General features: G+C 43.2%; 4 protein-coding genes across 5 annotated transcripts; 2 read left to right on the forward strand and 2 right to left on the reverse strand.

Annotated features, from left to right (window-relative positions):
* Window positions 1-7,997: 7,997 nt before the first annotated feature.
* ngfa (nerve growth factor a (beta polypeptide)) lies at window positions 7,998-27,309 on the forward strand. 2 transcript variants are annotated; one of them, XM_041945182.1, is made up of 3 exons: window positions 7,998-8,174; window positions 25,650-25,757; window positions 26,056-27,309. In XM_041945182.1, exon 3 carries the CDS (start codon window positions 26,067-26,069, stop codon window positions 26,925-26,927), a length of 861 nt encoding a protein of 286 aa, XP_041801116.1. In that variant the 5' UTR covers window positions 7,998-8,174; window positions 25,650-25,757; window positions 26,056-26,066; the 3' UTR covers window positions 26,928-27,309. The 2 variants fall into 2 exon arrangements, with proteins under 2 accessions (XP_041801116.1, XP_041801117.1); XM_041945183.1 differs by having other exon boundaries at window positions 7,998-8,171.
* Window positions 27,310-32,484: 5,175 nt separating this feature from the next.
* On the forward strand, window positions 32,485-45,969 carry LOC121612359 (CD9 antigen-like). Its single transcript, XM_041945192.1, has 8 exons — window positions 32,485-32,647; window positions 39,720-39,822; window positions 42,278-42,375; window positions 42,456-42,530; window positions 42,620-42,703; window positions 42,793-42,849; window positions 42,972-43,055; window positions 43,148-45,969. Exons 1-8 carry the CDS (start codon window positions 32,579-32,581, stop codon window positions 43,211-43,213), a joined length of 636 nt encoding a protein of 211 aa, XP_041801126.1. The 5' UTR covers window positions 32,485-32,578; the 3' UTR covers window positions 43,214-45,969.
* Window positions 45,970-47,206: 1,237 nt separating this feature from the next.
* LOC121612351 (mitochondrial glutamate carrier 1-like) lies at window positions 47,207-52,543 on the reverse strand. The gene is made up of 10 exons (XM_041945180.1): window positions 52,475-52,543; window positions 51,425-51,544; window positions 50,791-50,916; window positions 50,362-50,417; window positions 49,856-49,946; window positions 49,656-49,774; window positions 49,356-49,551; window positions 49,105-49,262; window positions 48,892-48,967; window positions 47,207-48,802 (listed from the first exon to the last, which is right to left on the reverse strand). The coding sequence occupies exons 2-10, from the start codon at window positions 51,445-51,447 to the stop codon at window positions 48,643-48,645; spliced, it is 1,005 nt and encodes a 334-aa protein (XP_041801114.1). The 5' UTR covers window positions 51,448-51,544; window positions 52,475-52,543; the 3' UTR covers window positions 47,207-48,642.
* A 570-nt stretch (window positions 52,544-53,113) lies between these two features.
* On the reverse strand, window positions 53,114-54,426 carry LOC121612369 (follitropin subunit beta-like). Its single transcript, XM_041945204.1, has 2 exons — window positions 54,265-54,426; window positions 53,114-53,365 (listed from the first exon to the last, which is right to left on the reverse strand). The coding sequence occupies exons 1-2, from the start codon at window positions 54,424-54,426 to the stop codon at window positions 53,114-53,116; spliced, it is 414 nt and encodes a 137-aa protein (XP_041801138.1).
* Between the last annotated feature and the right edge of the window lie 17,301 nt (window positions 54,427-71,727).

Raw genomic sequence — 71,727 nt, forward strand, 5'->3', positions numbered from 1 at the left:
TGCTCCTTAGACTTAGAGCACCTTGGATGTGATGCCGCTGAGATTGGAGAGGGAATGTCACAACACATTCCTTCTCGCACTGGGAGTGTTTTTTGACAGCTGGTTAGAGGTAGGGGTCATGCCCAAATCATACATATGATCATGCCTATGATCTTCTAACAAGCATACCAATCTTATTCTCTCTCCTGTGCATTCCAACTTATTACAGTAATCGCCCTCAGGGTTCTCACACGGCTTTCACTCGGTTGTAAAACTATTCATATTAGTCAGAGGTGGAAACACCCTGGAGTCTCCATGGTTGTCATAAAATAATTGCATGTGTGTTGGGTATAAACAGACAGCAGTTTCTCAATTATGGCTGTTTCCTGCTCTGTAAGGAATGCCCTTTGTTATGTAAACAGTCGTCACAGGTGCACAATGACATACTCATCATTACTATGGCAGCAATGGTGCCTCTGGTTGTCATCTAGACCAGTGGTGATCGACTGGTGGCCTTCTGCCTACAGAATATGACTGAATTCAGAAAAATGTGCACATCTTCCGTTCCTAACCAGTGGAAGAGGTGTAGTCCATCCGGAGAGTGGTCATTGATTGCCCTGCCAACCTCTGGCAACGAGCCAAAAAGTCCACAATTCATAGTTCATTCGTCCTACAGAATATGATTATTCTCCAGACCCATCGTCTCTACTCCGTGAGCCCACCATCAAACCACTCAACTCAGCCGGGGGCTGGCCAAACCCTGGAGCCGACAGCAGTGCGCTGGCCAGACTGTGGGAGGTAACTCCGGAGTTGTCAGAGAATCGCTACGTTTGTCTATTAGACACAAGGTTGGGTCGCTTGGCTTCATTTATTCGACCAACTGTTGTGTTGAGTCTTAAACTGACTATTTTTGTTTGCTTCCTGGGATCCTGAAGACGGCTTTATTGTTGAGATGAGGACTCGTTGGTAGTTGAACTGTGGGTTTGTATTGAACTCTGACTGCCTCCTTGGTGGAGGTCTGAAAGTATTTTCTCGTTCAGTATTGAGTTGCCATGGTGGATTTTTCATGTTTTGTCTGTTCACACTGATATATGCTCATTAAAATAACACAGTACACAACACTTAACAATAATAGGCTAATTACGTCTAAATACACTGAATTACCCACAAAAAAATTCTGGCCCTTGGACATATGTACTTGAGGACCCCTGCTGTATATGGTGACCTGGTTTAACCCTTTAAGAAACTCTGCGGGGTTTTCAAGGAGTAAAGCCAAGCCAGCTGCTGCTTTGTTCCTCCCTCTTCCTTACAAACACCTCATTACCTTTTTGAAACCACAGACGATTCCTTGCGATAAACCTTTTACCGACTTGGCAGCAATGTTTAGCAACCAACTTTTTGTTGCTTCCAACAAGTCTGTGTAATCTCCTATTTTGGCTTTCAGTATCCCAGATCACATAACAGGTGTGGCCATATCATGACTGCATTAAGATAAAAAGGTGACTGGATCAATAGTGCCAACACAGAGGCTGTGAAACTTTTAAATGGGTGTGCCTGCGGGTGGCACATTGCCATAACGTTTTATATAAATTAAAGTTTCTCATGAAGCTGTCAAATGTAATGTCGTTACCAAATGCCCGAAAACTTTCCACTGTTATTATATTGACAGTGTAATTATATCTTTAGGAAACTTTACAACTTGAGGTCAAGGAAATGATTCATGATGCTGTTATTATTGGATTTCACTGTGTACTAACTATTATGCAAATCTCACTTAATGACAACAGTCGTAAACATTCAGATTGTTTATTTCTTGTTCATGTCAGCATTCATGGCACTTCTATGCCAGCCTTGTGCACACTTCTTTCATCAACTGTTGCTATGCACCTTGGTAACCAGGAAGCATTTATCACCCTCAATTAAATCCCAGTTTTTCACCTGCACAGTCATCTGGCAGCAGAAACTGATTAGTACGTAAGAGACAACGCCTATGTGTATACAGCTAATGTGAAATACAAAGTAGGAAGCAAAATAAAGCAAAGCAAAGCACTTTACGGCCAATGAAAAAAAGCCCTTTTCAGGCATGGAATAGGTAACATTGATGTCTAGATCAGTCTAATTAAATTAGTTTTGCTTGTTTTTTTTTTTTGTTTGTTTGTTTTTTTTAACTTTTAAATAAATGTGCCTTGCGGCTTTATTCAGACATTTATACAAGCCATGCACTCACTCAATATTTAGCACCTGGTGTGCAGGCGGAAACTGTATCAGCTGAGTGAAATCAGAGATGAGTTCAACAAAGGATGTAGATGGAGCGTTTCCTGTTTTTTCACAGGCTGCATCAGTGCTGGATTTTAATTTACGACCATCGTGAGGGTGAGGGATGCACACCCCGACTTATCTGTGAATCTCCTAATACATTTTCATCCTTTAGAGAATTCTGATGCCTAATGTCTACCAGTGTTCAAGCATAAAATGACAAGACGTCAAGGTGGGACTCACATTTCATTCCTATTTGCTCAGATACAGCATATCCTAAATGTTTTCTGGATATTCATCTATTGATCCCCACCGTTGAATTATTAGTTTGGTTGTACAACACTTCTTTTAAAAAAAGCTCTCAGTCTCACAACAAGGAAAAAATGGGCGCTCATGCAGAAATTACACCATATTTATGTATGTGGGGTACATTTTTGAGAGGAGCTTTTTTCAGCTGCACTCTTAACCAGTTGGTGGTGGTGATGGTTGAAGAGCTTTAACTTTTTTCACTTGCTTTGCTTTATCGATTTGGGCTGTGTTCATTGACTTTTCGGCTTCTCCGGAGATGCATCCACAACACTGACAATGATGATATGGCTAACATGTTAGCAAACAGTTGTCTATTATGACATCGGTCTTGACCAACTTCTGAGGGAAAGCTCTTTAGCCGCTAAACAATCTAAGATGACGAGTCAGGTTCTCTCTGTCCTCCACTGATCACTGTGGAAAACACAGAGAAATGTGTTATGCCATCAATGAGGATATCTGCAGTGTGTTATTTTAAAAATAGTATCGATGGGTGTCACATGTTTTTCGTATTTTGTATGATACCCAGTGTTCACTGGCAGCAGCACGGAGGAGCAGGTATCTGCTTGTGCTTGCAGTCATAAGTTACGGGGCAGTAATGGCCACAAATATGGAGCCAAAGTAAATGGGAAACATTCTTTGACAAATTGAGAGGAAATAATTGTCAGTGTAGTGTAATGCGAAGACATCACAGGACATGTTCTGACGAGTGTTGAGGTAGGATGTGAGTCACAAAACTTTCACATTTGGGGCAAAAGTGGAAGCTTTCGGGACCGTGGCTCATGTCTATGGAATTCATGTGAAAATCACTTCTGGGAAAAAAAAAAAATAAAAAATCAGAGATCAGGGGAGTTTGTGGGAAGAAGTGATGGAAATTGGATTTTGTTAAAAATTATGAGTAAGGTTCAATGTCCTTGCGCTATCTTGGGCATGACTACATGATTGCTGCTGGAAAATTGACCACAAAATAGATTTTGATATGTGGTTGAGGCCAAGTGATTTCCTGTTCATAGCTGGTTCCAATTCTTTACATTTATTCCACATGAGAGACGTCCTGTACGCAGCTCCATGCATTCTGGGTTTGCTTCAAGATTTATGTGACTTTATGAAAACCATTAGTGGCTCCCGTCTGCGATTGCTTTTATCAGTCTGTATGGGTAATATACTGTATGCACTTTTGAAGGATATCCAACCGCAGCAATGTGTTTGGAGGCAGAGATCTGAGCCTAAATGTCTATGAGTTGTAAGCTGTGAAGCACAGGCCCTGAGGCTAGGGCTCCATTACAGGACACAATGCCCTCTGTGTGCGAGAAACAGCCAGCCGCTAAACACTTTGCTATAGAATTTGGTTATTCGGGCACTGGTAACCATGAATCTGCACAGACAAAGATTTCGTTTTTTCATATTTTGTCTATTTTTCCAAGGGTAAAAGAACATTAAAAAGACAAACCGACCAAGTGAATCCTTAAATCCTGAAGAAAAAAAACGAACCATAACAAAGGTTGAAGTAAAGTTAAGATTAAGTTAATCTTAACTTAACTGAATATAGAGTATATGGGTGTTCATGACCCATATTGGAAAATACATACATTTTCACTGTCACTGTCATATGACATAACAAGGAGTCCAGCTGTGGGATACACAACAGCGTATGATCCCGCTCTCATCCCTTAACTTTGGCATCGGCCCAGATGTGAAATTGAGACAAGATGTTGGCCGATTTAACATTTTGCCCAAATCTCTGGGAACGGGTTTCAGTAGCAGTGGGGCATGTCACAGAAACAATGGTGAGAGAGGCTAAAGGTTAATACACTTACTTACCGAGCACACAGAACCACAGTAACAGACACAGACATGCATAAACACACACAGAGACTTTGGGTTTAATGAAGTGCTCGGTTTCCACTGAGAGGAGATTAAGGTTGGAGGGCAAACTGTGGGAACAACTGCAAAACTATTAAGCTTGTGAAAAACCTCCCGATATTATGTGAGCAAATGATGAGCAGCATGTTTTTCCTATAGGCCCAGGTATGCTTTGCTGCTGCTCGCAGTCCATCTGTACATACTGTGCATGGTGAGTGTGAGCCGGGCTGTTTGCTAGCCTGTGTACACCGCGTGGTGGGACAATAGCTGGATTCTGCCCAGCGAGGCCGTGGGAGGAAGGGGACAGAAGAGTCAATGAGTGAAGAGGCTTCTGGGATGCGTCAGCGCAAGGCCATGATGAGGGTGTAGGAGGACGAGCCCTCTAACTCAACAATGTGCCGAGGAACAGCCATTCAGTCGCCTCGCAGGAAGACACGCATGCAACCATAGGCACACACAGTCAACAAAGGTGCAGGTGAAATTAAACCATTCATCCAGCTTCCCCGTGACATATGGATAACTGTGCCAGAAAGCCTCAATCAATGGCTGATGCTTTGGCGTAGGTTTTCACTAGCCATTAGGGAGGAGAAAGAATGAATGCTATGGGAAATGTTAGAGGAGAGATGTGTCATCAATTATTGAGCATATTGAGCATAATGGCCATTAAGTATTGAGAAAAAGGATAACGAGCCATGTCAGAGGTCAGATGTATTAGCGTAATGAAGGAGTTTCATAATCGTTGTACATTGCACAGTCGTATCATCTTTTAGTGCATAATGTAGAAATTAAAAGGTAGCTTATGAAGTCTCTACCAAAAAAAAAAAAAAAAACAACCATCAGCTTCACTTTGTTCCCACTGGGCAAACGTCTGGCTGACACAAAACATTATAAGAGTTGGTTTGGTCAATTACAAAAACAACACAATATCTCTCTAGCCTCCAGTTCTGTCTTGCGATAAAGAGAGTTGTGATTTTATTTCCCCCAGGTTGTGAAATACAGCTTTTTAACAGTTACGTGTTTTCCAAAAACTGTCATAGCTCTGGATAAATCAAACAAACTGTCAGTAGGTTTCTATGGGAACAAATTTTTCAGTTATAAAAGCAATGGTGTAAATGTGTAACCAAGTGGTCCAAGAATTATCCAGAGAAAAAGGGACGACTGGAAGGGTGCGTGGGTGATGTTTTCAATGCTCTGAGTGACATAAACACCCGAACCCAGAACGTCAGGTTTTATCCCATCTTCTGACTGACAAACACAGACAAATGACGCTAAAGTCGGGAGAAGTGTAACATCATTCTTGGACTGACTGAGATGAACGGGGATGTGTGCTTCAACACGAGCGTGGCTGTGTGTTTCAGCAGGTCTGTGTGTCCCTGAACAGCATCTCTGTGCCAGGGAGAAACCTGTCCAACCGCTTCCCTCAGATATAACTGAGACATAACTGAGACACATATCAAGCGTGGCTAAGGATTAGCCTGTTGTTGAGTGCTTCAAAGGAAGCAGTCGGGGTATTTGGATTTGGATGTTGTTCCTATGCTGGTGCGCTGCGCTGCTGCTCTATGACATGTTGCCTCAAACCATGCAAATAATGAGGATTGTGTATTATTTTGCAGACTGCATTTCAGTAGGGATTTGTGGTGTCAGAACAAGACTTCAAGTCTTTGCAGGCATTTACTGGAATTTATAGAGCTGTAAATTGAAGACCACACATTTGGGTTGGATTGTGACTCATCCCAGTTATAATGACACACACACACACACACATGCACATGCACTGTAATAATTATTAGCAGTGCATTTTACAGGACCAAACCCTGACAAAACCACAAACAGCCTGTTTTCATGTTTATGAAAGGGGAGTGTTAAATTTCTATTCACAAACACTACAAAATTTATTGATGTAAATTACAGAAATAACATATGGAGATTCAGCCCTTCAACCTAAAACCTAAACTTGAGGAAAACTCAGAAGTATGAGAAACCTGATCAACAATAATGTTTTTCAGTCACTTGCTTTTCGGTCAAATATATTCACACAGGTCTTCCGAAGCAGCCCAAGCATCAAAAATGCCTGAGATATGAGGATATTGGTGCCCTCTTGACTTTCCTCTGCACCCTCCCAGCCCAAAGTGCTCACCCCTTCTCAGCATTTCTCGCCCTTAACCAACCCCAGAGTGGGGTGCCGGGTCGGAGTTCACCGACCGGGGTTTCCCCTTTCAGACTCAGCCTCGATAACAAGGGCCAAGGCAGTTTTGACAGCGACACAAGCTTGTACACACACACACACACACACACACACACAAACACACACACACATCAGAAAATGTTACACACAGGGCCTCAAAAAGAGCCACGCCAGCTCCAGGGAAATGCCCACTTGGGTTTGAACTCGTCAGCTGGGGTCAAAATTCTAGAGCAGAGAGACCCCTCTCAAGTTTTCACCTGTGTTATTTCTTCCAGGGCCCATTTGCGCCCAATAAAGTTTCTTCATCAACACCAAAACAACATCAGTGTTTCAGCTCAAAGCAAAAAGAATTTCCATTTTCCCAGGAGGAGGAGAAAGGGATGACACTGACACACAATCCTTCCTTTCTCTCATTTTTCTCTTTCTTCACCACCACCCCCCTCTCTCTCTCTGTCTGTCGGAGCAGAAGGGTGGGATGTCTGTCTGCTCAGCGCCAGGGGCTCTGACAACGATACGGTTCAGGTCAGAGAGAAGCTGTGAAAGAGAGAAACGCATAGAACCAGAAAGAGGGTGAGAAGGAAAGACGCACAGACGGGAAAATAAAGATGCATAAACAAGAGGGAAATGTCAGAGAGGGACTGTTGTGATACTGGAGCCCGGAGGCCCTGCTGAATGCAGGGTGTGGCTGATCTCTGCCCAGGGTGAGGGGATATCATTGTTGCATGGTTTGACTCCATTTCCCAGTTTCTCTCCGTTTGCCATTGACAAGTAGCGGCGATGAATTCCTGGTTGCAACAGACCATCAAAGTTCTATTCTTGTAAGTCCATGAGTTTCGTTGGACTGTGCACACTCTTTTTGGCGTTTGCTTTGCAAAGGCCTGCGCACACCAACAACATCAACATGGCCATATTTCTGAAAGTGGTCCAAGAGTTGTTTGACTGAGCGTGCCCTCGCACACATCCTCTGCACCGAGGACGTTGGTGGTTTAGCCTCACACGGCTGAGTTCATACACAAGGACATCTATGCCAACCTCACAATGACTCAGGTGTGGAATAACAAGACTTGGGAAGCTTTCACCGCACAAGGCAAAGCCTGACCTCACAATGACGTCAAATCTCAAATGAACAGAAGCTGAATCACAGTGAAAGTTTATTTCCACCGATTTGCGCAAAAGAGAGCAAATGCGGATGAAGCGGTGAATGGAGGGAGAGGATGAATAACAGCAGCTAGGTGTGAAATATGAGCAGCTGTGCAATTTCTTTTTCCTTTTTTTTTCCCCTTCCATGGAGCACGTGGAATGGGTAGGCACTAGGACCTGCAGTGAGCCACACAGGAGGGAGGGAGCAGCTTTGGGACTCCTCTTGCTAAACTTTTAGAACAATCCATTTCCCAAAGAGTGTGGGAGGGAGACAGACAGAAGTGAATGGCCCAAGACCTGGATTCGCAGCTTTAAAAGCAAGAGCGGGATTTGGAGTTTGGGATAATTCTGCCCTTTGCCTGGAGAGAGTGAGGTGGAATATAGCAGACTTTATCTGGAAGTTGTCACTCACTGGGGAGAGAAGAGTAGGAGCATTAACAAGGTGGTGAGTCCTACCTTGCTCTTTGAGAAGTCTAATGAGACACGGTGTTAATGCGTGGGGTGTGCGTGCATATGTGACAGAGACAGAGAGAGAGACAAGATATTGGAGTCTCTCTCTGGAGATTTACACTGAAGGTTTCTTCATACCTGTCATTAAGTGAAAGTGGGGGCCTCTGAATTGAGATTGAGCTCAGCAGCAGCCAGTTAGTCCTCTGCTGGGGGGAGTAAAATTCCAGCTGTCTACCACACGCAGGAGGGCACTGAGAAAAGTTTAGCCGGGTGATGAATGCAAAATTTGCGCTGTCTTTCAGCATTTTCAGTCAGATGCCGTCGTTTTCCAGGTATGTACGGATGGAGAGAGGGGATTGGAAGATGAGAGGGTGTAGCGAGAGCAAGAGAGAGAGAGAATAAAGGTGAGGATTAGAAAAAAAAAAGGGGGTTCTCCAAACTTCAATGGGAAACAGTTCACTGTTCAGAAAACTCCTGGGACATCAGGTTACCTTCTCTCTCTCTCTCTCTCCCTCTTTTTTTCAGTCTCTCTCTCTCCCCCTCTTTTTCTATCTGTCTTCCTCTCCGCTCATGTTACACAACCCTTAAAGGACTTGTAGATTCTGATGAGCTCCAATGTCCACCGTGAAGTATGCTGCTGAGGTTATCCTTGCGCCTGGGTGGGGCCCGGTGCCTGCACGGGTGTGCAGCTGATCAGTGTTTTTACACTCTCAAATGTATATTCGTGTGTAATTGTGTGTGTATGCAAATGTGTGTGCTAAACACAGACCTCATGCCTGCCACTCCTACCAGGGAATTCCTTTCGGGCTTTGACAGGGGAGGAATGTCACAGCCGACCAACATTTACGCGCACAAACAAACATTAAACACAGACGGCTTTAAGGTGCACTAATCTGATCAGCAAAGTTAGACCTGTTGTGTTTTTCTGAACCGATTTGAATCTGAATCGCCCCACATATATCTGTACGTTGACTACTTCAACAGTATTGCGTGTGTACGTCTGCATTGGACAGGAAACCTCTCAGCGTAGGCCAGAGAGTAAAGCTGTCTCAGGAGAAAGGTGCTCTGTTCTGTGCAAAAGTAAATGTTCTAAATTGTTTACGAGCTTCAATTTTGCTGCCAGCGTGTGCCGGAGGGGAGCTGACTGCATTTTCATCACCTCTCTGTTGGTCCACAGAGGAAGTGGAAAGAGAAAGCTGCAGCAGTCTGGTCATATATCTTCCATGACATCTCAGCAGATACTGTACTTCGTCCATGTGGTCAACGCAAGATAATTCAGAGCACGTTCTCTTAAAGTTCGGCTGAAATTTAAATGCATATATTGTGTGGCCTTGTGCTGTGCAGCTCAGCTTTATAAAGTTGAAAAAAGACTTACCAAAAGAAAGAAAATTACACTTCCTATGTGTTGGTTTCGTGAAAGCAGCCGCTGGCTTTGTAGACGGTTGATGTTCTAGCCAATGAAAACATTTCGTCATGACTGTTCTGTCAGTGACTGAACAAACAACAGCATAGCAACAAATGGTGAACCACACCAGATATTCAGTATATCTACCAGCAGATCGACCACATGTATCTTGTCTCACACGTTTTGAACGAGCTGGCAAACATCCTTAAACACAATATCAGCAAGCGAGAGAACGTGCACTTCATTTCATTTTGCAGGCTAGAGAAATATTCAGCTCGTCAGCTTTAAACAGCTTGAAAACTTCTGCTTAGAAGATTGATTATTTTCAATGCAGAGCAGGTCCTTTCTTCCAACAGCACTGCTAACATTTAGCCAGCCGCCCCTGGCCTGCAGTCTACATTTGAGTGTGTTTATAGTGCAGCTTGGCTCCACTGTCGGCTCACCTGTCTGTCAGACATGCAGAATGATCTATAAGCTTGCAGACTTCACAGGAATTTGTGATACAGCTTCAGCGGCAGTTTTTCACCCTTTTGTTCGATATTATTATCCACAATAAATTTCTAATTATTTTTTTATTTTTTTCAAATGGCAGAGACAACAGGGGTGATATATGACACTTGGGTTGGAGTTTAAAATGGAAATGGTTATATAGTCCTCAAACCTACAAGATCACCCAATGGCACTGCTAAAAACAGCTTCAGCTATACCCAGTAGCGTATGTCTGTGTATAGAGGGCAGATGGACAGTGCTGTTTTCCCCTGCAGACAAAGATGTCTGTGATTATTCATGACCCTCTCAGGTTTCCCTTTGAAGCTGAATTACAGCTTTCCCTATGTTAGCACCTGTGTGTGCATGTACGTGTGTTTGTGTGTGTGTGTGTGTGTAGAGAGAGAGACATAGAGAGAGAGAGAGAGAGAGAGAGATACAAATAAAGGGTTTACACTTTTCATTTAGGAACGTTTGAGTAGTTACTGCATTAGAGTACAGCACCAACACAACCCTGGGTTAATTTTACTCATTTGTAGCAAACCACCCGAGAGAATGGGTTGTTTTTTTTATTTAGTCTGGTTTTTTACCCAAACAAAAACATGAAATTGTTGTTATCATCTACTCTTGCTCTCTCTTGTCAGTGTTTTTTTTTTTTTACTGAGTCTTAATAATATTTGCCTCCTTTGCAGCTTTGAATGCCAGATGCACATTGTGTTGCACACCCAACAAAGTATCTGTGACAGTTTTAAGGTAAAACTGGAGCTTGTTGTGTTCAGCAGTGGGTGATAATGACTGTATTTTAGTTTGGACAAATGGACCCAACATGAATTAAAAAAAAAATCTAACTAACACTGAGTCTGAGTCTAAACAGTCCATTAGTACTGGGTTTAGTTAAGCCTGTATTGCATCAGTGGACCCCATGATTGAGTTTTTTACTGGAAATGCTTCGTTCATTCATGAATGAGGTAAGCCAGAGGCAGAATGCATGCATGTATTACATACATAAGCAGACTGGCGACATGTTTGTTTAACTAGACAGTGGTTCATAGATTTCCACAGATGTATGGTGCATTAATATATCCATATATCCTGCCTGTGTCTCACAAATTATCTTTGTAAGACAATTGCAAAAATCTGCTAAAGAGAAGATGCATTTGGTCTGCTTTGCTCATTGTGCTCCAGCGTGGAGATGTGACATAAAGCCATCATCTCAACAGACGAGCAGATCTATGAGACTGTACTCACTCAGATTATGACAGGAAGAAAATCCACCCCGTAAACACTTAAAGAATGGAAAAGTGTTAGCTGTCTAGACTGGTGAGTGTTGTATAGGACACCTGGGCAGGGGAGAGGCTGCGACAGCACACCTGGACTGTCAGTTTGACTGTGTTTAACCTGAGGGCCTAAGACCTCGTTACAGAGGTTACAAACACAAACATCATTAAAAAGACGAGGTTAATTCCAAACATCATTTTACTGTCCCTGCAAAGTTTCCCTTTGTTACCTCAACACAATCCTCTTTGGTATATCACAAATATTGTCGTGACACCTGAATGCACTGGATCGGTTTTTGTATCCTAAACTACAACATTTCCCTGCAGCTGTAAAAAAAAGTAAGGGTTGAAACATCTATTCAGTAAGTTCATTATATCCTATATTATTTATTGATTCACCTCAGAGCGTGGATCGCTTTCCCAAAACCACAAAATGGAAAAAGAAGTTTTATTTTTTTCCATTTTATTAACCGATTTCAGTTGAACTGTCAATTACAGTTTAACCATTAAAGTAATTTACAACAGTGACCAGTAATGATTGGAAATATGCGACTTGATTTAATAGACATTTTAAATTACATTACTGCTGTTGTGCTGGAGAAAGCGTCCTACTGCATAAGACCGCTCCACACTTACCATTTGTTGCAGACCAAATAGTCATTTACTGGGGTGAAGACGCCGCCAGACTTAGTTTAGCGTGAGCACGAGCGTTACTAGTCAATCTGGAACAGTGGCTGCTGTTCACACAGACAGGTGACATCTGATCGCTTCATCTTACAGGATGTCTTGTCTTAGCAAAATAATATCCCATTTGTTTTTGACCCCAGGTCCAAGAAAGCTCACTTCCTGAGCACAGACTTACACTGTAAAATCATTGCACTGGATGGCCTTTGGGAGATTTTGTAGTCATATGTTAATCAAAATATAACCCTCAATGTGATAAGCTGTATGGACTTACAGCAGAAAACACATTATTTGATAACAGAAAGAAAGAAAATACCATCATTTTATTTCTATTATCATCTGTGATTTTTCACTTGAAATGTATACATTTTAAAATGAAGTTGATGCACGTTGCCACGTGTTTTGCTTACAGCCAGAACAAAATATAAGCATCCATTTCAGTTTCAGTCCAGCTTTAACCTAGATGACAGAACAGTTGCCTTCCAAGAACAAAACATATCATTAAGCGACGGAAAGAATCTGTGAGGAATACGTAGGTGATGTTTGAACGTCTAACAAAGCCTCCCTGTTTGGGAAAAATGAGGAGATGATAATTCATGGGTCAAAATGTAAACCCAGACCCTGTGTTGGTTATCTTTTGAGTCACTGGAGCTGCAGTGTGACACAGGTCAATGCACAGAGTGGGGAAAGAACATCTGGTGTAAAGTGAACCAGCTGAGGTGCTCTGTCTGAAATCAGTGGGAGAGGTAAGAGGTCAGAGTTCGGCCTCCGGGTGACGTCTGTGTTTGTGGAGGAAAACTGGGATCTGGAGGTCACCGCAGGTCAGGATCCCGAACCATGTGGCACAGGAGCGTGGAGTGCAGAACAGAGTGGAGAACACGGAAACGTGACGTCACCTCCTGAGTTTCTTTCTGCAGTAATTCTTGTTGACGTCTCCTTTACAAACAACTTCTCACAGTGTTTGGGAAAAAATTCATTCTGCAGAAATCACGGCTAACACTGTTTGACATCTGTAACCTACTGGAGGTGGACAGAATTGTTGTCAGACATGAGCAGGATTCTTTTGTCCCAGCACCTTTTCCCCCATATGGGCCTGGTTTCCAACTCGTTGCACTGTACAAAATCACGACACGACACACTCCAATGTTTGGACTTTCCCATACATCGAAAACTGAATCCAGGACTGTTAATGCGAGTCGGTCTTTGACTGTTGAAGATCTGATGTCGACAGGTGTTTCATCAAAGGGCCGCGTTTGCCTGCGTCGGCGTGCTTCTCCTTCTATGTCTGCGCACATGTGCGTGTTTGTACTGTATATGCTTCAAAAAATGACAACCGAATGTGCAGACATGCCTGCTCATTCCACATTAAATGCCTCTATGACTTTCAGCTATGACTCGCTCTCGTCTCATGCATGTGCTCGCAGCCCAAACACACAGGAGCTGATAAATCACCAAATTACCAGGGCTTTTCTTCCCACTAGAACAACACTGTGGTCTTAATCTGTTGACGAAGTGCACGTCTGGTGTTTTGGATCGTTTCACTGTGACTCCTTTTTCAGTTGTGTGTGTGTGTGTGTGCGTGCGTGTGTATTTGGATTGATGACACTGTCTCACTCTTACTTCCCCTTTTTCCCGATTGGTAGGTTGACTATAGCTTGTCTGGACATGAAACTCTCCCTTGTTGCCATCAAACTTGATCTTCTCAATTGTTCATAGTCACTCCAAAGCCTCAAATAAGCAAATTAAATAAAAATTAGCATTTGCTATCAGCCACTTTGTTCTAAATATATTTTTTAAGCCGTGCAATAATCGGTTCTTACAAATTCCGTGTAATTAGAGATATTAAGCTCACACCAACAAAGAAAGTCGAGAGGAAATAGATACATAAACCACACCAGCATTGGAGGAATGTGGTTTGTGCACGTGTATGAGCAATGTGCATGAGTGTACATGAGCATGTATATGTGTGTTTGTGTTGGATACTCATCAAACACACACACACACACACACACACACACGTACACACGCCTTAGCCCCAAGGATACAAGTGAAGCCACTTATTATGCACTTATTCGGATTATGTCGATTTGGGAATGCACTGTATTCAAGAGGATGAGCCACTGGCTAGTCGTAACAGATTAATCTCCTGCACAATGAGAAGGAAATTAATGAGAGGTCGTTCTTCTTTTAGTTATTTTAGCCAGACAGGATCCCAAAAAACCACTGAGGCGCGAGGGACTTTACGAGCACCACCTCTGCCTTCAGATAACCCCTTTTATCACTCATCGAGTTTTGTTTTAGTTAAAAGGATTGATGGCGTGTCGCGAGGAGTTTTGGGGAGGATGACGCTGTTGGAAGCCATTTCCCTCTGCTGGATTCTCAGCTAAGCCTGCGCATCAAGCGCCACAGTAAATATGAATTCATCTAAAACCCTGCTGCTGGTCTCACACACAAACACACACTCAGAGGCGCTGGAAAGTAGCCGCTCTATCTCTTTCACCAAAGCTCTGCTCACAGCTGAACATGGCATGCTGCTAACAGACAGAGGATGGGCCTGGGAGGTCCCACGCAGACAGGTGGTTGACATCAGCAAGGGGGGGGGGGGAGGGAAGGGAGGGAGATATGGACTGAGGGAGGCAGAGAGACACAAGCAGAGAGAGAGATGACAGAACGATGTGGAGACCACACAGAATAGAAAATGGCCGGGTCAAGTCTGTAGTGAGAGGGGTGAGACTGAAATCTAAGAGACGCTGGGACGGCAATCGCATTTTTACACTCTTCAGAGGGTTCAGTGCTGTCCTGACAAGACCACCTATAACAGCACAACAAAGTGGATTATGCTAGTATGTTTAGTAAAACACAGGGTCAAAATGGTTTAAGTGAGCTAAGTGAGTGGCCGTGAAATGGCAATCCATTGGCAATGGCAATTAGGATTTGAGGTTACTGTAAAGAGGCTGCCAGTTATGCACGGTGGCTCTTTAAGGCCAAATGACAGCAGGATGTCATCATGTGCATGAGGCCTTTACCTATTTTGCTTCAGTGTCCTGCAGTGAGATACTTAATCGCTGCATGCTTCAGAGGTGCCACGCTGGCTGGCTGACTTTTCGCCCCAAACAACGAAAGAAAATTGAATTAAGTTCAAATTGGCGGAACATGGATTTGATTTGTTAAAGTGGAAGGCATACCTCAAAGCTAGCGTGCTGCCAGAACACTTTCAGTGTACCAGACAGCCTCTTGAATGCTGTCTACACTTTCATGTTAAATTTAGTTTACCATCACAATATGCTTCAAGCTGGGACACGACCAGAGCCTTCCTCTTATTGACTAGCCTCCCTCCCCAGCTGCCACTCATATGTGGAGAATATTTACATGTTTTACTGTTTATCCCATACTTTCATTCCAAAATAAAAGCAAGAATACTACAAGAATATTGCGCACGCATATCTGTCTGACGCAACATATACCCAACTTGCGTCTATGGGCCCACACCCATGCTTATGGCATCAGATGAGAGCAAGGCACCAATGGGGCGTAATGGAAAACTTGGGTGTCTGAGTGAACACATCTGTCTATTTACGCCCACGTTCCACTTTATGTTCCGCACCAGATCTACCTGGGTGACTCATTCACGATCGCTCCTCTGCTGTTTTGTTTTGTTTTGTTTACAACAGCACGCATTCAAAGTGTCACATGCAAATCTATATGCTCGATTTCATTGAGGGCACAAGCTGTGAAAGACGCATTCAGGGCACGATGAATCAAACTCGAGCTGATGAGCTGAATGACTCATTCTCACATTAGTCAGTGATATTTACCAGGAACTGATGACTGAGATTTATTTCACCCAATCGGTGTTAGCAGTTTCAATCACCCGCATGCTGATATTCATAGTTACACTCTGCAGGAGGTTTTGCATCAACATGAGTGAACCTCTGCTTGGACAACATAGGTGCTTTTCAAGTTCTATTCTGGTGGATGCCCTGAGAGTAAATGAGCATCATGAGCTACAGCCCCTCTGAGACAGTTGGTTTTCTGCCTGCTAAAGCAGAGATGGGAGAAATGTTTTTTTTTTTTTTTTTTTTTCCTGTTAAAGCTAAGCTATCGGGAGGAAAGACACAGCAATGAACCTTTTGTGTGTCTCTTACTCCTCAACTCTTTGAAACACTTTGTAGCCTTAATTCCGGCATCCTTCCCTGTCCTTGAACTCCTCTTTGTCTCCATTCTGCTCCCCTACAACCTCTTTCTATCACATGCTCCTTTATTTGCTTAATTCCCAAGACATCTCATTGCCCATCTGGAGCCCGCCCTCAATTACTTGTTGCCTCTCCCCATCCCTTGACATTTCTGATTCCTTCCTCTCCATCCCTCTGTCTGCATCTTTCTCCTTTGCCAGACAGGCATTCTTGCCTCTGGCCCTCCCCCTCGCACTTCCCCGCTGTGGGATCTTAGATTCTCACCAGGAAGGGGGAGTTATTACCACGACCATGCCAAAAGATTAACCACTTGTCATGAGAAGATAGTTGAATGTCAAGGTCATAAAAACAAGGGGTCTGGAAAACATGTTAATCATTGTGTTCATCCTGCCTTCAAGGCCTGGAGGACTGGCCTCCCACGTCTGCTGGTCCAGGGCAGGGAGAGGGTGGGTTTGCTGGGGATGGGCCCGGTTGTGGGGAGGGGAAAAAAAGGGGGGAGTAGATCTTTCTTTAACATAGCCACGATGCTCCGGTTGTGGTTTTGAGTCGTTGCCAAAAGAACCTCATGCCTGGAGTTCTGCAGGGGTCCAATACAGCCGCCAAAAGTTTATTATAAGGACATTAAACGGCATCACATCACTGAAATTCATTGTCTGTGAGGACCTTTTGAAAAGTTTGAAATGTAGAATTAAAAGAGTGAGAGCAGGTGTTCAATTCAATTCTGTTGGATTTTGCCCTGAGTCATGATGACCTTTGTGGGCACAGCCAATCCCTGTTGAACCACTGCCCGAACTGAAAGAAGGACTAAAAACAAATAACTTGTGTTTCTGAATTTCCAGAACTGTAAGGTAACAAATTGGCCTTGTACCAAAACGAGACCAAAAAAAGAGTATCGGAGAACAGAGCCATCTTCTGCTAGCAACATTAGCATCGTAGCTCAGGTGGTGCCAGCGGAGAGTTTCAGAGTAGTAAATACTGCAGTAAAACAATGTGCACAGCAACAGCCTTATATTTCCATTGTAACGTGAATAGGCCTTTACTTTTACTAACATACAACAGCTCTCAGTTTGTGCTAAAAATCCAGTTCACTTCAAGTTGTTTGTATTTGCATTGCTGGAGGAAAGCGCTCACTTACACTGCCATAGTGCAGTGGCGGGGAACCTTTTTCATATCAAGGCCCATTTCAGTTTCTGTAACATCCTTCAAAGGCCATGCTAAATTATTGAACACATGTATCACAGTAGCCTATAATGTGATGGCTGGAACTGCTTGTCTTCGGTGAGGCATCTGCTGTCAGATGGTAGTGATGATGATGATGATGATGCTCCTCGCAGCTGGTTTTCCAGGTTTCCAGGTTTGGGTCAGTCAGTCTTGAGTGGAGGAAAGTAAGAGTCAGCTGGAAAAGAACTGCTCACAGCAGCAGAGACACGAACTTCAGTGCATGTCTCCTCAGAATGGAAAAATCCTCAGGACGTACATACAGCCATACATGTCATTGATTTGCAGCTCGATGAGTTCATGTTGTCACACCAGCTGCTTCTACAATAAACGATGTAGCAAATATGTTTTTTTGTTTACTTTTCATGTCCTGAAACCTCTCACCATATGCCTGAAGGGGTTTTCACACTCAGCAGCACATTCAGATGTCATAGCAGGCTTTCGTTCTTACAGAGGAGGGAAACAGTGTTTCCAGCTGCACTTGTCACAGCTTTAATTTTTACTTCAAATGATTTCACAATTGAAAGCAGAGAGCTGAGAAGCTGGCTGGAGCTTGAGGTTCAGCTCTGACAGGTACTGGGTAATGTCCACCATGAAGGCCAAAGCACACTTGCTATCACTGAGTTCGACAGGTTTTCTTTCATTTCCATTTATTCTTCAAGACAATCTGACACTTTGGAACAGTTTTACTTTGCCCGGTGCTCACAGCTCCACAGCAGCAATAAGGCCCTCCTTCGCAAATTCTCCCTCTGAATGAGGTTTCAGCTTCTTGGCTATTAGTTCGCTCGCCACAAAACTTGCCTTCATGAAGGTGTTTGCAGTGAATGTGGTCTTGTTAAAGCTGCATGTTGGGCATCCAAACTCCACAGAGAGCGTTAACTTTATCCACGCGCATTTGTCCATGCAGCTCATCCAGTTTAACATGTTTTATAGCTGCAATGACACTCAAGATTAGCCTTTTTCATTACTGGGAACAGTCGCCATGATGCATGTCATCAATGACACACTGATGACCACTACGTTCATGTCGCGTTTACCCTGACTGTGACCTGGAAAGGCATACAGCAAGAAAGGACCACCTGGAAGGACGAGCTAGCTTACTATTTTATGTTATTTTCTTTTATGCGGAAAAGAAGTAATTGCTATCTCAATAATTTTTTGTATTTCTGAGGGTTTTTTTGCCATAATGTCTTACATAATGTCTAATACACACATACATACATATTGTAGCTCACCTGGTCACGAACATCTCCAGAAACATTTGTATTACATAACAACAAACAAAGTAGACAGTTTCTTCTGGGAAAGAGCTACAAACCACATTATTAAACAAACAAACAAAAAAACACAAAGAGCTTAGTCTCAGTTTACAGTTTCTTTTGCTACTCATCCCTTTCTTCCAAATCTAATTACCGCTGAATTTCACTCTCAGCGAAAATCTTGTTTATTTTGGAATCCTTTTACAAACACCACAAGGATTCAATCTTTCTGATGAATCATTGTCTGACTTATTGTAAGACAATGTGCGACAAGAGGGAAAAGACTGAGGTTGAGCTGCAGTCATGTCTCTGCTTTGTTTTAGGGTTGCCCTTGCAAATGAAAAACTCTGGAACCAATACTGTGGCAAGGGTTAACTTAAAAGTTTTACCACATGAGGCATTATGCATAGCTGATGACGTGTGAAAATATCAGCTGATAAAAAGCTGATAAAAAGATCTCCCTCATGCCAGAGAGATACAGTATATGCCAAACTTGTGGTTCCTGGAACTGTGTTTTATTATCTTGGTCGGCAATGAGAGCCTTGTCAGTGCTGAGGTGCCTTTGAGCCGAGCTATATCAAAGAGAAACGAAGCCATTAAGAGTAACATTTGCATGTTGTCGCACCTATTGTCTGACAGGTACATGGATAAATGTAATGGGCATGTATTTACATTCAGTTAAACTGCAATGACACACCTTTTCTCACTTGACTCAACACTTTGACATCTAGTTTGACAGTTTGCATTTTTGAAACAATGGAAGTGGACATTATTATTATGCAGACATTATTATTCCAGTTCCAAGACAAATTCCTTCCACTGGGAAGTGAAATCCTATTGTCTGTGTTTTTGGCACATTTTTAGAGAAATCGCTTTACAGCTTCTGAGGCAGTAGTCAATGACTGTATTTGTAGCCCACAACACACACACACACACACACACACACACACACACACACACACACACAAGAAAACAACCAAACGCAATACACGGTCTAGGTTCAAGATGCCAAGTTGGAGAAGAGATGAAGGGATCAGATCTGCTGTGAGAGGTTCTATGGTTATGATCAGAAAACTGAGGAGGAAATGAAAGGAAGCCCCCTCGGTCCTGCACACATGCACTTGTCCAGTGCTGAAATGAAATCTTATTGCTGTTAGACCCAGAAATGGCCACGCATCCAGGAAGCTACCCCTGACTTTTAGCCATAAGAGAGAAGACGAACACTAGGTCAGATTCCAGGAGCAGAAAAGGGAGAACCTGGATAAACAAGGGACAGATTGACAGACAGACAGAGAGAAAAAGAACCAGAGAAAGTCAGGAAACAGCAGGATGAAGATACTGGCTCGTTGCCAAAGTCTGTTCCTTTTAGTTTCCACACCTCGGCTCCCTGCTTGCCTGATATTCTCAAGACACCCTGAGCCGATACAAAAGCGTTTATTTTACCACAGCTGATGAAAGGGAACACCTGTGTTAAATGGGGGTATACATATTAAATCCTACAGGCGCCACCCATGCATAAAAATGCACACATCCTAATGAAAGAATAATCAAACACAGGTTTGGCACCTGGTGCATGGCACCATGTTCATTTATGGCTTTATTAGAGGTAAATTTGTTTGAAATGGTTGCTCATAAAAGGCCGGACATTTATTCCAGAGGTCTTGTTGGCAGTGTGTTAGTGTGCTGGGAGACGTTCAGTGGAGCGAAGTGCCCGCCTGCATCAGCCAGCTAAGGTGAATAAAAGGTCGTCCTTTTGAAAGCTACTTGTTTTTAGAGAAACGCATGTGAAAGTTGGAAATGCATTTACCTGCCTGTTACGCCAGGCATATTTTATTGCTGCACCCAGTAAACCCGTCAAGCTCACACAAGCTGATGTCAGGAACTGCACAGACAGTATGTTCTTTTTTCCCATGCTGTGGCAGTCGGTCAGTAGCAGCTTGCACAGTAAATGTTGCTTTGTTCTGCATATCTCGCATCATTTGTCATCACACTGAGGAGTCAAGCGCTTTACCAGGTTGCGTGTGGCCGTCAGGTCGACGCTGCCCGCCTCTCTCTTCCTGCGTCCCGAGGCCACAGCAGCAGAGTTTACTGTTTGAAGTATCACAGATGCACAACGGGCGTCTTGGTTCTCAGGGTAAATGTCTTTTAAACGTGAAGACGTGGGGGAAAGGCCAGGGCAGACGCTGATCTTTATCTCTGCTTCTCACATTATAATTGCCTCGTGGCTAAAGTCTGATAGCCTAGAATTAAAACTACAGTCAGATTGAGAAACAAAGGTACAAAACAGAATGTTAACAACTTTTACATATAACAACAATAGCATCTTCCATGGTACTGATGTAGATATTATATACAGTCTTTACCATCCTCACTAACTCAGTGATGTGAGTGACATTGGACTTACAGGAAGTATGAGGATGATCAGGCTTCGTCGGTTCAGTGTGCACATTTTGGCTGCCATGCATTTGCACGTGATTTGTTAAATTGTCTACATAGAAAAACCACAGCAATTTGAAGTGCAATTGTATTGAAATGTTCATTTACCACAGAAAAAAACATGTTTCTGTGCAACCATGAGCAGTGAATTTCAAACCAGTTCTTCACATGGTTTAGTTTATATTAAATCCCATCTTCATATACTTTATTGGTGAGCTCTGTCTCTGCAAAAGGACCAGGCCGCTGCGTAACATCAACTTAAGAAGAATTATAAACATTGCACTTTTGCAGTAATTTTTTTGTCTTATGACAAAATATGTGTTTTCAGATTATTTTGTAGTGTGTTGGAGAGTTCTAAAGCGTTTTCCAAGAATAGCCAGCTCACTGACAGCCTCTCCAGAAAGTTTGGAGAGTGTAACTTCATTGTGCTTCTAACAGACGCTGCATGACATCATTTTGCGTGACAAAAACTTGATTCACGGCTGTGTCTTGGCTGTTGCATTAGTTTCACATGGCAGCTTGTCTAAACTGTGACAAGCAGATTGTCCTCCCATAGATGATAAGCTTCAATTGTAGTTGTGAATGAAAAACTGGACGAGGAGATGAGGCACCGCAGCCGAGACAGTAAAGAGTAAAGTGAAAAGGCATCATGAGAAAACGCATCTGATGCACATGTACTGTGGTGCCAAACTCCCGAGGAGGCTTAACTGAAGAGTTTCATTCTCCAGAAGTAAGAATTATTTGATCCTCGAGGACTGATCCTTCTAAGTCCAGCATTTTTCAAACATTGATTAACAAGCATTCGATATCATTTCTTTAGAGTACGTAAACATATCTTCAAACATTTGGATGTGTGTTAAAGTGAAAAGAGAGCAAGTTGACCTGGCAGTCATCCCTCTTGATAATTATTTCCAGTGGATGACAGCAGGAGGAACTGCACTACACTGAACTGACGAGAGACACAGAAAAACTGTTTGCCTTTCTCTGTCTTTCTCTGCATCCCCCTCCATCCCTCTATCTCTGCAGCTGTCAGTCTCTCTTTCTCACCCCCTCATAATCCGATGCTGTTGTCATCACGGCGAGAGAGAGAGGTGTGTGTTTGTTTGAGAGAGCCCTTGACACGGCGCTCCTGCACATCTTTTAACAAGGACTTGTATCTAATGACTAATGTATCACACAGATAGGAAGAAACCTCTGCTGAATGTAAACTAACCTCGGCTCGATGGCAGGCGACGCTCTCCTGAACCGCTCTTGTTTTGGCTCACCTGCCTCGCTGTCATTGTGTCACAGTCAACACACTGTACTGTAACCACATGCAGTAATTTGGCAGCCTGTGGGTACCAGAGTCTGATCAATGGAGCATCTTGTGGACTGGCAGAATGAATTAAAATGTGTTACTGGCTAACACTGCATAATCAGTACCAGTAAACGTGTGGCTGGGCTCCACTGCCTTGGGCTAAGTAATTACTCTCTGTCTGAAGTGTTTTACTCTCATGCTGCCTCATGATTGGCTTTCTTAGTCACAGCCTAGCAGCTGCGTGACTTATGCCTCCTTTCCACATATTTTCATCAAACCCCGGCAATCTTGTTGAACCAGGTAGTGCCACGCGGCGCCTCGGACGCTCATGCCACTTGAAAGCGATGGATGACTCAACAGAAATGGTCTTGATTTACAGTTTGGCGGCCTCTTGTGAGAAAGGGAACCTCTTTAGAGCTGGGGACGTTGCAGTAAGCCACACAAGGCTGTTTTCATAAACATCCTCCTTGGCGCAAACTGTACGAGGCATGAATCATAAAAGGATATCGAACAACTGCTTTGTTTATACCAGTGAGTATTAATACAGTATGTTGAGTGTCTGGAAATATGAACCATACTGTGCCTGTCATTTCTTTGGTATTTGCTTAGACAGTTTTGGAATACCTTCGCATTATTTGGCTGGTACATGTGAGCAGGGCTGTCTCCTACTAGCTCTCTTATTATCCCATGTGTGTTTGTGTACTCTGTGATTTCTCTGGATGGCTACTAAAGAACAAAGAAGCTCACTGCCCTGTGCGCGTCGAAGTGCAGCGAGCCCCACAAAGCTCTCTGAGACTTCCTGTTTTATCAGTACCATATGGATCGCCTTTCCCCCGCAGTTTGATATAGGATGTGTGTTAGTATGTAAAAACCTTTGGACCGTTTCATCTAGCATTTTCTATCCCAGGCCCGGTCAACGCCCTGCAAATGTGGCTGAAATATAGAACTTTCCAGTGCATCTAGTACACAATCCCTGCCAGAGCATGTGCTCTTTCTGCAAAAACCATAACACAAACAAACAGCTTTGGGAGCACATCCGACGCCTATTCGCTGGCATACAGGAAAACCACAGCGGCGTCTCACAAGCTTGCATGTGCATGTGTCTGTTATTTTGCATACAGTATTTGTGTGAGCAGGCCGGATGGAGCGCCAGACAGATTCTGATCCAGTGCTGAAGTAATCCTTTAAGTCAGAGGTGCTCTATAAACCGCTCTGACCCCTGCACTCCTGCGCTGCAGTGTTTACGCTGGCTCCACTGGCATTAAACACAAGCCACACATTTTTAACGTTAGGATCCTCCCGGCTCTCCCTGGGCCATGTAAATAGTGTGCTGCCTGTCAGAGGGGATCAATCAACTCACTGCCTGTTTGGACCAGCTCCATATGTGTGTGATTGTCAAGGTGTGTGTGTGTTTGATTGGGTTCACTGAAGCCAAAATATATCAGTAGTAGGTCCGTCTCATGATTACTTGATTATTCTGCTGATGCAATCCCAAAGTGACCCCATGACAGTGGTTGAAGAAGTAGTCAGATCTTTTATTTAAGAAAAAGCAACAATACTGCAATGTTAAAATCCTACATTTAAAGATTTTACTTAAATAAAATTTAAAAATCTATAAAAGGTAAAAGACTCATCATGTAGAATGACCACTGATCACAGACCATGCGATTATTTGATTACTATTACTGATGAATTAATGTGTGAATTAGAAATACATACAATATATACATAATAAGATACAAGTTACAGTATTAAATACAGTATATGTTAACTCTCCACCAATGCCTTATAGACAAGTAACTATAGAAAATGTGGACTACATAACATAGATCTCAAGAACTTGAGCATTCACAGCTTGTGGGAAAATACCTGAAAAATGATTTAAGATGCTAAACGTCTCTCGTGCATCTGAGTGGCTCTTTCTAGTGGGAGCAGGGCCAGTGAGATTTTTGATATTTCTCAGCTGCTTGAAGTTGTTATTGAATTCTGGTCTGCGCAGGCAATGCAGGCAACACTGACCTCTTCTGGTTATTAGGTGCAACACTGGGAGGATTTCAATGCATGTCGTTTATCTGGAGGACCTGTGTGCCACAGAAGATTAAATAAAACTAGATAATCTTCATTTTTGCAAACATGCATCATTAAGTCACTTCTATGCTGCACCCCTCACAGCAAGGTCGTAAAATCAAACACGTTCAGCTCAACATTTACAACACTACTAAACTTTCCAGCACGTACCAGCGGATTGTGTTTTACAGAACATTGTAGATAAGTCAGAAACACTGACACGCCACTTTCGACTCACCTTAGTGACCTTCTGAGTGTCCGCACACACCACAGCATCCACGCATGCAAACTATTCGTAAAAACAACGTAGCTTGCATTCCTGCGTGCACACGTGTGACGTGTGTTTCTAAGAAAGGTACTGTTAAATTCACGTCCCCTTTTCGTGATGCATGTCGGAGTGCTTTACATTCAGTATATATGTAACATCTAATGAGGTGTGAAATGCCGCGCATTCCAATGCATGGCAAGTCAACGCACCAAGAGTTAAACACGGCGAGTGTGTGTACTTTGCATGAGATAAGGTCAGTTAATGGTAAATTGTGTATGTCTGTGAGAGCAGCGGTGGCGGTCAGGGGGTGAGATGAGAGTTTTCATTCACCATTTGATGAAATTGAACAGTTTGAAGAGGAAACTAGAAATATCCAGTGTGCTCTCTCATGGATAGAAACAAGTTTCCTGTGTTTTCTTTTGTCCCTCTTACTAGAAACCTCAAGACTGGTGTACAATCATATGATGAACCTGAAATTATGTTGATTTATATTGAAGGTTATGATTGTTGGCTTCATGTTTTTGATTCCAAGAACATTTCTTGTTGTATTTTTGATGTTTGATAAACAACATTGTCTTGTAATTTCATGTGCAATGAGCTGAATGTATGGATACGACACAGAAATAACTAGCGCACTGTACCACTGTGCCTGTTTATCAAGTGTAGTCTCGATAAATGGATTATAAAGACAGATATTCATTAAATCACTAGTATATTTGACACAGTAAATGGATTTCGTAAAATAAGGATTGCACAACACGGAATAAACTGTCTATGAAAAGCTGAATTGTGAATCCATCAGTGATGTTTAAGTATTTGGTCTGTGTGTTTGTGTGTGTGTGTGTGTGTGTGTGTGTGTGTGTGTGTGTGTGTGTTGCAGGGCTGTGGTTCAGGGGGTCCAGATGGCAGGCATGAGGGGCCCGGCCTGCACTGGAGTCTGGCTTTAGAGTCCACAGGGGCTCCCACTTCAACTGGACACATTCCACAGGTATCGTAGCACTCAACACAGCACCACACAAAATGAGACGCATTCAGAGTTCAAGGACCAAACATGTTCCTGTGATGGCTAAAACATTCAAATGGACAAAACATTCGGGTTGTGAGTTCGTTAAACAACAAATCCTCACGTTTGAGTATTTGGATTCCAGAAACTGTTTGATATTCTTTCTTGATAAGGGATTTATTTCTTTCTTCTTTCAATAGTTAATAATAGCACTAATGACAGCCCTATGTATTTAGCTTCCATACAAGCTTGTCATTGAACTTTTTTCTTGTGCTCGGTTCAGGACGTGTGCCCATGAGGTCGTCACCACTGGTCCTGCTCCTCCTGATCGGCGTCCAGGCTGTACTGAACATGGGAGGTGGATTGGCCTGGAGCACCGGGGCAGCCAATCACAGAGCAGGACAGCAGCAGACAGCGGCGGGGGACCACCTTTCTGAAAACCATTCTTCACCAGAGCATCGTAGGACCAGCCACCACAGGACCAAGAGGCCCCATCGGGCAGCTTCACACACCCATGATAGGAGCCCCGTCGTTGGGCACTCTACGTCGGCTTCACCCCCTGACCCCTCCATCCCAGTGGTGGACCCCAAGCTTTTCTCCAAGAGACGCTACCGCTCCTCGCCTCGCGTTGTCTTCAGCGAGGTGCCCCCATCACACGACGCCCTGGAAGGTGAGGGTTATGACATTGAAGGGGTGAGGGGGGTGAGGGTAAGGCGCAGGGCAGGATCGCACACCATGCACCGAGGAGAGTACTCAGTATGTGACAGCATAAATACCTGGGTGGGCAACCTGACACGAGCCACAGACATAGCTGGGAATGAGGTGACAGTGCTGCCCAACGTTACAATCAACAACGTGGTGAAGAAACAGTTCTTCTATGAGACCACCTGCCGATCCCCCACACACAGAGGCTCCGGGACTGCAAACGGGGGAAGGCCAGGGGGACGGGGTGGCAAGCAGGGCTCCAAATCAGGCAACTCAGGCTGTCTCGGCATCGACAGTCGCCACTGGAACTCCTACTGCACCAACACACACATATTCGTAAGCGCCCTGACCATCTTCAAGGAACGGACAGCCTGGCGCTTCATCCGCATCAACGCTGCATGTGTGTGTGTTCTCAGCAGGAAGTCTTGGGCGGGCCGACTGGGCAACTGACCGGGGGGGACTACTCCTGACCACTGAACTATGAAACAAGCACACACATTTCTACTAAACAGCCACTGCAGCTTTATTGCCAATACTGTAATCCTCTTCCCCACCTCCAAACATACACACTGACCACAGCACTCAATCCACACACACACACACTCTCTCTCACACACACACACACACAAACAGCTTCATCTATCCAACCCCTTGGCCCCTGACCCTACCTCAGTCCGAGAAGTCCTGGTTGTTTTTAAGTTATGAGGACTGCATGTCATATTTATGGTTTATACAGTCAAATATGAAAATATATACAGTATGTGTATATATACAAAATGAATTCAAGCTTTTAATGTTGTTGTTATTGTTGTTGTGTTGTTCATGCTGTTATTTATTAAACACCTCAGTACTTGCCTGGTGTCTCGTGTCAGTTTAACATAGTGTTGACGTGTACACATTTTGGTTTTAAAGCTGCTCCAGCCGATATTTTTGTATTAATAACGAATGAAATGACCAGGTGAAATATGAAAGAGGCCCGTCGCAGTGATGAGTATCAGTGATGAGCTCCTCTCTAGATCTCTCTTTATTTCTTCATCTTTCAGCTTGTTGTTTTGGTTTATCCTGTTTCAGTTCAGTCTCTCTGCTCTCATCAGCACTGTGTCCAAATACAACAGCTGTTTTCAGTGATAGCCCTGATAAACCCACTGTGTGGTACTGGTCTAGCACCAAACAGCAGACAGACAAAGGTAGGAAACAGCTGGTGGACACAGCGGAGCATTTAGCACCTGAAGAACCAGATATTTCCCCCAGGAGTTGAGAGTGAGTATTGGATTGGATATGTTAATGCTGCCCTGTGTCTGCTCTATGTATAAATAATCAACAGTTTGCTATCAAGCTCTCAATTCAACTTTATGAGGTGACGATATGAGATTTTGTTCACACCTCCCAAGTGGGAGAAAAATCAATTGTGCTGTAAACACATAAGAGCCCCATTCGGAGTCACAAGATGAATCCAAGGGTCATAAAATGATTATTATTGCCTTTTCCCAGTTATCTACGTCTCCAGGCCTCTATACATTACGCAAATCAAACAGTCTGAGATGAGAAAATCACTCTTCAATACAGCTGCTCACAATTCATCATGCACCATGTAACAAACGATTGCAAGTAGACTTTGCTTCACTACATTTTACAAGCACCAAAGGTTGTGAACCACTGTTTCTAACATGACCAAAATCCAAATCACAAGACGGGACATTTAATCAACCTCAGCAGCTGTGATTTCTCATCTGTTTCTATGCTCTTACTACCGGTGGACAGGAGACAGCAGCCAGCGGCAGAGCAGGGTCGACTTCAGAGGAACACAGCACAGATCCTCCCTTACGTGCTTGTGCATCCATAGTCCAGGATCTCCCCAGGGTGAAGGGCTGATAGTCCAGCTCTGCATTTTATACACAGTGGAAGATGGATTGGCTGTGGTGGTCCCAGCAGTGGAGTAAATTCCTGTCACTTTGGAAACGTGGTGTAACACAGCTGTGGGAAATGCCTGTATGTGAGGGAAAAACAGGGGTCATACGTATGGATGGGGGACACATTTGGTCCAAAATCTCTCATAGTGTTAAGTTCTGGCTTTTTTAAAGGACCCTAAATGCCACACACAGGAGACCAGAGAAAGTCAATAGTTTTAATGAATCTTCAGAGGATGTGCAAGCAGACAAATCTAGACGAATCAAAGAACTTGGAGATCTCAGAGGAAGAACCGCAAGAGAAGTGTCAAATCCCATCCTTACTGAAGACGTCGACAGGGCAAGGCATGAACGCAGACAGGTGGGGGTAAGTCACCTGAGCACAAAAAAACTTAGGAAGAGTTAGGAAGGAAAGTATTAGACAGGTAAAACATAGATCAACCAAAATCAACGAATACTAGGTGAGGCACCGCTGCTTAAACACTGTGACAGTAGGTGAGCCTTGATTGCTTGGTAGAGAGCAGCTTTGCTCAGGAGGAGAGAAGGGGGGGCCCAACCTGTCGGCCAGGAGGCAGATGGAAGAGAAAACACGAAGACACAGTAGGAGAAAAGGAGGGGAAACTGCGGATCTACACAAATAGGCGCTTAACTGGGTTGAGATGTGATGACTGCGAGGGCCGGAGCATATGATTCACATCATTTTACGAACACACAAAGAACATGCTACCATCTTGTGGTCAAGTTTAAAACTATACCTGATAAATGTCAGTGCCAAATTAAGAGGAGAGGAGAAGGAGGACGGTAACAGAGCCCCCCCCCCCCCACCTCTCTCTTTGTCGGCTTTGCTCTCTTCTCACTGAAAGCTGAATTCTGCACCTCTCCTCACATCATCACCCGGCCCAGGTGTCAGGCTGCGCTCTCACCCTCACTAATGCTGCTGCTTCACAAATCATACAACCCACAAAGCTATTCTGCTCTGGGTGCGTTGCCAGGAAACCTCATCGCAGCAAGACTGTCTGATCAAAGGTATTTCAAAAGGTGACCTCAGATAACCTCACACTTTGGCAGGAGCTGTAAACAGGTGGCGTGGCTTGTTAGCCCTTTTCTCTCAATTTATGCCGCAATAGCTGTGAACTTACACAAGGTGGTAACCTGCATGTAAAAATGCAAAGATGAGTTCGATTTCTGTTTGCAAAATATGCACCTCCACAAACTTCAAATGGATGTGGAGCGTTGTTTTCTTCTCATGATTTATCCAATTGCTTATACTTTTCAGAATTGTTACCAGGTAATAAATAATACTCCCTACTCTTGACACCTGCAGTCAAAGAGCCTTTAAAAAAGTCCCTAACGCCTTTGTGACTACTTCTATATGTTCACAAAGAGCACAGCTGCTCCTTGGCTCCTTTCCCTGAAAATAAAGGACCACTCATGTTTACAATGTGACCAGTAGAGGGTGCTATACTGCCACAAATAGAAGTCTCCTGCCAGTTTGTTGCTGTAATAACTAATCAAAGTGCAACGATGAGAGCTTCATTAAAATCATTTTAAAAACCAAAAACAGCCTAACAGTTGCGCTAACTTTCAGTTTAGTTACAGCTTGATTCACCCCCTGACAGAGTGAGACCATTGCTGACCCTCACAGCCGACAGATATCACAGTCTGTCATCAGTAGTGACCTCAGAGCTGAGGAAAAGGTCCAGGCCCTGACCCAAACATGGGTGTAACAGACCATAATAACAACAGCTATTACCGATCCCACCCATTCAAGGAAGAAGCACAAAAGTAAGGACTTAATTCAAATTTAAAAGATGTCTAACCAACACAATACTTTCAATTAGTTTCAACTGGTCAGTCATATGAAATATGGTCACTGTGCTATCTGTTGGCTAAAAGGACAGAGCTAATACATGCAAACCACTTGATGGAACCGTTCAGTACCATGTTGAGCTGTAAAACGATCTAGTTGACCATTTGTTATCTATTTTCGTGCAGGTCATGACCTACATGCATTTTACTTGCTCACATGTTTGGAACCACATAGCAACTGAGCCACCAATAGTCCAGCAACAACCAACAAGCAGGGACACAGTGCTCCTGTCCCAGTGGTCTTATCTGCCTTCCCTATTTTGGCGCCGCTCTGGTTAGCGTCCAAACTAAACCTTTGTTTTCTCCCCGTCCTCCAGAATTCCCTTCATGAGACTCAAGCAAGCACAGACTTGGAGTTTCAGATGGTGCAGCTTTGAGACAGATATACGTGTGAATGGCTGAAATCACATGAATACATCATTGAAGTATTTGCTCTCCCGCTCTCCATCATGTCATTCCTGTCTGACTCCTTCTTCCCTCAGCCTGGCAGACCGCTTTGTTGCTCTATAAGGAGATTTTCTAACCAGTGCCTAATTTCCCAGTGATAAAACGAACTGCTCTTTGGACGTCCCCCCTGCTCTCCATGGTTGTGAGGAAAATATTTATGTTGAGCACGCTGCTGCCGCTGTGTTTCAGGCTCCCAGTCACTGATGACACCGAGGGAAGAAATCCAGTGGAGGGGCCACCCTTTTCCGTTTCATTAAGAGTAGATTTAGTTTGTGTGTGGTTTGTGCTGACCTGATGCTTTGCACAAGGTTGGATCATGCATTTAAGAATAAGAAGTTAAGGTGTTTTAATTTACCCAGGGCCAAATGGTAGAAAATTACCAACATAATAGCAGTAGTATGAAAAGTCAACACTAACATAAACTAAATATTTATACAAAATATTAACCCAGTGATTTATAGTGCGACATGATCATGTTTTTTTCTCAAACAAACTATGACTTCTGCTGTGAGAAACAGCTTTAAAGATTAAGTTGAATGAGGACAACAGCGGATGATGAACATGTATGAACTGAAGCTCTTTCACTCATCACTCTTGAGCTAAATTTAGCACAGGGGGCAGCAAACAGAAAGATGCAAAGACTATTTTAGCTCTGTCCATCTTTTCAGAATCAGTCTACTAATCTCTTTGTTAAATTAATTCGCAACTCTTTTTTTTACACTTTACCTGTTTATTTATAGAACTTTCCATAAGAGGTTTACATCACTGCACCAGCGTCCGGTGTGAGTGCACAGGAAAGGCTTGGGAAAGGTTGTGCTACTGCAGTTAGGAAATGCCTCAACACCTAACCAACATGGTTTATCTTGTAAAGGGAAATTGAGCAAATCCTGTAATGATGTGATTACCAGACGAAACAGGTCTTTTGACATAGCTAATTTCAGCTTTGGCTGCTGTCTTAATAGCAAGCTACTGTGGAGTAATTCTGTCCTCAAACATATCCAGGGTTCCCATACTCGGTACGTGCATGACGAAATCTTAGTTAGCCTAATATGTCACTTCCACTTGAGCTGCCTCCTTATTATTTCCATATACTGAGGCTGTGTAGGGATGGGAACAACACATGAAGGGAATATACAGCATATGAAGCAAATCCTTTATCACTAAATTAACTTGTCAGCCAAAGTGATGAAATGATCCCATAGCAAAGAATAGCTCGACCAGAAATAACAAAAAAATACAGAATAATGTTAATTGTCAATCATTGCTTATGCATAGAGGTTGTGGTGTGTAGTAACTCTAAAAATCATAACACGAAACTCACTAATTAGTACACAGCTTATTATAAGCATATTTTGGGAACATTAGAAACACTTACAGGATATCACAGTGATAGTAAATGTGTTGCCAGTGATTGAAAACACCTTCTTTCCCTTCTTTCTTTTCTTTTAATTACCACAAGATGTCACGAGGTTACAAACCTGGAGTCAAATTTAAAAAAAAAAGGACATGCTGAACATGCACAGGACATCAGTTTGTCGGTAGATAGTGACTTTTTGTTGCGGGGAAAACAACACTTCAGCCAAACATTTGCCGTGTAGTCTCGGTCCCCCTTTCAGCCCCCCCTCTGTATTATTGAGAGGGGCGGTCTGGAAAGAGTTTAAGCGGATCCTGCGGTGTTTTGTGCGTGCGCGCGCGCGTGTGTGTGCGCGCGAGAGAGAGGGAGGGAGGGAGGGAGAGAGGCTGCCGCTTCTTGATGCACTAGTGTTGCAGTGTTGCGTGTGATTAGTGTGGACCGTTATTGTCACAGCGTGCGGATCCAGAGCGACCGTCAGATCGTCTTTCGGGAATAAACGCAGCACACGGACGCATCCAGCCGACATGGGGAAGGTGGAAGGAGGAATGAAATGTGTGAAATACCTTTTGTTCGTGTTCAACTTCATATTCTGGGTGAGTGCATGTTTGTTGGTGGCGTGCTGTTGATAGAGATAGAGATGTGCAAGCTGTGCGTACAGGAACGCGGAGCAAGTGCAGCAGTGAGGAGCTCTCACTCAACACAGCTGACTTTCACACCCACGTGTTATTTCAGTAACGATGCTGAGATTGTTGGAGTTGTCTCATTCGTCCTCGCCTCGGACCCTTGAGGGTTTTATTTAGTTGCCGTCCGGCGTGGGTTTACTCTGCGTGGCGCGGAAAGGGTGACAGCCAGCCAGGGCTCTTTAGTTTTGGCTCACCGGGCTCAAATCAGATTTTCCACAGAGGAAAAACCCGCCCCCTTTTCCCGGGGTAGCGTGTTTTTGAAAGGAAGACTGAATGAAAAGACAGAGAGAGGGAGAGAGATTGAGAGACAGCATGGAAAACAAACTCAGCAGTTGGCTCCCGGCGCCGCATAGCTTCATTAACAAACAGTGCAGAGCTGATTGATAAATTACACCCACCCTGAGGCACAAGCTCTCCCAAATGCTTCCTCCTCTCCATTTAAAAAAAGCAGCACTTTGGCACAAGAGTCACTTTACCGAAGCTGAGCTGTCAGGTGCATGTGAAAGGTGTGCGTGCGTGCGTGTCCTGCACACATGCTTTGCACGTGTGTCCTCATAAAATCCTGACATCCTTGTAAAATTCCAATCATTGTGCCTGCTATAAATGAACACACTGATTTCAAGTCTACAGCAAGTTGGTGGATAATCTGTGTGTGTGTGTGTGTGTGTGTGTGTGTGTGTGTGTGTGTGTGTGTGTGTGTGCAAAGGTGCACTTTGGCTTATGTATGCCACTGCTCTCACTCCTCAGGGGGGGACGTTCCTTTGTGTGTGTGTGAGAGGGAGAGAGAGAGATTTTCCAACAAGCATCTGTGGAGTGGATCAGGCGCTGAGTGCAGGGTGAATGGATCCATTGTGACAGCGGGACAATAGCATAACTTCAGTCTGCTGCTCCTGCCTGGCCGAGCAGCAGAGCCTGCAGGAGCCCTGAACGCAGCAGCCCCGCCAGTCCCACCATTAAGTTGTTCTCTCTCCACTTCCCCCTCAGCCGGGATGGGTGTGGCTGTTGCTGGAAACTCCTTATTTGATACATCTGAGCATGGACACATGCGGAGAAGTGACGATGAGGGAGATGACAGGCAGGTGGAGAAAGAGGATGGGTGATTGGCCGACTGACAGACAGACAAGGAAGACGGCAAATGTGACAGGAGAGAAAAGGGTCATTGGGAGATTGAGAGGGATATTCATGTGCGTGCGCGCTCACATGGCAAAAGAGGGACAGTTGGCATGAACTTGACCCAGATAAAGAGGGAGAATAGGTCAGTATGAGGATAGCAGGATATTCTGCAGATATGCTGTCTGTATGAGTGTGTTACATGTCATACAGGACTACAAAAACTCCCAAACAGACGCTCCTTCACTTTTTGGTGCACATTCCCTAACAAATAAACTCTGATCACCCTCCACTCATGATCACACAGCACCCCCTCCCCTGGGCTGCATTCCCCTCTGTCGATGGCAGAGTGGGAGATGATGAGGAAGAGCGTCTGTGATGAAAGCGAGTGGAGGAGGGGCAGACACGGTCCCCTTCAAATCCTCCGCCGTGATCCCTGAGAGGACAGTGGAGAAGAGGCAGGCTGTCGCGTTGGACAGGCTGTGACACTGGATGTTGTCAGCAGCGAGACACGGACACTCGCACACTTTAAACACAAATATGTTTTCACCTGAAGGACGACGAGCGTCCCACACTTTGTTAATAACCCCCCTCATTTGACAGAAGTAGTCATCAGTCAGTACTTACAAAGTGGCTCTGTGTGTATAAACTTTCCTGACTTCATGTCACAACATCATGATGTAGTGAGATTCCTGCAGGGCTCCATTACTAAACTGTCATTAATACAACGCAGGCCGAGCTCTTGTATATATTACACTGATAGCTGCAAGTACAACAGCCTGCAGCAGAACATCAATACCTTGCTGGCCTGTCTGGCCTGTGTTCGTGTGCTGTAGTTCACTGACTGCCCTATTTAGTCAAAAATTAAGCCTGTGTGGTAAACAGTGTTGCGCAAGCGTGGGAAAGGTGTAGCACAAAGTGTCTTTCCCACACATTTTCCTCCAGTGTTCTTCCTCCTCATCAGAAACAACTGAAAGGACACGTTTTGTTCTGATTCTCATTGGCTCAATGATTAATTTGGTTAGTTAATGTAAAATAAATAGTTTAATAGTTACCTCACAGTGTTTCTCTTCTATTCTCTCCATTGTTTGAATAGCTTCTACAACGTTTCTGATTTGCTACCAGCTAATGCACGCAAAGGATTTTTTTTTTTGCATTTATTTCCATAAAGAGCAAAACTTTCAGTCAATAATCAAACAGCTCCTCCTCTTCCTCGTGAGTATGATGGCGCCTTCATCATCCTGCACTATATTTGTTAAAATAGTTGCCATTCAATAGTTTTTGTCTTATGCTTAATAAATATTACATTATAATATAACTATACTTTTTTTTGCCATACTTTGCGTACTTTAAAAGACATATATAATTTAGTCGACTTAAATAATTGGGTGAGCCTAACAGAAAAGATGTATTAATGGTGTAGAAAATGAATTATCCTGGTATCTAAATTCCCAAATGATTTATGGAGTTAATGAGCAGAGATGTCACTCAAAACTAGTGAAAAATGTACATTTACAAACAAAACTATTGCCATTTTTCATGTGATAGCTTATGTAAAAGATAGTAACAGTCCATGGAACAGACGACAAAACTCAAGCATTTAACTGTGATTAAAATGGCAGAGGCAGCAACTCAAGGGCCTTAAGCCTGTCTTCAAATGTTAGAAACATCAGTAACAGCTGAACGGTCATCCCTCGAGCAAGCAGTAAAATGCTAATTATTTCTTCATTATAGATGCTTCAATATATGTCAGCATGAGCAATTCCTGCCCATGATAACTAAGTGGAGATTTTGAAATATTGTTATAGTTATTTTGTCTGTAGTTGAGCTGCCCATGACTGGCCGACTTGGCCAGAAAGCCAAGATCTTGGTCAAAACCTTTTGCCACTATAAACCATTCAATTCTGTTGTCCAAATGAAAGGTAATTTAAATTTATTTCGAATGTAGCAATTGCATGGCCAACATCTTACTGCTCTGGTGTCAGTTCAGAGGACAGGTAATGGCATTTAACTCTCTATGATGAAACCTGTGACTAGTGATGTGCACCAAGGCAGGGTCCTGGGTCCCTTGTTGTTTCAATTGTATATCAGTGATAAGTATGTAATTTTTTTTTTAATGCTTCACTATTGGATTGTTTACATTTGAGCAAAATTGGCTCAAAACTAAAATTATATTGCTTTTTTTATGTGTGATGAGTTAATTATGAGGGTAGGCTATGAAAGTGTTCAGAAAAGCAAATGCCAAAATTAAATTCTTGCCAGACATCTCAGTTTAAGCCAGTCTGTACAGGGACACTTTAATTGTACTTGTATTTCCTGGATGGATGACTTATCAAAGGTGTTGGTCATGAATTGTAGGCATTATGTTAGAATAGGTGTCTATGGAATTCAGAGCTACAACGATCAAGCTAAATATGGCAGAAAATGTTACAAATTACATACAGTGCAGTGCTGGCTGCATGTGGCTTATGTTGCAGTCAGATTCAAGAGGATAATTTACAAGAGGTCTTTTGGTGTTATGATAAATGTTGCATTTTGTTCATTTTGTTTCTTGCAACCACTATATTTGTTATTATAGAAGACCACAATTCATGTCTTGGACTTGAACAACAAACATTATTGTTTATCTATTCTAAAAGTAATGTAATAAGCAAAATTAATAAATTATTGATATTGACTGACAGAGGGAGTAACTGACTGATTTTTCTATTGTACAGTATGAAACTGTCACACTTTGAAAACTGACACACAGTGTGCAGATTGATTTTTCAGATTTTAACGCTTCACAGCCATCATTTAGAAGAGGCAGCAAATGGAAGATTTCTGTGACATGCACTGACTTAAAAATCAATATTGCCATGTAATATTGCTGCAGCCCTACAAACACACTACCCTGCGCTGTGGAGGTTGATGTGAGCCACTGCTCACCCCCACCCTCGCCCGTGGCAGGGTACAATGGGATTTACTCCACCCATAATTATCTCCCTCCTATTTACGCTTTCATTCTGCCCATCATTTTTAATATGTGCTTGCATCTGTTTTCCCAAACATATACCAGACGGAGGACTATTCTTGACGAGCTTAAATCACTCACCAATTACTGTTTACAAGTTTACAGTTGTTTTGCTTTCATGTATTTCCTTTGTTTTAATTTACACTAAGATTTGTTTTACTTAAAATGAGGTCTAACCTAGAAAGTGGATAATGCCACAGACTGTCTCTGACCAAGACCACAGCTCTGTGTCAGCTCAGCCCCCGTTCTCATGGAAATTCCCCTCACAAAAACACTATTTAACTGCACCGTTAAAAAGCAGGCCTTACACTGTAAAAGAACCTTAATAAAGCTTCAACAGAGAGATTTCCATCCCCGTCTGGAAATATCCAGACATACAAAGTATCCTCAGAGGTGTTGGGACGGTAAGAGGAAGCAGGGGAACACTGTTGTTCTCAGGTTATACTCTGCAGGAGACGGGTCGGAGTTTGAACTCAACAAGATGCTTCTGGAGTCTGAAGAAAAAAGATGATGGGTCCTCTTACAACTTATTCTCTCTTTTCTTCTCTCCCTTCCCTCTTTCATTCTCTCTTTCATTGTGTCCGTCTGTTTCCCTCCTATTGTGCGCCACAGCGTATAGTCACAGGGAGACAGTGGGCCTTTGTCCTTTGGGTGAGGCTGGGAGGGAGCAGGCTGGGTGAGGTGGGGTAGAGGAGGGGGATACATGGAGATAAGTCAGGGGGCGGGGGGGGTGTAGATTTGGGAGGTGGAGAGGCTGGGAGGAGGGAGGGGTGTGTCTGGTGTCAGACGGGGTAATGATGGCAGACAAAGTGGTGGGGGGTGCAGCAGGGAGGTATGTCAGCAGTGGGGTTAATGGGACCTTTGGGAGAGTCAGGCTCATGAGTTGAGAATGTACTTAGCACGTCAGCTACCAACTGCAGTGTCGGATGGAGCCCCTCTGTTCTAAAATGAGGCCTGTATCCGTCTATGCATCTGGTTTTGAAACAGCTCTTAAATGTAGCCATAATAGTAACGAGGTTTGGCTGAGCTCTGCGCTCTTTTCAGCTGTGAAACCACCACCTGCTCCTCCATACAGCATTAACACAGTCTAGCTTGGGACGACAGCAACTCTGTATAAATCCGCACGATTCAGTGGGCAGCGGTCCTCACCTCACACCTCCAACAACACCATCGCACCATGAGGTGTTCTGACAAATACCGCTGTAAAATATATCCAGAGTCCCTCTCTGCATTAATCCAGCTTGGTTCAGTAAGTCAACACATCTACAGCCTTAACTTCACTGTGCTTTATCGGTTTGGACCTGCTAATCCTGAAACCCCGAGTGCTCAGCTGTCCCATACATCACCACACATGACACTAAATCCTCAGTTTGGGAGGAAGCCGGCCTCCCAACACCTGTCCTATTCCGATGCTTTACAACTCAGCTGCTGGCTTTACTTCAGACCAGCACCGTAAAATACAACCTGTGGACCTGGAGTGGAGGAGGAGCGGTCTGTGGAGTTTCAGAGTGTAGACAGCGAGGATGAGGATGAGATGCAGGCGGATGAAGGAGGTGGAACGAGAGAAATTGCAGTAGCAGGAAAAGGCAGAGTGGATTTGGTAAACAAGAGGTCACAAAGTAAAATTAAGACACAGACAGTTTGTTTTGGCCTTGGCATCAGTGTTTGTTTCTCGAAATAAATTCACTTAACAGAGCTCGAGGTCATAGACACAGTCACACAAACAGCGGTCTACCTAGACGCCGAGATCTGGGACACAGAGAGACCATGTGACAAGCACTCCGAATTACTCCCCATTTAAACAAATCATTTCATTTCTCTGTGCACGTGCGCACACACAGACACTGTGTTGTTTTGAAGCACGGCTCAGGAGGTTTTTAGACTGGATTATCCTCAGGGTGCATGGGCTCAGTGATCACTAAAACCTCTCAGTATTGATCTGCCATTGGAGCGCCCACCGCAGTCTCTGCCCTTGAAAGCATCTCAGATCTCTGAGAAAAAAAAAGCATTTAGGTCAAGGTCTTCTGACCACTGAGAGAATAAAAGTTTTTTCACTGCAGTCACTTCGCCCCACAGCGGGAGCAGTGAGTGTGATCTCAGTCGATGTATACTGATGGTGGTTTAGATGAAGGAAAATATGAGCAAAATGTAACCACATTTCCAAACAAACAGGAGAGCCTGTTAAAGCTCAAGGTGCCACACTGCTGCCCGCAGCCAAGCGGGTCATTTTCTCCCTACTGGCAAGCCAGAAATGTTGCAGGGGTGTTTCACAGTTACATAAGTTGCACTTTGCTGAGATCTATTGGTTTAGAACACTTAGACAATCCACCCATGATGGAGACAGATATTCAGACCCATTGTTTTAACCCAAATATATCTTTTTTTAGCCAACTAACAACTAACTCTTGAAATAATACTTCTGTTGCATAAGTGCAAAGGGTGGAGGGCCGGAGTGGAAACTCCACAGCACCACTCACTTTATTTATGTGGAAAATCACATTTAGGGAGAGCAGAAGAACAAGCCCTCTGGAGGCCTGAAAACATGCACTCTCAGTGATGTGCTTCAGATGGACAGGGCGACGTGTTAAATGCTGAAAGCAGTTTACAGCAGTGGCATCAGTTCTAAAGCCAGGATAGGAATGATAAGAGGGAAGAGAAGGAGCATAAGGGAAAACTAGTCAGAGTATACTGTTTTTTAGGGTTTGGTTACTATTAAAGCCTGCATACACATGAGTCTCGACAGGGTGTGACAGTGGACCACTTGTCTACAGCATGAGTTTTCCATGCATTTTTTTTTTCTGAAATAGGAAGTCTTGTGTAGCTTAAGTTTTTGTCTTTGTGTCCTCTCTCTCTCTGCAGTTGATGGGATCCTTTGTCCTGGCTGTGGGACTTTGGCTGCGTTTTGACCCAGAAACTGTGTCTCTGCTCAACGGCGATAAGGCCCCAGACACTTTCTTCATTGGTGAGCACACCTCAGCGAACCGCCGCAGCAAATGTACACACAGGGAACTTGTTGCAATATGCCATATCACGCCCCAACACAAGGCTGCTGAGTCAATACATGTGTTGAACAAATCACCACGGTTTTCATTTGGAACTTGTTGAAGCCGTTGTTGTTTAGGGAAATTGTATTTTGCATGTTTATGTTTTTGGCTTTTCTTTATGTTGCTGAGAAACCGCTCTAAATGGGTGAAGGAAAGATCAGCTGCTTCCCTGTGAAGTATCAGAAATTAGACTTTTATGACGAGTGGTAATTAAGAATGGAAAATGGAAATATGCCACATTCTCCTCAATTTTGCTGAAATTTTCTGTTCAAGTCAAATCATGAAATTCGTCTGTAGAAAGTGGCATCTATTATGATAATGTAATTTTTAGATAATGCACACAGACATATCAAAATCACGTTACTCTCATCTCAGTCGGAAGAGGGTCTTTAAAATGGTTTATTTACTTGTTTCAGTGCAACTCCCTTTGCCTGGAAATAGATGTCTGTCTCTATGTCAGAGTGGTTATTCCTACCACAGGTTTCCCTCCATGCACATACACACAAATACACACTCCGCAAATGTGTATAAAAGCCCACACACACACAGAAAGTGGGTGTGAGGGAAAAGTCAGTCAGTCAGTGTTTCTCTGTATGTGTGAGTATCATACCACGATTGCCACACCGACAAACGCCCAAATTTGATTGCATCTTTTTTTATTATTGTGGATGTCCGTGCTTCGTTCACACCGGAGATGAGCGGGAATAACAGGAAATGGCTGCTGTGCATGAAGCATAAATGCACGAGGGAAACTACGGGACCACTAACCACCTTTCAGTCAGTCACCCTGCCCAGATGGAAAGACAGACAGAGGCAGGGGGGGGTGGACACTGAGTGTGGGGACAGTTAAAAAGGCGTATGGAAGAGGACAATCATAGAAACAGATGGGATCCATGGCAAAGATTCGAAGGAAAAACAAGATGTGATGTCAAATGAAATGACAGTGCAGAAGGGGAAACGGGAGGAAGGAGAGGAGGTGTTTAGCTGTCCCATTTAGGACTGCCTTCCTCCTGCTCTTTGCCCTCAGCAATCAGTGTGATACTTATGATAATGTCAGTTATTCTGACAGTCTCCAGACTAAACTATTCTCCTCCGGCTATTTTATTTGCTTCTCTGACGCCAGTTTAGGACCTAGTGTAAGGTTGTGTAATAGTTAATAAGTGTTGCAGAGAGTTACTTTCTTACAAAAGCCCATAATACCGTAAAGGTATTTCATCACTTCTTCCTGGGCTTGTAAGTGTGTGTGTGTGTGTGTGTGTGTGTGTGTGTGTGTGTGTGTGTGTGTGTGTGTGTGTGTGTGTGTAAATTACTCGGATGTCCATGTGGAGTTGGGTGGCTGCTGTCGGGTCCCCTGAGAGTCTTGTGCTACACATGGTTTTGACAGTGAGAGCGCTGTCCCTGCAGACGCAGCTGAGAGCGCTCAACAGTTGCTGTGCCTCGCTCCCGTGGCGTCAAGCCCACACAAAACATCTCTTTTCTTTTCACTTTGAAATGACGTGTTGTAAGAGAATGAGAAGACTCCAGACTAAGAGCAAAATGGAAAAACAATCTAGTGTTGATCAGCATGGCAACTGACCATTTGACACCTCAGGCTGCCACCTAAACTCTCCTTCCAAACAACAGAAGAAATGGCACGTCAAACTCAATTATTGTATCACACCAAGTCGTTGATGAACTGCCTTCCTCTCTCATTCCCACCTGAGCCCACATCACCTGGGGGTTGATGTGTCCTCCCTCACCCCGTCCTCTGCGGAGCTGTCGCCAAGCAACAGACACCACCTGTACGAGTGCACTGGTGGAACCAATCTGTTGTTGAACTCCTTCCTGCAGATCCATGCCATGATATACCTCCCTTAAAGGGAGATCAGGGCCTCTAAGAGGACATGAGGCATCCCTATTAGAGCTCTCCCTGAATTAGGCTCCTGCCGACGAGGGTATTTGAAAGGAATCTTTTATGAGGCTGGAAGGCACAATAAAAGTGTGTCCACTCTGAAAAAAGGATCAGACAAAGCAGCGATCACTTTGCTGACATTTGCTCAGCTGACCACAGAAATAGTGCAGTCTGAAATGTTAAGGCCACCGTCTGAGCTCTGCTTGGCAGCTGAGATTATGACCGTTTCAATTACAATCCTAATTCCATGTCGCCCCCTGCTGGTGACTCCGTACATTTAAATTGTGAGACGAACAAGCTGGGATAAGAGTACCATGTCTACTGAGGTGTACTTAGGAATCAAACCACAGAGGCAGAATGAACACACCTTTTTAGGCTGATCTGTCTCACTTACGTGGATGAATGAAACTGTATGTCAGAGTAAAAGGCATTCTGATGGTTGTTTGCATCACTGCATGTAACCTTTTTCCCTGTTCCTCCAGGTGTATACATCCTGATCGGAGCTGGCAGTCTGGTGATGTTGGTTGGTTTCTTTGGCTGCTGTGGAGCTGTTCGGGAATCTCAGTGCCTGCTGGGTTCAGTGAGTACAAACGCGTAAAAACTGAACCGAAATGCTTTTTTTAAAACAAAATTGCTAATTGTAATCTGTGGATTTTTCAGTTCTTTGCCTGTCTGTTGATCATCTTTGGTGCTGAGGTGGCAGCAGGGGTGTTTGGATTTTTGAACAAAGACAAGGTACATTTATTATATCACACCTAGACTGTCGCAACAAGTGCGATGAATCCCAGTGGCGCCATGTCATTCGCTTGTCCTCTCTCACACAGATTATCGAAGACGTTCAGAACTTCTACACAACAACCTACAATGAAAACAGTAACAGTACACTGATCATTTCATACCAGAAAGTCGTAAGTAAAAATAAATAAATAAATTATAACTTTCTGCAGGAAAATTAATCATTGCTTCCGTCATGTAACATTTTTCTTCCCACTTCCAGCTGAACTGTTGCGGAACCATAGCGAACCCTTGCACTGAACCCAAACCAGATACCAAGGTAGGATCTGTCGCCAGGTCCGGACTATCTGGTGGAAATTAACTTCTTCCTCTTTTTTGTCTAATGAATGAGTAATTGTGCTGTGCAAATCACCATGGTTCACTCTTATCTTGTGTGTGCAGGACTGTGAAACAGGCATCAAGGACTTCTTCAACAGCAAACTCTACATCATTGGTTACGTGGGCATCGGCATCGCTGGAGTCATGGTGAGTCAGGCTCTGAGAAGAGCTGAAAACACAGAAATATGCACTTTTTTGAGTGATTTTATTTTATTAAAAGAATGTTTTCCTCTCTACAGATCATTGGGATGATCTTCAGTATGGTGCTCTGTTGTGCCATTCGTAACAGCAGGGAGGTCATCTAAGCTGAATCCCTGATCTCTACCCCTCTCCACTCCCGTACCCAGCCCCAAAAGACTGTACAGCCTTCAGATCAAATGTCAACCTCTGTCCGTCATTCATCCAGGGACCCAGGACACAGGCCTTGCTCAAAAGTTCCTTTCCACTATGGTGCTCAATCTAGCTCACCTGGCCTGATCTTCCACTATTCCCCTTGTCACAAGCAACATCTGCAAAGTCTACCATTCATGAGATTCTGATAAGACCTAGAACATTCAGAAATGCAGTGGGCACTGTATAATTTCTGATGCTGACCTGACAATCTGTCAAATAGTTTTTTTTTTCTCACAGCCATTTGGTCACCACTATAAATTTTAACCCACATACTGTCACAGTAGTGTCAGTGCTTTTTCACACAGCCTTGACACTGACCCCTTGGCTGTGGGAAACTTTAGCCAGAGAGAGCAATCTGAGGTGAAAGCAGCTGAGTTTGCTTATCTGCGCACACACACACACACACACATGAACACGCACAGACACACAAGCACAGCAATGTTGTGTTACGTGAGACCGCAGCCTTAAAAAAGACTGTCTGGAATCTCATAGGGAATCCTGATCCTGAATCCTTGAATCAGAGCAGGGTCTCAAGAGAGGAAACGGCTGATGAACGCTTCGAGGATGGTGCGGCACTCCTCCTCGCACACTGCAGCATAAACTGTACACTTACCGCAGATTGCTCTCTACTAAAAAAGTCTATATGGTTCATCATTTTGGGGAATATGCTCAGACGAAGACTGGCAGCACTCCCTTGTCTGCACTGTAGATATGGAGCTACAGCCAACAACCAATGCTTAGCTTAGCACAAAAACTGGAAACATGGAGAAACAGTTAGCCTGGCTCTGTTCACAGGAGAGATCGATTTTATAACCTCCAGACCTTTCTGGATGGATTTTGTTACCTTTGGATGGAGCTAGGGTAGCTCTTTCACCTGTCTCTGGTCTTTATGCTAAGCTAAGCTAACCAGCTGCTGGCTGTAGCTTCATATTTACCTCACAGACACGAGAGCGGCATCGACCTTCTCATCTAACCCCGGCAAGAAAGTGAATAAAGGTGTATTTCCCAAAATACTATTCCTTTAAACAACCATACCAGTGCTTTGCACGTTTTAGTCCGTGTGCAACAAATCACGCACACTTGCGATTTTACAAACAATGCCGGTGTTGATAGAAATGCTAACTGTGGTGGATTACACAACTGAAGCACACTTCAGTTCAGAGAAAAGGTGCCCGGAGCGGTAGGAAAAGCGCATCCGAACATCTACACCCTGCATTTGAAAATGGTCAACAAAATTTGGTTCTTGTGTAAACTGTGCATGATTTGTTAGCTGAAGTACAAACCAGATTCCCTCTTTGTCTCAAGGGAAAGGCTCCTTGTCTGCTTTCAGGTGACATAAATACCACTTCCTACAATTTCTTTGTAATATATATGCTGTGTTACGTAACAGTACCCTCGAGTGTCCGTTGACTCCATGTCGAGAAGATCATGTGGACGTGTTTACCATCTAAACATATACCAGCCGCTCAACTGAGAGTAGGCACTGGGGCTGTAACCAATTTATCAAGCTTGTGCTTTGATCTCTTCCCACTTCCATCTTTTTTCCCCCTCTGTGCCTTAAAAGTACACCACCCACAACTAAAGCAAAACTGAGAATCCACCCCTGTATCCCTCTCACCCCGTCAACCTCAGCAGATAAGGGGTTGCAAAGATGCGCCCGACTTGGACCCACTTCCATTCCTCCAGGTTAAACCAGGCCACTGTTTATTCTGCAGGGTTTATTCCAAGAGTCAGGACTCCGCTTTGTAAATATGTGTGACTTTTCTTTTCTTCTATTTGTACATTATTTGTGGCTGATGTGATACTATTTAACATGCTGTGTGTAGACAGAGGCTTCCAGTAGTTGTACAGTGTTGTAGTCATGACAGTGGTTGCGATAGTCAAAGCAAACCCACACAACCGAAAGCAGCTTCTTAACGTGCCTTTCTTTGATGAGCTATTTTTGAACAATGTGCTGTCTGAACGTAGCAAAAGATCGTAGCAAAAGTGTACATACGTTTGTAGAGCCGGACTGCAATTAATTGTCACACACATTTGACGGGTAGCACATGTGGACTTGCCGTTATTGTTTTGATGTGTTTTAAAGTGTCGCACTCGACTGTGTCGTCTCTGCCAAGAGAGCAGTGATGTGAGCAACAATTTCTCTGCCAACTCTTTCAAAAAGCCTCTTGGTACTAAAAAAAAAAAAAATTGTTCTGAGGACTAAAACAACGATCTTACTGTTTATTATGTCCAAATGATCAAGCTATGTTGGAAAACAAGCCCAGGTCAATATGGCTTTCACTATTTTTGACATTTCAGTGTATGAGACACAGGTGAGGAGCCAGCAGAGGCTTACGAACCCGTTCAGGCTGTTTAGATGCCAGTAGGCTGTGTTTAATCTGAGGAGTGAGGCCACACAACAGAGTCAGACTGTCATTTCAGAGGCTCTGGTGAGTTAAATTAGGATGAACCAGCAGCAGTTTAGTGCAACTCAATCCACAAAAGCTGCTGCTGTCTTCCTCATTTCTGTTCGTTTGGGCAGATCTGGAGATGTGGAGTACTGTGCACGTAAAAAGACACTGTGCACACAGTCGAGCCTTTCGTAGTTGATTGTGTGTTAATTTATTTTAATACCATTCCAGGCTTCTCAGGAAGATAGGTGTTTGAAGTTTAATAAAGCTTTTTGAAGTTTTACTGTTTCCTGTGCCGTATTTCATCACATCCTCTGCTATTATTAGTTTAAAGGTATTTCCCATTATACTACATATACTCTCTTGGCATAAAATACATCTCTTGATTGTGATATCAGTGTCAGTCTCCACCATTAAGCACACAGGCTTAGTCACATACTCAGCTTGCTGCATGGTTTCAGGCCCTGAAAATATACCCGGAAATTCACACACTTCCAAGTCCTCTCCACCACTGCAATGCAACCTCCACGCCAGGTAATTTATACAGGCTGATACTTTGGGCAGATCTTATGTGAAAACAGGATATGCAGTGTTGAAATTCAGACAAAAAAAAATGTTTTCCCCCTTTAATGAGGTTAAAAATTCTTTGTTTATAACAGAAGCTAGAGTAATCCCCTCAGCACCCACCAATCACATTTAAATATATAGTAATTTCCAAATATAGCAGCATATGCTTCAGTTGTAGGTATAAATTTAGAGGGAATCAGGTGACCCACAGGAAAGCCAGTACTAATGGGCTGTAATGCATGAATATACAGAATGAGGAAGTGTGCCAGAGATGTGAGAATGAGTTATATTTAAGCAAAGCATGACCTGAATGTAGCTTGTGAAGAGTATAAATTACCCATGGAGCCGTTTAAGACGATTGTGTTGTCGGAACACATTCAAACTGACACACTTACTTCATTGTGAAGTGATTTCTTTTACATTTCTCCCCAGCTGATAGTATCTGATATATCCCCAGCGATGAAGTAGGCTTCCAGGTTTAGTTGTAGGAGTTTCACGTCAGAGTTTCATCTTTCAGCATTTGATCTCACAGGACAGCTGAAGTTTAGCTGAGGGGACAGTTATGCACACGATGCGGCAGAGGCTTCAGGACTACCCAGGCTAGAGTTACCCCAACACTGCAGCATGAGCACTTTTACTGCCACAAACGAGTTCATGCCAGTGATGCATGTGTAGAGGATTAAAGTAACGCCTTATTAACTTGCATCAGAGAAGGTATTATACTGTCAACAGTCAACCTGCTGCCATTTCTTACAGCCTTACCTGAGAATACATGACAGAATGAGCTCAGCCTTTGTTTATTGCATAGTATGGTTTACAGTCAAACACCACAATTGAACACTGCATTTAGAAATATTTATTCAGCATTTAGAAATCTGTATTTACATGCATAATTCCAAAATGAACTCTCAACTGGTTGAAACACTTGTTAAAGCTGCTCTTAATTTGAGTTTAACTTTCACAGTTTGAGAAAACTAAAAAATAATAATAATACAAGATAAATATTTACATTGATAAAATTGTACAAAGTACTTTGACCCATGAGATTTTCAGAAGAGAGAGAGAGGGCAATCCAACATTGCACTCTGTTCTGCCTAATATGACACGTAAGTGCAGGCTACCATATTTCTAACTGACAAGAAAACCTGACCAGTCACAGATAGCCACAGTCAACGATGAGAAAGTGGCTCTATGTAGGTCACACTGCACTTTTTTCAGAAGACTTGGTCCCAAAAGCACAGCAGATCCCATCAAAGTCTTGTCCATCAGTCTAGTTTACCACTATCAAACATGTCTGTCACCACAAAAAAAAGCAGCTCTCCAAAGTCAACTGCAGAAGGCCTCGTTTAGCTGCACAGTTCAAGCTTGCATGATAAATAAACAGTTGTGTAGGCTGCCATGGAAAGAATCACCCGGTGCCCAGCAGAAAAAACCCAAACACCTCAACCACAATTGTTCTGAAAGATAAACACCAGAAAGCAGCTATAGTCAGCTTCAACCTTGTGCCAAACTAATGAAGCAGGGTAGTAGATAAGGAGGCAAAGAATTCAGTAGGATGCAAAGTGAACCAACACAGAATCCCGGCATGGCATCCCGGTGAGCAGACAGCCAAAATGTTCCATTCGTTCCTGAGCTACGACCAGTTCGGTGTTCCAGATCTTTTCCCATCCACATCATTTAGAGGACAATATCTGACAATGACCTTAGGAGAGAAGTTATCATTACTGCTTAAAAAAAAACAAACAAAGACACTATATACAAAGGCAGGGATCAACATCCATGGCCCAGTTTCACATGTAACCCTTTCAAACAGGATTGAAGCTATTCAAGTAAAGTCTCTGTGTTCTGCCTTCGTTATTACGTAGTAGATGCTCCCTGCACAGGAACAGTCTCTTTTGCAAGACCATGTAGCAGCAATCACCTCGTGGTTATGAAGATGCGACGCACATGTTAGGGTTACAGCGAAGGGTAATTGATATGGGGCACATTTAAGGTTAGGGGCTACATCTATAGAGCGAGGGACAAAGGTTTGGTGCCACAGGAGTAGTGTCAAGTCTGATCTGAGTGAAATTCTGGTATATGTTAGGCTATCAAGTCCCTCAGTGAAGCAATTCTTTTCTTGTAATAAGCTCAAGTAAAGCCCATATAGACAGGCAAGTTTCAGTTTCAGTCTCTTTTAATAAGAGATAGTCATGCTAAAGGCATTATTTGCAACCATTCTGAAATGAAATGGCATCTTGATGGTCCCTTTAGCGTTTTACTCTGAAAGCCTCCGACAATAAAGAAGGTACACAGCAATAGAGAGCTGGGTCCACGGCTATGCCCGGGGCATAGCTGCCTGTGATTTAATGAGGCGGCAGAAAGATGAGGAAACAGCTTGTTTATGCAGAGTAGATGTTGTAGGGTGTGTACCCAAGCACGATTTCTCCAACTCCTACAAAGTACACAACCTGGGCAATACCAAATAGTGGGGCAATGACCAAGGCGCGGCAACTGGCTCCCTTTAGGAACGCCCCGGGACCCTCCTTTCTCAGGATCTTCCTGCAATGGGAGACAGAGCGCAGGGTTAACATGTAACTATGAAGCCTGATGAGGGAAAAGCATCTTTGATAACTGCATGACTAACTTACCTGACACAGTCCACCACTCCATTGTAGGTTTCCTCATTAGCTCCCTTTTTGAGTGACTGTAGCCTCGTCTTTACCACTGGACAAGACATACACGACTTATTTTAGCTGAGAAACGATCAAATCTGTAAAACAACTTAACATTTCAATTAAAAAAATAAATTCTGATGTTCAGTCCCCCGTACCCTGACCAGTTATCTGCATAGAGTCACTCACCATCACAAGGGCTGACGGTCACAGCAGCAATGCAGCCAGCCAAGCAGCCAGACATGAAGGACCAATAGAAGGGCACAGATGGGTCTTCAGATGAACGCTGGCCGAGCTGGTGCAGATGTGCAAAAAGGGGGAAGTACACAACGGAGAATGGGATGTCCCTGAAAAGGCAACAAACGAGCATGTTCACCGCATTAGGAAACCAATGATGGAAAACCAGTTTAGCAAGAGCAAACACCAAAATCCCACCTCACCTCATCAACGTGGCTCCGAGTCCCCTGTACAGTCCTGTGACTCCTTTGGTCCTCAGCAGCTCTCTGGTGATCTGTGTGGCGGACACTCGCGTGACTTGAGGCGCGGGGCTGGTGTTGTAGGAACGGCTAAGAACAGCGCTGGTCCCCGCCATCTTCAGCGTCGTTACTACAGTGGGCATCACTCTCTGCTGGGCCGCTGGCAGACGCAGGAAACATATTGAAATTTCACCAGGGCACACACAATAACATGTCAAAGCATTATCTGACGCTGGCAATGCTGCTCATTTTCTTTGTGATTACCGAGCCTGCCAGCATCCTGCAGCTGGATCTTGAGCATCTCCATGGGTGTGGTGACAATGACCTGGCACATTCCTGCACAACAGCCTGCCAGCATCTCCTTGACCACCGTCAACCTCCCACTGAAGACACATGGGTGGGGTGAAAAACTGAGCATGACATCGCAGTACAGTGTCTGTGTCTTTTTCAGTGCTGCTTCTTACCCGTCCTTGCTCAGCTGGTGGCGGAAAAAGTCGTTGGCAGCGAGTTTGATGGCCTTCTCGGGGGTTACCAGGGTGAGATTCACTGCAGCACCTGCAATAACAAGCGCTGCTCATGACGAGCTTGATTCGCACAACTCCTGAGATAAACTGTGAAAACTTTGTTAAACATGTGAAAGAGATTAACTCTCTGGATCACAGAGGTTGTCAATCAGATAAAATAGCCACGTTTTGTGTGAGGCATAAAACAGCCATAATTTCAGTGCAGGCTGTGTGGTGACTCAGGGTCTCGCAAGACCACTGAGCCATTGATTAGCCAAATTTAAATGGAATTTGATCCAAGTACTGAGACATGACACAGCATGGAGGATGAAAAAGAACACATGAATTAAAGTGTATCACAGATGTCAAATACATCTATATGATATTGGTGATATTGTTTTCAAGGAGATTATTTAACAGGTGCACATTAAAAAGGAGGTCAGTGCGGACAGTGGGACTAGTCTTACCTCTGTACATGCCAAAGTAGCCTTCAGATCTAACCGTCTTTATGAGGCAATCCATCCTGAAGGGGAAAAAAACAGACTAGTGATGCAAGTTATTTATAGGAAACACTCACTGCTTAGACAATCCCAATTAACAGAGTATAATGCAATATAAAATCAGGGACTGGAAATCAAAAAGAGCTGTCAGAAGTTAAGGAGAAGGTTGTCAGATTATGTTCTGCTGAAACAGGAGCGTATTCAGTTTCTCAGTTTAATCATTTGAAATAAGTCTATACTGTCATTGAGTCACTGGCACCGTATTTAGGGTATCACTTAAAGGCTGACAAAGAACTTGCATGGTAAGTTTAAGAGCAGGTTTTTGACAATGCATCTGAGAGGGGGGTGGGAACAAACTATCAGCGATCAGTTTCTTTTGGTGGCTGTGGCTCTTACATGTTCTTGTAGAGTTGCTGCCCGCTGCGTTGGTTCTGCAGGCGGGTCTTGGCCAGGTCGATCGGGAACACACAGGTGACTCCTACCATGCCTGCAATCCCTCCGTTGATCAGTTTGGCTGGGAGGCTGTTTAAGGAGGGAATACGGGCAAAACCATCATTCCCTTTCTCCCCACACTTCTAAGTGGAGTAAGGCGGGGCGCAGTCAGCGTAAGGTAATAAAACCTGCTGAAACTGAACTGAAAGCAGGACAAGGACCGGTCATCTAAATGCAAGATCGAGGACGTTGTCTGCATAGGAAAGTCATTCTTCGTGCTTTGTATAAAGTGTATGTGAGGCATTAGCATCGCAGCAGAACTTGGTATAGAGTGACTGCTTCTGGGAATCTGGTCATCCAAAAATAACTTGTCGACAGAGTAAACCAAACAACATACACATACGTACAGGAGGCATCGCACATCGTAAGGCTTCTGTGATTTGTCACTTCTAGAGAAAGAGCAGAATGCAAACTAGAACTATACTAAATTAATGGGATTAAACAAATCAAAGCATGCTTTATTCCTATTTTGTTGCATCCTGCAGAGCTACTGTGTCATGCTAGAGGTATTGATCTGATGGACAGAGCAGGTTCATACCTAATCTGTTGCTGCTGGGCCATGGTTCCTGGCTGCCGTGAGTGCAGAAATTGGTCAGCAAAAGAGGAGGAGGAGGAGGAGGCCACAGAGGGAGAGCAGGCTGAGAGTCCCTGAGAGACACTGAGCAAGGCAAGAGTGCAGAGATACTCAGGGTTATATATATAGAGAGGCAAGTCCAGCCCTGCAGAACCAGAGATAAATTCAACATTACTCTCCACCCACTGCACTGCCAGCCAAGAAATGGAGCCAGGGTCAGGCCTCACCCCACTGAACTCAAACTACAATACATTCAGCAGATACACCTGCCTGCTGTCTGTGGGAATTCAAATCCAAAGCCTTCAAAGCTATACAGCAATTTTAAATCTGTTATCTTATTAAATTTGTAGCACTGAGATGATTTGAGTTAAGCCAATCAGACGAGTTAGATGACACAACTGCAGCGGTGCAAAAGGTGCTGCCCTTTTCACTCGTGTGTAGATAAATATATGCTGCACATTCTATGGCCATTCATATAAACTTTAGTGATTAAAAACATGAATAGACTTCATAACAAAGCTCTTCAAGAAGAAACTCTAAGTGAGAATCTTCTTCAAACTTTTGACATTTCTGGCTCTAAAAGGTGCATAGATGGATGTCAAGATGAGCTCGAAAGCGCCCCAAGTGGTCATTTTGTTTAACAATGCCATTGCATAATCTGTGATTTTGGGGGACCGGCGGCATTTACAGAAAAAAAGACCCATGACTGGACTAAATATAAAGTTTTTGCGTCACATTTCAAACCAGAATTGGTGACCCTGTCTAATGCTGCAGTTCAGTGCTTAAGGTGACAGCCAGTCAGGATTTTAGGATTAAAAAAATCTGAAACTTCTAATCAGGAAGTTTCATTTCGAAAGGTGACTGCATCTTCTCTGAATGTATATATTCTTTTTTTTCACTCTAAACTCTAAACCGCACATTTTGCACGCCTGCCCTGCTGCTTTAATTCGCTGCTTCATTGCTACCTTATAGTTACAATGATGTCTCGTATAAGCATGCGTGAGAAGGGCCTACCTAGAAATGAAGTCACAGATCTAACACTGCAGGAACAAAGTGTACGGCCGCCTCTCCCTCCGCTTCTCCGTCGGACTCAGGATGAATGGAGAGAGCAGGAGGGGACATGCAACAGCGCCGGGCGTTTCAGAGCCGACTTCTGGACCAATGCGAAGAGCTGCCTGGTAAAGTGGGACGGACCGACGCGTCGCAGGAATCCCATTAAACCAGGTGAGCCTGACGCAACATCTCCTGCAGATTGTTTCATTTGCAGGGACGAGACTTTTTCACAGACATATCAAACACAGGTGTAACCAATCAAGCCACATTAATTCATTCGGTTTCAGTATGCAAATACAAGGCTGTGGCGTGCTGTATGGTATGCTGACGCACTAACATATTTGACACACTTATAGTTACACCTGGTGACTAATGCACTTACTATGTTTCCTTGTCATTTCATTCATTTGCACAGGCAATACAATCCACACTGAAGCTGTAATGTGTGCTCAGCAGTCTTTTATTGCAGCATCTTGCCTAACATACTAGAGAAAACAATGTGACCAGCTGAGGAGCTGCCTACAACAAGCTGTCCAATAGCTGTATCATTTGCCATGCTTGTGCATTGCTTGTAGCATATTGTCAGGTTTTCAAAGAGGCCTAGTTCTGGCCCTCCGCACTGCCAGGGGTTGCGGTGCATCGGTCATAGGAGATCCGGCTAGTGCCGACACAGTGGTATGTTCTTGTGTCACAGCGCCTGCAGCTGCACCGGTGGGCCGCAGGATAATACAGCTGTGGGTTGACATCCTGAGGGCAGCCCGGCATACAGGCAGCTCGGTACACCACGGAGAGAGGCACACAGCTGCGCTGGATCAGGAAGGTCCTGCCGAACCGTCCCCTCAAATTGGTGTCCTGAGAGAAGGGAGACAGGTCTTAGTAAGACATTACTCCTGAGGAGGGGGTATCCTAGTGGTTACACAGTTTTTGTAAGGTAAAACTGACAGAACCCCTCCATCACTTTCACACTGCATCTAGATCCAGCAAAGATCTGGTTTTCATTGTCATCCACATGTCACCAGGCGTTTTAAGGCAAAAACAGAAAGAGGCCTTAGGCAGGAAATAAAAACCCTGTAAGTAATGTAGGTGTTAACTTTAGACAGCAGGGGGTGCAGTTTTACCACCTCTAGCAGTGGTCTTCTTGCTTAGAGGTCAAGGGGCACCACTACTAAAAGGAGCCTATAATGTGTTATTTTGCTGACTTTGTTGCCCACAGTGAGAACATAATAACATTAATAACATAAATAAATCTTAATTATTCAGCACAATACAGCAATACGTTGGCTCAGCCATGTCTGTAGCTTCTATGTTCGATAGGTTAGCACAGGTAGCCTATATAACATACCTGGCAAAGTTGACACTGAACGTTTCTCTCTGTTGTTTCATTCACTCAAACTAATGTTGACTCTGAACATAATCAAGGCAGCAATCAGGTTTGTCAGCACAAATTAATTGAGAATGCAAATTAGTTGTATATAAGTTAAATTTCGAGGTGATGGAGTTGGTATTTGTGCTAGAATAGTACTTGATTTCTTTTTATTTGCTATGAACAATGCAGTTTCTTTAGCAAGTTTGAAACCAGTTCCCTCAGTGAAATACAAGCTTAATTTGATTTTTAGTGCAAAGATTAGAAACTGGGAAAACACTTAATCATGCACTTTGTTCCAAATATGACTGTTTTTGCATCATTAATCAAAATGTTCAGGTGAAGAGTTTGCATGAAAAAGGGTGAGAGAGCGTGTAGCTGTTGTCACCTGGGTGTAACAGTAACCGCTGCAGATAGTAGTGTTGACGGCCACACACTGGGCACAGTCTTGCCTCTCAATCCATAAGGTGTGATTCTTCAGCATGCAGGCACACGCCGTCCACCCCACCAACAAAGACAGCAGTACGCATTTCAACACTATCGAAGGCATGCTGAAAGTGCAGAATTAAGACAATATGCATTTACAGGTGAAGAATTTGATAGAGGAGGAAATTCTTTCAGAAATCTGTGTTCTGTTTTTTGTTTTGTTTTGTTTTCTGGATTCTTCCTCCCGTTGCGTCCACTGTCTCCTGTTCCTCTCCTCTGACTGAGATCAAGAGCGGCCATCCTATTTATGTAAACCCTAATCCACCTGACTGTCCTAGTACACTTCAGTCTATAGTATCATGTGGTAAAAAACACAAACAACAGCAAAGTAATACAACCCTGGCCCTGAACCTTAAACATCTGTGGCTGATCATAACTGATCCATGTGGTTGATTCCACACGTTTTAGGTCATGACCAGTAGGAGTGTTGTAAACACTGTAAGACATTTATTTAGGCCTCCCAGTAGTATTAGCATCAGGGCCTAATTGTGCCACTTAATAAGTCGATCAAATAATCAACTGACAAATCAGTAATAAAAGTATGAATCAGCTATGAAATGTGAAAATAAAAAAACAGATACATCTGTCAGTGTCATCATAATGAAAACTAATTTACAACTTATAAATAAATAAAAAGTGGTGAGTAATCAAATTTAGAACAAACTAAAAATAAGCATTAAAATCTTCACTTATATGACCAAACCCCCGAAAAAAGCAATTTAGGAAATGGAACAAACGCTAACTGAGATGACTGATCATTTCGGCTGAATTATTATTCAGTGATTTAGAATGAAATTTAAGGAAGGATTGGAATGAAGAACTCGTGCCCTCCTTATCTAAGCCATTAATGCTCCCATTAGTCCCATCTGTTCCCAATGTAAGTGGCCATGTGCCCTCAGATGCTCCGCTCACAGAGTAGTCAAACGTGTTTACCAAACACAACTAAGGATAAGGAGCCCATAAGTCTTTGAGCTCGTGGTGACCGGAGACTTGGGAACTGTGATTTGATGTAAATTAGAATCAATATGGTTAAAAACATAATTGATCAGAATAATAGTAGGCACTTGTAATTAAGGCAGTTTGGTAGTAGTGCTGCCAATGATGTGTGTATGCGCCATAGTTCTTAGTGATGCTCCTGGTGACTAGTTACAAGTTTGACAGAGGTCAAATTCTTAATTTATTCTAATCTATTTGAATCTATCTGCAATTTACATGGCCAACAAAAATAGAAAACATAAATCCATAGAGAAATACATGAATTACAGTGACTTTAATGCTTTGCAAAGTGCTTTGATAAGTCTACTTACACACACAATGTGACCTGACTAGTGTGAGAGTTTGCCACTATTTGCTACTTGTTGAGCTGACCTCTGTTTCTGTCTGTCTCTTTCTGCTTCATGTTTATCATGCTGGTGAAGTTACGTAGCAAATCCATCAGATAATTACGACTAAGTGGGTCACGGACAGTTCACCCACTACCTTCCCTAACACAGATCCAGCTTTGCTAAGAATGAAGACTGAAGGGGACTGTGCAGAGCAGGTGTGCGGGTTAAAATCAATGGTACGATAATTTATGTGTCATTTGATGAATTTCAAGAAAAAAAAAAAAAGTATTGTTTTAGATTACAAGATTATATCTGTGTTCTGTACCCAGAAACGAATGGTCTCTTAATTTGTTCTCAAGGGGCAACTGGTTGTTTGGGTTAAAACAAAATGTTTAAAATAAATCATGAGTAAAACTATAAAATCACAACACATCATCAAATATAATAATATGTTACCCAAGAGTGGAGAGTTTGGCTGCGGGTCTGAAATAGCTTTTATTTCTGTTGAATAGTGCGACTGAAAGGTCTGAATGTTGTCAGGCAGGTTTGTTGTGCTGTGGTCCAGGGCCGTAATTATAATATACTTCGGGGTGACACATCCCCCCAATATTAAAATATGCTTAAAATGTTATTGTATTTCATTGTAATATTGATATGAAAAATATTGTATTTTTTGCAAAATAAATATTGGACCCATTTTTCACAAGCCACATATCTTCCAAACATTCTGATGCTGAAACGGCATCTCAGGAGACGAGTCAGGAGAAAATAACGTCTGTTCGAGACCTGTCTCTGTCTCAGCAACACACTCTTGTGAGATCTGGGGATGTGGAGTGAGCTTTTAAGGCTAGCAGATAAAGATAACTGCAAAATATGGTGCAAACATTCCATTTGTACAGCATCTTGTGTTGTATATCACTTTAGCAATCATAAGCATACAACAGTCAACTGTAATTGTAAAAAAGCGTCAGTAATTAGATGGAGTGAAAACAAACATTTTTGGTGAGAACGGACTGATTTGCGAGTGCTAATCAATCAACCATTGCTAATGTTAGCTGTCATTGTTAAGTTACCTGGAAAGGTAATCAGCCACACATGAACCAGGTGACCAACAGTAGAGAGGAGAGGAGAGGAGAGGAGAGGAGAGGAGACACGAGTAGAAAGGAGAGGAGAATATCAGAGGAGGTAGAGAGGAGAGCTGAGCAAACACCCCTTCTCACCACCCAAGTTTGGAGCCCCTGAAGTGTCATGAAGGAAAAAAAAACTATATCGTGCGCACGACATACTAAAACGTGCGCACGTAATACTAAATCGTGCGCACGACATACTAAAACGTGCGCTCGATTTAATGCACTCGTTCATGTATACAGACAGGTAGCAACAACAATAGACAGCGGGCTCCGTTCACCATTGATTCTGATTTTAATATTTACCTTATTTTCCGCACTATAAGGCGCACCTAAAAGCCTTTAATTTTCTCAAAAAGCCACAGTGCGCCTTATAACCCGATGCGCCTTTTATATGGATCAATATTGGTTAATTATGGCTATCGTAGTCAGGGGGCGTGGCCGAAGTAACAGCGGCATTCCACTCCCTGCGTGCCGTCATCCTTTTACTGGCGCGTGCAGTCAGCTGTCAACCTGAATAATAAAATGACTATTTCACTGAACAATGAAAAAATATGGATATATGCTAAATAATAGGCATTTAAAATATTAATCAAACGTGGTTAATGTGATTTCTGCTCCTGAACCTCAGCGCACAGCGTGCCTGCGCGCGGTCACCTGCATCTCTACGCAGGATAAGCTGTCATCTGTGAGCGCGCGCGGTATTTGTTTCAAAACGAACAAACTAAAATAAAATACATTTTAAATAAATGGTCAATAATTATTCTCAGGAGCCGCATGCGGCTCCGGAGCCGCGGGTTGCCAACCCCTGATCTAGTGGATGCATAACGCAATCCCAGACACCACAGTACGGTAGTTTCTTTCTGTGCGCCTCATAATGCGGTGCGCCCTATATATGAAAAAAGTTTTAAAATAGGCCATTCATTGAAGGTGCGCGTTATAATCCGGTGTAATGTACAATAACAGGCTTTAACTCCAAGTGGGGCCATTATGCAGCATAATGAAACAAGGAAATATTCAAAAGAAAACAACAGAGCAATGAAACACACTGTTAGACGTTATTGTAAAAAGTGTGTCTTCAGGTGATCTGAGGTCTGAGACTGTTAGTTCTGTGGCGCTCTGTTTCAGATCATACTGTACGGGTAACTCTACACGCTCCAATAAGGCCATTGAACTGGGTCAGACAGAAACATGAACCCCTTTTGTTTTATAAGGGCCATGGCCCAGCAATGACCTCAGGTCAAAAAGTCATTTTCCAGACAGTTTGAGCATCCTTTATTGATCAGTTTTATTTGATTTGGTTTGATTACTATGGCATTTAACAGAAGCGCCCATTGAAATTAAAAAACACACAAAGTGGAAGTACCTTTACATTTGTTTAAAATTGGTGGCGTTCAAGTTGATTTTTGAAGATAAGACAAACTTTAGTGATCCCCAGCTGGGGAAATTAGGGTGTTACAGGCAGCAGTAGCAAAGGCAATAGAAATGAAAAATACAAAATAAGAAGTTGACAATATATATGAACATATCATACAAAAAAACTCTATACATAAAATGATGTGCCCATATAAAAATATGAGCACATATTAATATTGAGAACTATTGGAAAAACTGCAGCACACTGTTGAGCAAACACTGTACTTAACTTATCCATAAGAACCAATGCAATTTTTCAAATCGATAGAAGTTCCAAATTTCTGCATGCAAGTTTTTAATATTTTTCAGCATTTTTTCATCTTTATTAAGTGTTGAAGGCCTAAAATGTTGTATTTCTCCCCCTTTTTAAGAGATGTGTAATAATAGTAATTGGTTTCATTTCAACAAAGATATGCAGCAGATTGTTGAAAATTCACGTTTATCCTCATGTGACATCTCAACAGGTGTTAGAGGTTTCTAATTAATAAACTGTGCATTTAGCCATTAAATCTCACTGAAATGTTTCATCTTTTGCTGTTTTGTTGTTTGTTAAATGTATTGTTTATCTGTGTCGGTGCTTTAAACATTTGACTTTGTTGAGCAGCGTCTTCTATACAAATATAGATTATAGATATAAAATAATTATTCTGCTGGTCAAAGTGGGACACTTTACAAGTGCACGTGGACTGAAATCAAGAGTTTTCTGGCAGTGGGTGGAGAGGGACATGTGGACGTTGAATCAGAGACATGCTGAACTGGCTCAGAGCACAAGTATATCCAGAAAGGAAGAAACTGGACAAAAACTTGACAAGTTCAACCCTTTGGTTATTTTCATTAAAAGCTTGACAACCTACAGCTGGAACTTTGTTCTGGTTCAACACCAAGACACCAGAGGATAATGCAGTTATATGTAAATGGCGCACATGTTGATGATGACGCTCTCATCCCTGTGATAAACCTCCAATTATCATGTTTTGGAAGCTGTATGCTCTTGAAGCTCAGCTGCATTGATTTGTCATGATATAAAAATGTTAAACCCTGTGTGTGTCAGGTTTTCAGGTGTCAGGATGAGCTCAATTACACCTTAAAATTAAATTGAATTGCAGGTTAATTAGATCAGTAAAGCAGTTAATCATAACGCCTGACCTTCACATGAACACACACTCCTACAGTGTGGGAAATCCTAACACCTGCTGGACTGATAAAACCATTGCAGCTTGTCCAATCTCTGGATCTGTGTCGGAATGGAGGGGTCCTGTACGAGCTGTCTCTGCTGTCTTTGTCTGCATGAATTTTATCATGGCCAGTGTTTCAAAGGGTTTTAATGTACAACACAGCATAGACAAGGTTAGATGTGACACATATTTTGTATTATTCTGCTTATCTTAACTGTAGAAAGAGAAGGCTTCAAGACCAGAAGGAAGAAGACACCCCAGGCCAGTGCATAAAGAAGCCTCCCAAAGCCTTTCGCAATACATGAAGGAGCAAGGGCAAAATGCTGTGGCTGAATTGAGCACCAGAGGGAGTGCAGCTGTGAATGCAGTCCTGGGACAGAGGGTGTGTCTGCTCTGTATTTCCTCTAACTCTGTATCTTCACATCATTACAGTGATTTGTACCTTTCTTTTATTGTATCATGGCCAGAGAACAAACCAAACATTAAAGGAATTTTTTAGCATGTGATGACTCAAATTTACTGTAGCAGAAATACACTCACTAATGTGGATCAGAGCACATATTTATGCCTGTGTGCATGTGTCTGTCCACAGTGGAAGTTGCTCAAAAAGCATGAGCAGGCCAAATGTTATGAACAGACCGACAAACACACGCTACAACTATGTAAGCACACCCTGCTCACACACAACTCATACAAGTTTACATCACTACACACACCACAACATCAGAGATGATCAAACACGGTCACAGCAAAGAGCTTTTATCAGCTGAGATCAGGTGCAGAGCGAAATGTGTTTTTGGGTCGGGCAAAAAGTGGAAAAGGCAGAGGAGAATGGCTCCCACCAGATCTGGAAAGTAAGATGATATTTCTGCATGAAATCTAGACTATTTGTGCCCACACTGGATCATATTTCACTAGATTGCATGGGACAGAATTTTGTGGACACAGTGAAACATTTTTGGAGTGCATTATTACAAGACACTGAAGTGGAGAAACCATCTTACTTTAAAGATTAACTTCGGGGTCAATACAGATAATCAAATTGAACATTTTATTAAATTTAATATAACTGGTACAAAACAACAAAAGTGAACAATTAATCTGAGATACAAGGGTTCTTTGTATCTTCATGCTGTCAGCCCCACCTCCCCTGTGGATGCTCCAAGATCAGCGACCAGGCCACTGGTTTTCTCTGATGCACAGAGTCAGCCACAGACTGAGTCCAGGCCCTCAGGAGACATCAGAGAACAGCATCATCCAGTGATTCGGTGGACTTTGGTCAAGTTGATGTGTTAAAAAAACAACTAAAAAACAAAAGAAAAAAAACAGATTTGACACATGACCTCTAAGAGTGACGTAAAAACCACACTCAGAAAGATCAACCATGTCAATCGCTTCAAATGCTGCATTTATTTCTGAGAGGAGGAGAACTGAGGCCATTTCCACCAGAATTGAGGTTGCTAATTATTATAATGAGAGCATTTTCAGTGCTGTGGTCTGTTCTAAAGCCTGACTGAAATTCCTCCAGAATGTTATTTTCTTTAATTTGTACTGAAACTGTCTTTTCCAGTATCAATATATAACTAACAAACTAATTATCGATACTCTAAGTCTTTTATCCCCTCAGCTATCTGTTGTCTCAGTTCCTCTCAGGGATTTTTTTTTTTTTTTTTTGCTTTTGTACAGCCTCATTACCTTGTGTATCTTTTAACATTGTTTTTTAAATATGTATTATTTATTGATTATTGTTATGTTAATGTGTTTATTACCAATTTCACTAATAGTTTTTAAGCTTATAGTCGTTTATTGTCTTTAGATTTACAAAAGAACACTAAGATATGTATTAGTTTAATTAGTATTACTTATTAGTATTAGTGTTATTATATTGTTGTTTTAAAAAGATTAAAAATGTGGGGGGAGAGTAGTCTGAATTGGGTTCTGGAGCTGTGCTCCACCTCACACATCGCACTCATCCGCCAGCCGCGAGCGATTCCAAGTCAGTGAGTGTCACATCCACCGGCGGTGCTGAGAAGTTACACTACCAAGTTTCTCCTGCTACGACTGCTCACAATGACCCATATTTTCTGTTCACTCGCTCACCCGCATCAGGTGATGCCCTGCAAGGGCAACCATTGGCTCTTGTCTCAGACCTTCCCCGAGGTGCTTCGTAGAGTGACGCGCACTCAGCATGTGACCTCTACAATGAGCTTCCGCCCACGGCAGGAAGTGTGGCAATTGCGACATATAAATACAGCTGCGCGAGCACATGCGATGTTTATAGTGGTGTCAAAAAAAATACAAAATATGTTATTTCGACAGTAGAACTGACCACGACAGAAAACGAAGCATGGACATCATACAAAACTCGTTTTTCGTTCTCTGCTGTTTAGGTATTTCTGAACAGTGCTATGAACGCCCGTTGCATGCTGGGAAAGGGAACCGTTTTTACTGGTCTCTTTCTAATCTCTCATGTATCCTAAACCAGCAGCGTTTTTGCCTGTATCATATTCTCACTATCGTTCCAAAAATGGGAAATTTCTGAATGTGGCGACCCTCTAGGACTACACAGAAGCTAAATGCTTTATTTAAACTACAGTCAACCTTTCTCCACACACATAAATGAATGTATTCGGATTACAATCTGCAATTGAAAACTTCAGAAGGACTGTGTGGGAACGTTTTGATGTTTCCTCATTTTTTTGTTTCGTTTTGGGTTTTTTTGTTTTTTTTAAACACACTCGTTTGGCCTACAAAAAATGCCAGTTTTCTGGATAATAAGTATTCTAATGCTTTATGGTACCAGTAAAAGTGATATAACCTAATAGAAACTCTTTATAAAAAATTATAAAACAACAAGGCAGGAGTTTACATGAAATAAAACAATTTAACACTTTCACAACACGTATCTCCATGTTTTAACTTTTACACGACAGATCAGTCAGTGACTCTCCCACACCCTGCCTGCTGCGACTCCATTTGACCAGTAGATGGCAGACAAACACAATGTCACATTTTGTTCTTAATCATAACTGGGAGGCTGTGTGGATGCATCTTTTGATGTCATCAACTTTCCCCCCACAGGCAGCTGTAAACAGAACAGTATAACTCGCCTGAGCAGAAATATTTAATAACACTCCCAGACCCCAAGGAGATATCATTAGCTTAAAACTGGAAGCTCAATATGACTGGTGTAAAATGAACACGGCCAGATGTCACATTTGGTCCTTAGCCCACAGGTAAGGTATTTATTGTCCTTTCACATGAAGCAATTCAGGCTGAATCGTCTCAGCTTTGTCAACACGTGCACACAGACAGCTCCGTAGGCGGCAGTGAACATCCTGCTTCCTTGGTCATACAATAAGTGGCCAAGGCGAGCTCCTCATCACATGGAGAGACAACAACAAAGGAAGTGTGGACGTACATGTTGTTTGACAGAGGAAAAAAAGGATTGTTTTGAAAGAATTGTGCACTTGTGGTAGACTGTCAAGCTTTCCAGTGAATGAAATGAGAAAATAAAACACCTCCAAGGACAATATATAAGAGCTACTTTTCAGTTTGTTTTCTGCACACAACAGTTGCTTAGACATTTGTTTTATCTGCCAATATGGCAAAGGACAGTGACATCTCTTGAAACTGATTATAGGCTTAAAGCTGCCAGTGTCTAATAAGGATATCAAACAGTTTACCGTGTAGTGTCATCCAGGGTTATTGTTCCCCAAAAACAAAGGCAGCCTATTTTATATTGGGAGGGAGAGATGGAGAGATATTTCTGGGGCTTTTTCTTTTTTCTTTTTTTTTTTGAGTAACCTTGGTACACCTCAGGAGGAAGAGGAAATAGTTTGACCCAAATCACCATTGGCGTCCTTGAAGGCACATTCTTATTAATAACCTCTGGAATCTGGAGACCACCTCTCCTCCTCCCGTCTCCTGCCCCTCCTCTCCGCTGTGAACTTCCCCGTCCTAACTTTTATTCTACCTGTCTCTTCCAGTTTCCATGCACCTCCACTTTCACTCACACAGGCCCCCACAGGGCCTCAAAATCAATCTCACAGAGCTTAAAATAATCAACCTAGTTGTGGAAGAGGGCTTACCAGTAACATGTACAGTAGCTCACTTCCTCACTCCTTCCTTTGCGTGTGAGGGCCCTCCAGCCACCCGAGGACTCGTGCAGGTTTCCTTTCATTTCAGTATTGGCCTCAGTGGCATTTATTTCATTTCATTTATTAATTTCATTACATTTTCCATTATTTCTCACTTATTTCAGTGTTTCCTTTAAGGAATGGGGATACCTTTATCATGTTATGGATTTAGAGTACCTAGATCTAAATTATGCTGAATTTTGCCCATATTGAGTAATTGCAAGTTACAAACAGGGTACCAGCAGACCTGTGTGTCCTTTCACAACAGCTAGTCATGAAAAGGAGAAAAATCTAAAACAAACAAAATACCTTTAATATCCCCTTTAACTGCACAGTAATTACAGTCAAAAAGGGTGAACAATGAACACTAATTTACAGCTCAGTATTTAATCGTCATTTTAAACACGTAAACACAACTCACAAAACTAAAAGCTGCCAATTAACTGAAAAAAGAAGGAAATAAAGCTTATGGGCGCTACATAATTGGTGACCCCTGTCTCAGCAAGTTGTGACCCCCAGAAATATCATCGATCACACAGGATGAGAATAGCGTCTGGAAGCTGGCCTATGGCAAGCGCTGAAAACGTCTCCTCACAAGTTTGGGTAATTAACAACAGCATTCAGCGATGCGTCCAGCTGAAACTTCAAACAGTCCCAACCCCTGCCTGTTCCAACCTTTAACTAATGAGTTCTCCTGCCATTTACGCTGCCACGATGAGAAAAAAGTTGGAAAACGGTAGCATGACCCACCCTGATCGAAAAGACACATATAATGAAATACAATCCACTGAAGTCTTGCTTCTCTCCTTTGTGTTTTTCCCCTTTTCATCCTAATTCCATTATGTCTGGTGATTTTTTTTTTTCAGACTGCTATTGATTTTTAAAGGTATGCAAATTTTTCCCTGCACTGAAGTCAAGGAGGCATTGCCCGCCCTACATTTCCACTCAAATATAGCTGCACCAATTAAGGCCAACTCTCATATGTTACATTAAGCATGTGGGAGAAATCATTTTATATTAGTGTTTTATTTATTCCTCAGTGACGGACTGTACAGGCATGTTTGTCAGGCTGGGAAATCAGCAGGAACTATGGTCAGGCACAGTACACTTCATTTGATTCAGCTTGAAAGTGAAAGTAGAGATAACAAAAATCTGATTCATTTGTCACCCTTTACTGTGTAAAAAATAAATTGATCAGAGGGTTTAGTTTAGCCCTGACTGTGGGAATAAATAATCAGTCCATTTCTTCTTTTCATTATTCTACTTCTCTCTCTTTCTCCCTCTTTCTTCCTTCACTGTAGCTGTCAGAGGAGGAGTGAAGTAATTACAACCTGCCTCTGACCCACACTGGCCTGCAGCCCACTGAGGTGGGGGGGGGGGCACAAAAAGAGGAGAAAACACAGAAAAAAGATGCATTAAGAGATGAACAGACAAAAAACAATGTGAGGAAAGGAGGAAGAAGAGATAGCAGAGGGGCAGAAAAAGCAGAGAGGAGAGCGTCTGAGTGAGGGATGCTGATGAGTGACAGGACGTGGTGGAAGAGGGAAGGCGAGATGAGAGGATAGGGGGCGAGCAGGATGGCAGAGGGAGAAAGGGAGGGTAAGCTTCCGACAAAAGGAAGTGGGAGACGATCCAGTAAAACACATGGTGAGTGAGCGCATTCGTGTGTACGTGCACGCATCGCCGCACATGCCTGAGCAACAACATGGTAAGGCAGTGCAAGCAGTAGATGGTCACAGCCCTAATAGCATTATATTACTTGATGCCAAATTTAAAATATATGCTAGAAGGCTAGATTGCAGGCTGTTAGGGATTTAATTCTAAATTAAGCCTCTAAGGAGAAAATTTGCATGTAAATCCATGTACCAAACCATTACTCTATGTATGCACAACAATTAGAAGCATTTAAATCAGAGAGTTAAGACAACTGAGTGGGTGCCGTGGTAGCTCATAAAGACGAGCACACGCACACAAAGAAGGGTGTTCGAGTCAGGATGATAATTATTAAAATACATCAACTGGTTTGCTATTCAAGCCTGTGAGGTTTATAATAGCCCATGTATCTAAACTCACAAGCATGCAAGCACGCACACACACACACAGCTACTGAGTTAAGGCCAAGTGTGGCAGAAAGGGAGAGAAGAGAAAGCAAAGGAATGGAGATAAAACAGTGTGAGGAGAAGGAGAGGGAGAGAGAGGGAGAGAGAGGGAAAGGGGAAGCAGAATGTGACAAAGTGAGTGAAGGAGAGCCAGAACTCTGAGCCCTCCTTCTAGATGCCTGCCGGCCTTGAAGCCTGCCGGCTCCGAATGCCACATTTGGCACAGGGATGTTTGCTCCGAGTCCTCAAAGCTATGAAGCATTTTACTGTTATCCCAACAGCTGTGCTATCTGTTGTGCTTTCATGGCACAATTCAGATGACCTCTCCGCCTCGCTCGAAAACAGGTCCAGCAGCGGAGGCTCTTTACTCGTGTGCTTTCTTGCTCGGTTTTGATGCACTCACGAAGGTGAAGGTGCAAATGTAGTGACTCATGTTCATGATTCATGATGAAACACAATGGTCATCTCACACCACTGTGCCTGTCACTTATGAATTCTGCACTGATGCTCTCTTGGCCATACCCGCCCGGTACCTACAAGCCTACCGGGTTGTTGAGATGACTTGCTATCATCAACAATGTCTGATACTTGATGACCACACACATTATTTGATCATTTAAATACCAGTGGTCCAAAGTGACAGTACTTGAGTACATTTTTGAGGTCCTTGTACTTGAATATTTCCATATTTTTTACTCTGTTACAAATCAGAGGGAACTATTATACTTTTCATTCAATACATTCATCTGACAGCTATAGTTATCAGTTAAATTAATTTAGATTTTACATAAAAAAACACACGATAAGTTTATAAAACGCACAGTTCATAAAAGTGACAAGTGCAGAAGTGCCAAAATGGTAGTCAGATTTTAAATACTATAGTGAGAGTGTACAATATTTCACAAAAAGCACTTAATACTCCCTCCACAACTGCCAAATACCCTTGAGGCAGACACAGGAACAGAAACACCTGACGGTACGATGCAATCCAATACAGCCCTGGCCCTGCCAATAGGTAAATATAGTCTTATTTTGAGACTGTCATTGTTAATCTGTAGTTGCCCCCACCTCACACCAGTACGTACATGATATGCATGGTAAGATAACGTTTAGAGTCTAAAACATGTGATTACAATTTGCCAAAACATACATACACCACGGTAATTGCGGCATAGCCAGTGCAGAACCAGCAGAAAGCTTCACTGATGAGACTACATGCTGATATTTCTAATATTCTTTGTGTTTCCTTGTGTCACACACACACACACACACACACACGCACACACACACACACACACACACACGCATATTTATACGACTGCATTTTCAGCAAATGGAGGCTGCTGCAGTAGACTCAAGGTCTCTTGTGAATGTCTGTGGGAACAGACTGTAAGCACCTGCACAAAAAGGAAAAACCATAATGCCACACTTTGTGTGTGTGTGCGTGTGTGTCTGTATGTGTTTGCATGTGTGTGTGAGAGAGAGAAAGAACAACAAGTCCGCTGGTGCTGGCAATATCCCTCCTGAGCTAGTGATGAGCTAGTGATGAGTGATGGCACATGTGGATGCGAACCTTTGTCACCTTTGTTATAATAACAAGGGTGACAAGGCCATCTGTGGCAGGAGTGGGGACATACCATTTCTTTATGTCGAGTCGAGTGTGGATTTAGAAAGAACAGGAGCACAAATAACATGACCTTCACAGTCCTGCAACTGTAGCTGGATCAGCATCAGGACCTGTTCTGGGCCTTTGTCGACCTCTCAGTGCATTCAACACTGAGTGGTGCGTGCTTGTGGAATTGCTCTTCAACATATTCCTCCTGTGTGTCACCAAGTGGCTGCACAACGAGACTGCAGACAGCGGCATTGTGGCAGTGGACTTCAGACTAGATGGCAACCTCTTTAACATCAGGAGGCTCCACGCAACCACCAAACTCTGCAGAGAGCGGGTGCTCTTCAGGCCCACTCTCTGGTGGATCTTCAGACTGTCCTTGCAGTAGCAGTGAGAGCACACAGCAGGATGGGGCATCAGGCACCTTTGCCAGAGGAAGTGCAAGATCAAGCCCAAGTGCCCAGAGGATGTTGCTGCTGGCCGCACCACTTGGCGACAGCTGTGTCTGAGATGGGAGTCATATGCTGGAGATGGAGAGGACAGCCAGATGAGAGCTGGAGAGACCCAGGAGAAACACAACCATGGTTGCCCCCCACTACCACCACCACTTACACAAGTCCTGCAATAGATGTCGTGGGTCCAGGATAGATCCCAAAGACCCCACTGTTAAAGGAGTGGTGATCGGATTTCAATGGAAAAATTAAGAGGAAGCATGTGTGTGTGAGAGAGAGAGATTTGGTAGAAGACAGAACAGGAAAGAGATATCTGTTGCTTCTGCATCAAACTCAACTTGCTCTCTCTCTCTCTCTCTCTCCCTCGTCACACACACACACACACAGGCACATACAGTCCACTAACAAGCATGTGCGCAGGCATGCAACCTCACAGACACAGAAACCCAGTAGTTAGTTCCTGCGTCATTACAGTAGCCATCTGTCAGTATGCAGGCACACATACACTGACTTGGCTGTGTATATGCATCCGCCACACACACACACACTGCACAGGGCTGCCACATTGCATATGCACAAGCACACACATTCACCCTGGAAATATCTCACCCTGGTGACCCGCTCTGCCCTGCTCACCCTGCTAGTAGTCTGATGGATTTTGCATAAAGCGTTAGATTCACGTGGATCAATCAGGGACGTGAAAGGTTTTCTCTCCCTCTCTCATTTCTCCTTCTCTTTCCTTTCCTCTAGTCCTCCTCTCCATCCCTACCCACATGAATGTCTGTTTATCTGTATCTGCCAAAGACTGATGTCATTGTCCACCAGTGCGCTTCCAGCGTGTGAGATGAAATGATGGATGTTGAGGTATAATCCCACGGCTTAATCTGGACCACTCCCAATCCGCTGCCTGCACACACCGGACAGCCAGAGCACCTCCTCTGACCGACACTCGGACTGACAGGCTTTCTTTTAGCATAAAAACACACATACAGAGTTTGGAGGGGGGGTTGGAGGACACACGTTTGGGCCTCCAGCAGCCTTTAATAATGATCTCACATTATTCAAAGATGCCCACCTGCTAGGCACAGAGAGAGAGAGAGAGAGAGAGAGAGAGAGAGAGAGAGAGAGAGAGAGAGAGAGAGATGAAAGATTATTTATTTCTCATGGGTGGGAGACAGTGAGTGAGTGAGAGTGAGTGGGAGGGAGGGCGGCAGTCAGAAACAAGCAAACTACTTCTCGCCAGAACAGACAGTCGTGCCAGAGCACGAGCCGCGGTTAGTTCACCTCTCCAACGCTTTTTGCACACCAGCAAAGAAACGTTATTAGCGTTTTATTCATTTTTACTCTCAAGTCCAGGTAGCATACCAAGTCGGACCAGAGTTTCCATTTTGGATAAGGAGGAGGGGCGGCGGCAAACACACGCACCCACACTTCTCCAAGCCGCGACAACTCAAGGTAAGGCACGCGAAAAGCGTGGGGAATTCATTTCGCGTGAGCAACTCGATTTGCTCCCCGTCGGCGGTGGAAAGCAGCAGATAAAGAGATTTTAAAAAAAAGAGAGAGATGTTTTGTGCCGGGCTGCCGCCGCCGCCGCCGCTGACGGTGAGCGCGGTGCGGTCGCCGCGCGTAAAACAGCTGCAGTGAGCATCTCCAACTGGCACCGAGAAAGCAGGAAAAGTGTCTGACTGCACATATTGCCAAAACGAAGTTAAACGAGATGCAGCCCATGTAACGCCTGACTTGTTGAATTTTTGAGTGCTTGCTGTGCCGCTGTAACGAAAAAAGTCCGCTCTCATCAATGGAGCGATCGTAACGAACTTACTGGTCTTTTTATACTTATTGTAGCCCAAACATTGTCCAATATTTATATTATAGCATTACAGTGAAAAGCTGGTTTTCAGATGGTGCTCACTGTGAGTGAGTGTGGAGCAGCTTTTAAGCTTTGTAGCAGTTTTTGACGCTTTTAAGGCTCCTCATCTAAAAGGTAGTTTTATAATTACTGCTGCTCAGCAGAGTCGTCTTTTTGTACCTCGGAGAAGTTCTCCCAACGCAAGAATCTGCTGTTTCTGTAATAGTTTACACGCTTCTTTGAAGTCAAGGAAAAGCGAGGCGTTTACGTTTTCCTCCTCACACCGTCTCCCTTCACTGTCTGTTTCTGTGAAGCTGCATCCAGTTTTACCTTTTCCTGTTATTCACTTGTTAATTATGCATTAAACAGTCCAGAAGCACGAGCACACGTTATGTGTTTCCACGCTAGGTCAGCATGTTGGCTGCAGGCTTATGTTCAATCAAGGCTGGTGCTATTAGGTTTAAAGAGGGCATTTGAAATAACTGATAAGGCACTGAGCTGCTTTGCTGTTAATGTATGGGCCAGCCAGTATGTTTAGAGCATTGCTTTAGAGGTGGAGCAGTAGAAAAGTGGCAGGGGAGGCAAATGTACAGTTTGAATAATTGCATCTAAGCATATCATAACAGATTAACTGTTTATAAAAGCTGCAACATGCAGAGAGTAAATGAAATATCAATTTTGCAATGAAAGCAGAGTCCACCCCCTACTGGCCTCATTAACTTGCTTTATATGAGCTTGTGCAATCTGATAAACGAGGAGAGCAGAGGAGTGAAGAGAAAACATCACAGGAAATCTAGTGGAGGCTACTACACTACTGCACCCCAGAGAGGGACTAAAGGAGGTTGCTGAACCAAGAAAGCCAACAAAGTGGCTGCGGAAAAGAGGCTGGGGATGACAAAAGGGGGGCAGGCGATAAAAAAAAAAATGTGGACACACATATTCATTTCATTTGACTTGTGAGAGCTGCTCTGCATTTCCCACCGCAGTCGCTTTTAGCCTTTGGATGGTGAAGAAAAGCTTGCTGTGATTTTATGTAGGTGCCAAGTACCTCCTATCAGACAACATTTCAGGTGCCGCGTGTCTCACAGTTCACACCTGTCTGCTGCGCCGTCAGCTTCACAGCATGCACTGTCACATGACGGCTTCAGCCAGATCTGTTCCATCTGTGTGTTACCTGCACAACTCTCTACCTCCACCTCCATCTACGAGCCTCTCTCTCCCCTGCCTCTCCGTAACCGTCATGATTTAAGCCAACCTGTAAGCTGCAGTGTTTCATGTCTGAACTCATCCCTCGAGACCTCATTTAGAGTTTGTGGAAAGGCTGCAGCCTAAAGGACAAAAGGCTTTCAAATCATTTGTGTGCTTTTTCATTGTGTGCTCTGTTCACGGCAAAACAACAGACATAAAAAAAAAAAAAAACTGCTATCCTTGGATTTCCCTGGACAAGTCAGATAACAGACAAGCTAACACACCGCGGACATGGTCAAACAAAGCTGGTTTCACTGATATACTGTACGTGTGTGTCCAGGCGTGTGTGTGTGCGCATGTGCTTTATGTTTTGTAACTTGCTCTTCTCAGCGAGAATGAAAGATGCAGCTCAGGTTATAACCTTCATCTGTGCAGTTAAGGCTGCTGCCATTTAAAAGTCTGGCATTCATTTTGGAGATTTTCAGCAGACTGACCTTTGATGTGCACTCAATAGTCAGAAACATGTAGAAGATGAAGTATATCATCAGATCAGATAGATAGATAGATAGATAGATAGATAGATAGATAGATAGATAGATAGATAGATAGATAGATAGATAGATAAAAAGCATGTGGAAAAGCAAATGTAGAAGGCATGAAGCTGTGGAAGGTCTCCTCCTCTAGCATCATTATACTTTTGAAGCAGCAGAATCAATAGTTGTAATAGATAAAGTTATAGTAATTCTGCCCTTGGGCCTCAGTTTTATGTAGTTTTAATTAAGTAGTAGGGTGGATTTATTCAGTGAATAGGAAAATGCTGACACAGTTTTATGTCATGTAATCAAAGATCTATAAGTGCCTGGTTTCTATACGTGTTCACATTTCCATCGTATGAACTCAGTGAAATGGAAGAGTGAGTTTTGACTGCTTACACCAGCCTCTCAATGTCACTTCTATTGATTAACAAATGGTTCATCAAGGGT

The sequence above is a fragment of the Chelmon rostratus genome, chromosome 10 (assembly GCF_017976325.1).
Source record: "Chelmon rostratus isolate fCheRos1 chromosome 10, fCheRos1.pri, whole genome shotgun sequence".
Classification (NCBI taxonomy): domain Eukaryota; kingdom Metazoa; phylum Chordata; class Actinopteri; order Chaetodontiformes; family Chaetodontidae; genus Chelmon; species Chelmon rostratus.

Coding starts and splice junctions, on each gene's coding strand:
- ngfa (XM_041945182.1), top strand. CDS start 26,067: ATGAGGTCGTCACCACTGGTCCTGCTCCTCCTGATCGGCGTCCAGGCT.
- LOC121612359 (XM_041945192.1), top strand. CDS start 32,579: ATGGGGAAGGTGGAAGGAGGAATGAAATGTGTGAAATACCTTTTGTTC. Junction 39,823..42,277: donor CCCAGACACTTTCTTCATTG/GTGAGCACACCT, acceptor CTGTTCCTCCAG/GTGTATACATCCTGATCGGA. Junction 42,704..42,792: donor TCATTTCATACCAGAAAGTC/GTAAGTAAAAAT, acceptor TCCCACTTCCAG/CTGAACTGTTGCGGAACCAT.
- LOC121612351 (XM_041945180.1), bottom strand. CDS start 51,447: ATGGCCCAGCAGCAACAGATTAG. Junction 49,263..49,355: donor CTCGGAGCCACGTTGATGAG/GTGAGGTGGGAT, acceptor TTGCCTTTTCAG/GGACATCCCATTCTCCGTTG. Junction 48,803..48,891: donor GGAGTGGTGGACTGTGTCAG/GTAAGTTAGTCA, acceptor CTCCCATTGCAG/GAAGATCCTGAGAAAGGAGG.
- LOC121612369 (XM_041945204.1), bottom strand. CDS start 54,426: ATGCCTTCGATAGTGTTGAAATGCGTACTGCTGTCTTTGTTGGTGGGG. Junction 53,366..54,264: donor GCGGTTACTGTTACACCCAG/GTGACAACAGCT, acceptor CCCTTCTCTCAG/GACACCAATTTGAGGGGACG.